At 48.1% G+C, this 70876-nt stretch overlaps 2 long non-coding RNA genes across 2 annotated transcripts; both read left to right on the forward strand.

The window, feature by feature from the left end:
• Positions 1 to 7738: 7738 nt before the first annotated feature.
• On the forward strand, positions 7739 to 33594 carry LOC113483122. Its single transcript, XR_003398957.1, has 5 exons — positions 7739 to 7915; positions 29641 to 29750; positions 30579 to 30699; positions 32951 to 33008; positions 33513 to 33594. It is a non-coding gene; the product is annotated as an uncharacterized LOC113483122 (long non-coding RNA).
• Positions 33595 to 46567: 12973 nt separating this feature from the next.
• Positions 46568 to 52857, forward strand: LOC113483121. The gene is made up of 3 exons (XR_003398956.1): positions 46568 to 47485; positions 47868 to 48011; positions 48654 to 52857. It is a non-coding gene; the product is annotated as an uncharacterized LOC113483121 (long non-coding RNA).
• Positions 52858 to 70876: the final 18019 nt, after the last annotated feature.

A 70876-nucleotide genomic window follows, 5' to 3' on the forward strand; every position in this document is an offset into this window, starting at 1 on the left:
GGACTCCTGCATGTTAGAGCAGAAAGGTGCTGATCGCTTCCAGTGGTCAGAGCAGGGAAGCACTGGGACTGGTTTAAAGCAAAGCTGAGCAGGATTGATTATTTGGCATTGCTCAGAGGCTGGATGCAGGGACGTGGGGTTTCTTGCTAGTCTTATTTATGATGGTCTGTGTGCCTTTTGTTGGGGCTAGGAGCTCGAAGATAGCTAAGATATTTCAGAAAAGCTTTAGAGTTAGTTTCCCACCTCCATAAGCTATTTGTTCGCTCAGCACACAGACTCAGTTAAGTGCTGCCTGGCACACAAATGTTTTCCTGAACTAGAGCAGAAGCCTTTTGCTGAGAAGAGCCATGTGATGGAAGTTAACTTGGGGGTATCTGGCACGGCTCTTACAAAGCCAGCTGGTTTCCATGCAAAAGGACAGCAGGCTGTTCTGGGAAAGGTGGTCCTGGAAACACTTGCATTTGTTTTGATACTTCCTCATGTGTAGAGGAAATTACATCTCTTGCTAACATACCTGTGGCAAGCAGAGGTTATGGGGGTTGTTAAAGTAGCAATGGAAAAGGCTATTCCAAATGAGTATGATTTTGCTCTCCTCCCATGGGGAGTATTGCCCTTGGTTGGGACAGCACAAACAGGTTGAGGAGATGGTTGGCATAAAATGGGCAAGATTGGTCCCATCACTTGTGCCAGACCTTCTTTTTGGACAGGAGGGGAGAAGCCTGGGTCTTAGACAAAAAAAAAAAAAAAAAAAAAAAACTGACTCTTAATACCTTGCCTCTACCTTGCTCTACTGTCTGTCATGTGGCTCCTACTCTTCTCTGCCAGATTCCAGACTTTCCAGTTTGAACCTGAAAGTCCTTGTAGTTAAAGCAGGCAGGAGTCCCTGGTAGTTCTCCACACCTAAATCCACCTCTTGTTCTCAGTCTCTCAACCCACTCAGGTACAAAGGGTGGATGACATTGCCTGACCGAGGTCTGTAAGAACCTACTTGTCTTCTAGACCCCATTTTTTTGGGTGAGGTGTGGTCCCATGGACATCAAATATCTGTATGGCTTTGCATGCGTCTCATTCCTTCCTTGTGCCCTCCTCCACCTCCAAACGTGGGAGAAAATACTCTTGGTGGTGCCTGGAGAGCTGTTTGTGGAAGTCAGGCCATGGAAGAGCTGGTGAATTGCTTTTCTGCCCAAGGTGAGGAAAGTGCTCCCGGCAGGGTAATGAATCTCCCTGAGAGCTCCCCCAGTTGAGGGTGATCGCTTTGACTTTATGGAGTGTGTAGTGTCTCCCCTGTGATGGCTGTGAGTCTCCCCCCCAGCCAGCAGCACATTGCAGCTCACCCGTGGGATGGAGAGTGTATGTGCCTGTGTTTAAAAGTAGTAAAATGCTTTGTGGAAGAAAGCTCCGGCCATTACATGTGCCAACAGGAACTCTCCCAGCACTTCAGCTTCCTTGGCATAAAATCACAGCGGCGGGTAAATCCTGGAGAAATAAAATGAACCCAATCGAATTAGCCCAGGACCATGTACAGGAGGTGGGGAATGTTTTCATGGTTTTTCATCCTCTCTTGTGGGTACCAAATCACTGTGGGTAATTTTTCAGCTTGCTGCAGTTCAAACCAGCACGGGGTCCTTGTTGATTAATCCTAATGAGAGAGACAGGCCAGCTCTCTGATGGTCTAACAGTACTCTTGAGTTTCCTGAAATGGTAAGAAAAGGCACTGACTGTTCTTTATGGGGTGTCCTTTTGCTTCCTTCCCAGACTTTCTGATGCTGTGTCTGAAGGCACAGAGAGCGTGGGGGAGGGATCCTCACTAAGTGTCAGCCGGCGCTGGGCTGGGTGGGCTCTGGCTTGACAGCTCCCCCGGGGCAGGAGCCGCCACCCGGGCTGGGATTTCCCTGGAGGCTGGGAAGTAGCTGCCAGGCCCGATCTGGGATGGGGGAAGGGCAAGACTTAGTTTCTTTCAGCATCTGAGGGTGGATTAAGTGGAGCGTTCCTTGTTAGCTAATTGAAACAGTCAAAATGTCAAATGAGGCATTTCAATAATAGTGATGTTAGGAGCTTTATGTTTTTATTTCTTTCCATCTCTTTTGTATTGTGCCTTCAAGACATAGAGACCAAAGTCTCTGCCTCTACAGAAACCCTCATAAAGAGGGGCTTCAGGGGGGATGGGGCAACGACGGAAGCTGGTTTAATCCCCTCCAATTCCAACATTATTGTGTTTCAGCAAATATTTTGCAAAAGGATTTTCAGGCTGAACTTCAAACAGGCAAATGCCTCACTCCAGTGACTTGGGGAGCTTTGCAAATTTAGAAAAGAAAATGAAGATTGTTTTAGCTGACATTTAAACCTCTTCTCTTCTCTTCTCTTTTCCCAGCCTGTCAGAAAGCTTCATACACTTCGGGTCAGACGCCCTTTCCCTGAAGAAGAAAAGGATATTTATAGCCAGGTAGGACCATAACAGAGAAATCTCCAGGCTGCAGTACCTGTCAGGTGAGGTTACTGATGGCCCCAATAGTAACAGCCAACCTGGAACACACTGCATGAATGCAAAAAGGTGAAGGTCCAGCCCTGGGCCACACAGGGGGATCTAGCCCAGGTAATTTGGCCTCATTCCTTAAGGGTAAAGTAGGCTTGACTAGAGCATGGTATTTTCTGGGCAAATGCTTCCTTATGGCTTGCTGTGCTTTGTTGACCCTCTGAATCTTGGGGAGTGCTGACACAGAGAGATCTTGAAGTGTGGTCTGGATCGTTCCTGTCTCTTGGGGAGGTAAGGAAGGTGTTAACTACAAATGCCAAACCCAAAGGAAAATAGCCCATCACACCCAGAGGCTGTGGCTTGCCTGCCCTGGGTGGTTAGGAGTTCTGGAGGGGCTGATGGGGCATCTGGCTGCAGGTCTTGGTTCCTCCTTGCTCCCTCTCAGCCAGGGCTGAAGCCAGGCCAGTAATGCTGAGCAGTGAGCCGCTGTGTTGGAGCAGTTTATTCCCAGGGATTAGAGTCATTGGGGTTTCTTAAGGTGAAGGCAGCTTGTAAAGAAAAAGACGTGTGTCTGGGGACAGCAGAGCTCTGCCACAACCTGCTCTGACCCACGACTTGTTCTACACAGAGTTTTTGTTTGCACATCACCTCTGATCCACCACTGGTCCAGAAGGAGGGGAGGGGGCTGGGTGGCTCTGCTGCAGCCTATGAGGAGCTCACCGTGTGGTGCTGGGGCAGGGGAGTGGGGTTGTGCTTGTCTTGGGTGGCTGATGGGACTGCATAGGAGGTTTTGGCATAAACATTTCTGCAGCCTGAGCTCTGCGGCAAGATATGACACTGAGGGCATTTTGATGTAGCACAAGGTAGCTGGAAGCTGAATGAAGGTTGGTGTGAGGCTAACGTAGTCCTGGGGCTGTTATTTCTGTGTGGTGTTGGCTCACTGGACTATAGTGTGGAAACCTCTGATGAGTTTAAACTAGACCTGGGAGCATCTCCCATGGCACAGGTCCATGCCTTCTCCTTTTGGCCGACATGGGCTGATCTCTTTCTGTGTTTTCCCATGTCTCCCTAGATTTTAAGGGAAGGAAATCCAGGTGTGATGCCTGGAGAGGGAGCCATGTTGTGGTCTGGCCAAGAGTCCTGGTTTAATCATAAGGGTATGGGGACCTGTTCTCTGTGGAATGGGGGTGTAGACACCACACAGAGCTGTGTGGGGTGCTGCAGGCACACTTCATGGAGAAAAACCTCGTGAGGTAAGGAATAACAGACCTCTTACAGACCACATCTCATGGAGTGAGACCCAGAGAGACTTTGCCTGGAGATGGCAGGTGACGCGCAGCTGATATTGCTCCACTGGGCTGTGTAGAAGTGCTCCACAACATCATCCTGCACAGAGTCCTGCACTGTTCCACATCAGGCTTGCTCTGGCTGCATTGCTGGCTCTGCTCCTATGTCCCAATACCAGCCCCAGCAGTGCCCCTAGACCTGAGCTGCCCAAGTTTTCATGATCCCCAGAAAGGAAAACAACAAATTTTGTACGTGATGAGCTCTCCGTCATGGTTTTCCTGCCATCTGCCCACCCCGGTGGATGTTAACAAGCTAGTAGATCTAGACCTGCTGTGCCTTGATAGAAAGATTTATTTTTAGGACCTTGATATTTAAAATGATCTGTTATAATTTCATGCTTAAATAACACTAAATAATGTTCCCTGTTTGCACAGTGTAATTGGAAGAGGCAAATAAACCAAACAAACCAGCTATGACTGAGCTTCCTTAGTATTTTTGAACTGAAACAAACAGTAAAAAACAAGGGCTTGGCCAATTTAACACTTTGGGGGTATTTTCTAGTTTGCATTCCACTTTTTCATTTTCACAGGCCAAGAAACACAAGAGCTTTAAAGAGCCAGTGGCTTCTTGCCAAAGAATACGCAGTTGGTCTTAGACTGGAAAAAAAAAGAAAGAAAAAAAAAGTGAACTTATTGTTTGTTTTTTAGGAACTGGCAGGGCTAATGACTCTGGAAGTGCCATGGGATTTTATGCGAGTGGAGAAAAGACTTAGAAAATATTCAGCAAGTTCATTTAGGCTCCTTTCATGCTTCTCAAATCCTGAGGCGGCTTTATTGCTGCTTTACGTCAATTTGACACTGCTTGATTTCACTGTCGCTCTCGATTTTACTGTGATGGTATTGCTGTGCTCGATGCGGAGTGGGTCCTGCACTGATCACATCTCTAACATCCCATGTAACCTGCATGGGTTTTTAGGTGATTGAATTAAAGCTTCTGGATTCTGGTGACTCTATTTGGGGATAGGAAGTTCAGGCCAAGCTGACGTTATCTGTGTAAAGCCACAGGAGCATCATCTAAGTGAAGAGATTTTGTGATTAGTCATGAATGTGTTGTGTTCTCTTCTGGAAAACTGCCATTGGAGAGGGAATATAACCCAGACTTCTGAAGCTGCTGCACATCAACTCATCAGTGCGTCTTTTGCTGAAGGATCCCTCCTGTTAGAAGGGTGAGAGTAACTTTTTCCCTCTATGTCCCCATGCTTAGATGCCCCACAGAGCAATGTTCCCACAGGTTCAGGCTGTGACAGCAATGACGCTGAGACCCCTTAGCAGCCATGCGTTCTGCTCTCAGTTCTTCCTTTCCCTCCAATGCCCTGTTCTCCTGCCACCCCACCTGTCCTGGGGACAGCTGGCTTCCCCCCAGTGCCTCCCCTCATTCCAGGCTGGTGAAGTCCACTATCTTCCCCTCCCTCTGCTCCCCCTATCCCTCCACTTCGTACAAGCGGCTCTGTACCCACATTAGCATTTCTGCTGACTGTAAGGATTGGTTTAATTTCATGGGTGTCGTTTCCTTCAAGAAATCTCTCTCTGAGCAGCAGCCCGACGAATGCTTGATAAAACATACTTTCCTACGGTAATGATTTTATGGACCCATAAGTCATGAATTTATTATGATCTCAGCCCCTGCTGCTGATTGCTGTAAAATGCAAAGTAATTAACAGCAAGCGGTAGCAGCTATTCCCACCTGGTAGCGTGTTTTTGGGTACGCTGATGGGTTTGATTAAAGTAATGGCTAAAGTGTACAGCCCGGCTGTAAAATATTAGCATGATTAATGCAGTATCCTAAATAAGAAACAAAACTAATGGGCATGGTTTAAGGAATTAAATATATATATACATTCCTCTCCCTCCCTCTAGCTATTGTTCTGGCTCATTTATGCTTTCTTTTCTGTTAAATAATGTATGGGCTTGAGGGCCAGGGGGCAGGCTAGAGATGCATATTGCAGTTTCATAACATCTTAAGTGCTTGTGTTAATTTTTCACTCCTCCCTTCTCTTTCTCCTCAACCTGCCATCTCCCATTGGATAGGGGGAGAAAGATAATCAAGTTTCCTGAACTTGGCTTGAAGTCAGATGTGATCTGATTTTGATTGGAGACAGCCTGGGGAAGTGGCTCGGAGGCAACTTGCAGAGTTGGACGCCGTTTCTGGCCTTGCAGAAGAGAAACCCTGATGCTGTGTTCTCATTCCTATGATGGGGTGATCTCCAGTCTGTCTCAGCAGCCTGTAAGTTTTTTGCACATGAAGAATAACCACGTCTGTCCAGAAACTGCAGTACTCCTGCTGAGAAAAGATGCTTTTTCTTTTCTTTTTCTGAACAGCTTAAAAAAAAGCGACTGGATCTGAGTGAAAAGTTAGTGAAAATAAGACTCAAGATAAAATAACCCATGTCAGAGTTCTCTGCACTCCCGCTCCCAGAACCATGATAAATTCAATTTCTGGCATTTTTCAGTGGGAAAGATCAGAAATTACTTGGGTTTGTGGATGAGAAAAAAATATAAAATAGAGATTTTTTTTTTTCATATCAAACACCTAGAAAAATTTATTTGGAAAAGGAGAAAATACCTGATTGAGAAAAAAAAAATGGCTTTTTTGACCTGCACATTTTGATCAGTTCCTCTCTTGCAATTTCTAAAGATGCATACACCAATGTCATCTAATTCCCTGTGATCTGCCTCTAACTTTTCAGGTGTATTGATCTGCTCTAGTTTAAGAAGCTACTGACTATTGGAAAAAAGAGTTTATAAATAACTACAGAGAAACGGGCCTCCATGTTACAGGAGTTCCAGCTGTTCAGCTTTTGTTTATTGCATACCATGCATTTTTTTGGAACTTCTCTTAACCAGGAAACTGCAAAAGGGAGCTTAGTGTGCCAGTGTCATTGAGAATTGTTGTGTTGTATTGTAGTGTGCAATGGTGTTTTCTCCATCTTGGGATGGAGAGGTTTCTGGGTTTGTTTTTCTAGATAAGATATAAACTCAGTAGTGGTTCTGCTAGTAAATACAAGTAGCTCCAAGCTCCAGAATGTCTTGTTGGTCCTTCCAGTAATTTGACAAAATATCTTTCTAGTAACCTCCTGAAATTACAACACAAACAATCTTGTTGATCCTTCAGTATCTGGAATAGTTGTGGCAAAGGGGTGCTGGGCTCTGTCAATAACTCTGCATGGTGGCCAGCTCTCTGCCACCATTGGCGTGGGCTTTAGGTGTCTCACCCGTGTTCAGTGGTGGTCAAAACAGGAAGAGACATGTGACCAGGAGGGTGAGAATTAAGTTCTCTCTCTAAAATTGCCACCATTGGAGTTGCGACCACCTTCTTTTGGGAAGGATATAGAAAACCTCAAAAAGATACAGACCATGGTCAAAGGTGTAGGGGAGCTTCCACGCAAGGAGAGATTAAGCAGATTGAAATGTTGGTTGAGTAAAGCGGCAGCTCGGAGAGGGCTGTAATCAAGGCACGTACAGTCCAGAGTGGGGTAGAAGAGGTTGCACAGGTGATTGTTTGCAGTGGCTTGCGATTCAAGTTCTGAGGGTTACCTGGTGAACTCATTAAGCAGAAGGTTTAAAGAAAAGGAAGAGAAGACCATTTGTCCAAAGTGCATATTTACATATATATATTTCATCACCATGTGCTGCTGTGGAGTCTAAAAGAGGAGAATAATTGTGAAGTGGGACTAGATTGTCACAGAAGGCAGATCCCTGGGGATGCTGGACGTAACCAAAGGGTTTGCAGCACGAAGAGAGCCAAAGATATCCCATGACTCCTTTTCTTCCTCCCTCCTCCCCTTGGTAAGGCTGTGAACATGTTCTTACACACACTGTGTTCTTTTCTCTTGAAATGGGCTCAGGGGCTGAGTGCTGGAGGGTGTAGCTGCTGTGGTTTGACTGACAGCACTTTCTTTCCTCAGGGATGGATCTCCCTAGAGTCTTCTCCCACCATGTGAAACCTTGTGTACTGGATGAGAAAGCACAGGGCAGGTGATGAAGGGCAGGCAATGATGCTGGGCTATATTATGGTTCTTACCAGAAACATCTGGGCTCAGAGAGGTGGAGGATGCCACAAGCCCGTGAGGCTGAGACCTGGCAGTGGCCTCAAGAGGTAAGAGCCAAACATGTGAATCTCATCCCAGTTATGAGACATTGTTTTGCCAATTATTAGGCCTAGCATAAAGGACACAGCCAGCATAAAGATGAACCAATAACCAAATTGTATTTGATACAAAAGGGTCAGTACATGGGTGAGCACTGGGGGTACAAACAAGTCAGTTTATACATAATCAACATCAATCCCACTGACCCCAACAATGACACCACACAACCAACAATGGGCAGAATAAATGGTGAAATGCAGTCTCCCATAGAAGGGACAGGAGACAACCGAGTCAACAAGCCAAATACATAAGACCAAGGAAGCCACATACTGAATCTCTACACAGCCCATATTTACAAAAGCCAGACCTGACTAGACCCCAGGCCCAGGGAGGCAGGAGGTCCTTCCCCAACAGGAAACTCTGCAAAGTGCATCCACCTCACAGACGGACACTGCCCCTGCCTGCAAGTGGTCCCAGCTTTTATCCCCAAGTGGGACACCTGACCTTTGTTTACTTAATACAGGACACCTGGGGCTCATTTACCCCATGGCTCTCCCTGCAAGGCCGGCTGCACCCTGGAGGGAAGCTTAAAGGGAAACTCACCCCCGCTTTGTGAAGGGCTGTGGGAATCACCCATATGTCAGCCTTAATTTGGGGCTTGGGGTTGAAACTCCAGCATTTCAGACGTGACAGTGCTGCAGCAAATACCGGCATGTGAGGATGGCATGTGATGGCTGGGCAAGGGAAGGCAGATCCTTTACATCTCTCATTTAGGTACTGTTTGAGTCATCTGCTGCAGTCAGGCAGCATGGCTGTGGGGTCATATTTGGAAGGCTTTCTCAGCAGTGCACACATGTTAATGATGTTTGAGGAGTAGTTTCTGTGAGAGACCTGGGAGCCAGGCAGCTCTGCAAATCAGCCCATTAGTATTTTTAAAAGAAAACCTTCATCCTGTAGGAACTGCTTTGGCCTCTGGAGACATGCCAGCACTGTATCCCAGACTGCACTGCATCTGCTTCTCCTATTAGATCTTTCCCTCTCTCCTTTTATCCACCCCTTTTCCTTCCCTCCTGGCTAGAGCTTTCTATTGCTATTCTATCCAAAACACACTTTAGCTATTGCCTTCTGTGCTTCTCTTTCCTGGAAGTTTGCATAAGGATAGCTTGGCTTTTTTTTTTTTTTTTTTGCTTTTGGAGCTAATCACCTTGGTGAAATTGAGCTGTAATGCAGTTGGCAGTGGTCAGATTGAGCTGAACGTGTATGCTTCAGCACATACCCAGATTCTTGCATCAATAAAAATGAACACAGACAGCCGCAAAGCGAAAGAGATATCGCATGGCCTTGTTTAAAACACACTCGCGCAAAAGTGCAAGCAACCTGAGCAAAAGCTGCCTGTCTCCTCTTTTGAGGTGGGTGAAAGACGAAGTTATTGGGCTTAATGTGCACAGCGAGAGTGGGAGACTGCGTTTCCCCACCTCCTCCTCCTGCCATCCGCAGCCATGCAGCAGGTAGAGGAGATTGCCTTTGGTGGGGAGGATTTATAGCTGTCGTGAGTCAGTCAGAGTGTCAGGGTAAATCAAGCCTGACATTTTTAACATCTTCCCCACACAAAGGGGGGGCAAGGGGGAACAGAGGAAGCAATTGTAATTTTATGTCTATATTCTGCTCAACTAATCAAGGTGAGCAAGAGACATGCCAGCCAGAGGAGATTTTCCTCTTGTTAGCTTGTTCGTTTCTTTGCTTTGGCTTTTCCCGTCCTTTCCTGGAGTACTATTGCAGTCTCCTCTGTGGGGGAAGAAAGATCCATCTGATCACTGATAGAGGCTAGAGACAAATGGTTCTTGCTCCTCCAGACTGTCTCCTGTAGTATGTCTTTAATCAGGTAATTGAAAACTCACAGAGAAACGCATTTTGGCAGAGATTTGACTACATTTGGCCCTGTCTCTTCACTCCTATTCAGACCCCAAACCTACTGCTAGCCTTGAGATGGCAGTGCTGTGATGTGGTGTACCATATCCTCTTCTGGTCTCCTCCTGCCCCTTTCAGGAACACCTTGCTTAGGTTGGATGGGCCTACAGGTAAGCTATGCATCATGAAGGGAAGCTAATTCCAGATTTCCAACAGCAGCATGGTTTAGGAGTGGTGCGTTGTATGCCTCTTGTCTTGCCTCGGGCATATGCTGCTGCAAAGCCTCCCTGTGCCTTTTACCTTGAAGCTGGTGCAGGCTGCTGCCTCTTGCCCCAGGTAGGCTAATTCACTCTGGTGGGTAGGGAGAGGTAGGGAGGCAAAATAAATACGTAAATATGTGCCTGTTCCTCACCCTTCCTATGCCACAGTCCAGAGTATTGGTGTAAAATATCAAAAACATCCTGATTTGAATACTGGGATTAGCAGGGTGCTCTACCTTTTATGAGAAGTGAAGATCCAATAGACTGGGATACCTCGAGGCAGTGGAAGGGCTTGTACCCTAGGGAAGGACCCTGGCAGCTTCAGTGCTGTCTTCTGCGGGTGCTGGGAGGGCAGCAAGGCAGAGCAGGCACAGTCCCGAGCTGGAGCTGTTGAGCAGCATTAAAAGCTGGTTCCATGTGCTGTCCACACAGGGCAGCATCATTAAAATTCCTTGTGTGCACAAAAGTGGGCTAAGTCATCAGCAGAGGACAGGGAGCCTCTGAGCTCCGTGGGCTCATGCTGATTTACACCAGCTGGGGAACTGGGCCAAATCTGTCTCATTCAATGAATGATCATTCAATTTTTCTCACTGCTATCAAGCCCTTAAACAAAAGCCAATTGAAATCAATGGGAGACTTTAATCATTTTCAGGGTTATAGGCCTAAAAAAATGGATGCTTGGGGAAAAAGCAGGCATTGGAGGAGAAAGAGAAGAAGGAATAAATGCTGCTGTAACATTCTGGCTTACAATGTAAACAGATGTGAGTGAGAAATGCTTTAGTTACGATTCTCCAGCAGCCACAATTCAGTAAAGCTGTCCATGGACATGTATACATTGAAGGGGCATCCTTCAGTATGTAAACTGCTCTATGGGTGCAAAGGGAACCCATCCCTCTGTGAATCCTTTATCTGCATGTCCTATTTCTATATGTGATTAAGTTCACTGCTCTTCCATTGCAGTTAGGGTTCTTTGTTAGTGGTAAGCACATGCTCCACGGGATGGCTGTTACGCACAGTAATGCGGGAAGAAGTGCTGCCTTCTGCTCCCAGAAACTGGCAGGATTTTTTTGCAATATGTGGAAGAGGGGGGGTTTAATATCTTGTCCAGCCTCTAGCTGTATTTTGATAAAATACTGTGTCCAATGACTGCATAGTATTTTGCAAGTATGGCAGGGTAGATCCCCTTCAAACAGATATTATCTGGCCTATTTTTACAGCTGATAATTTGCAGCCTTCAGAGCCATCTAGGTGATGGCACTGTCCTCACCTTGTGATCTCGCCAGCTGAATGAATATGTCAGGATCGGTCCTTTCAAATCCAGCCCCAGTTCAAACACAGCCTTCAGGACATCTGGGTACAGTTAGATCCTTCCTACCTCAGCCTCCCCATCTGTGTAACAGGTATGACAATCATCCTTTCCCCCGGGTAAACATTTCATTATGCGATACTGCTGAAGTACCTCAGAGGGGAGAAGACCTACAGATAAGTCTGCATTCTCATTTTGGCTATATTTGTGTGTGTGTTTTCTGCTTTAACTGATGTTCTCTTGCTTTGCCTGCTCATTAGTTCTGCCTGAGTGCAGGACCTCTCCAAAAAATGCAGCATTGGCAGTGGGCATGAATTCTTAACAACTCCTGTCTCTAATGACAGAATCAGGGGCCAGGCAGTCAGTTTGCTTGCTGAGAGAAGGGGAGGCAGACTAGACCGTAGCTCATTGCTGCTTTCTCTTGTTGTGAGGTGAATTTGCAAAATCATAGAATATCTGCAAGATATGCTCAGGTGTTGGCCTGCTTTTCCATGCTGCAAGAATTGCTTGAGTTGACAGACAGAAAGAGATGCCTTTCATCCTGTGGAAGGTGTTGAATTTGTTTTTAGAACTCACTCTGACCTCTCTCTGTTGTTCTACCCAAGAGATCAACAGAAGATTTTGGCTTTTGAGCCAAAGCTGGAAATCCTGAACCTGACTTGCCCAGTGCCATGTTGTGCTGTCCAACTTAATCCAGAGGAAAAATATTAAACCCGTAAAAAGCCCCAATCAAAACAACACAGCAGTCAATTTAAACAAGAAAATACCAAGGGTTGTACTAAACAGGAGAAGGACTTTTAATGGGAAGCTTAAAACTAACTTTTAGTAATATTTTTGTTGTCTTTTGTTTCTATTCTGTGCTTGCATTCAGAGATTCCTTGGCTTTTTGCAAATGCAGTTTTTAACATAAGTTAGCTTTTCCTTTCATTTCTTTCACAGACTCTTTATATCTTGTTTAAAAAAAGAAGTCTTGGTGGGTTAGAATAGGTGGGAACAGAAAGGCAGGTGAATCCTGCCTGGGTGCCATTCTTTCCATTTCATTTAATGGCAGGAGTAAGAAGAAAGGAGAAAGAAAAAAAAAAAAAAAAAAAAAAAAAAAAACTTGACAGTTCTTTGAGTTTTGACTCTAAAAAGCCAAACCAGAGAAAATTATAATTTTAGGTGGTGGTGGTGAAATCCTGATTTTTCATTTGGGTGGATTCCAGCTGAAATGTCATTTGGTGGAATTGTTTTGTTTCTGATGAAATCTCAGTATGCTGTGAGAAAATTTCAAGTTCATTCTGGGCTGTTCACACCCTCTTAGAGCTCTGGTTATTTCTCTTGATTTGTCCTTGTTTCTCCTTTCCACCTCCATCCTTGCTGATGCTTTTTTTCCACTCCTAATCCTGTTCCAGTAAAATTGCCACCACCAAGACAGTTAAAATGGCCATGAGGCATTTCCTTCCTGCAGGGACTAGTTGGGGTTGATAGCCCCAGAGCTATTGTCTTGGGCTGATTAAGTTGCCTCTGTTTTGCACACTGTTGCTGGAAAGTTTTCATCGTTCAGCTCAAGGTACCTTCCTCCAATTATGATATATGGAAAGGCAGATTCTGGCACTGGGGTATTCTGTGTTGCCCATGGAGGTCAGTCAGGTAGGCTGCATCTCTACCTGTGGTGACTGGAGAGTCATTCTGGCTTTGCAATAATTGAAGTTCAGCTTCCTTGCTACCTATCTGTTCTTCTGTAGCTCAGATCAGTTAAATAATTAAATAAATAAAAATGTTGGAAGACGTTTGGGGAATCTTTGGAACTACAGATCGATCTTTGGTTTGGAGGAAAGGGAAGAGAAAGCTGGGAAGGGTCCTGACCAGGGGTGTACACTTTGGGCTTTGCTTTCTCAGTCCCTTCCATATCCATGGGCCCAGGGAAATGAACTAGTGTTCAGCCTAGTTCTGATAGACGGGCACATGCTGGAACACCAGTGTTGTACTCTACCCCTTGGCAGAGTAGTCTGAAAATCAAAGGGTGTCTGGAGCTCTCTTCAGAGCTCTGGGGGTGCTTCTTCTATGTGAAGCCTGTGACATGACCTTGGAGACATGGCCTGCTGTTCCCTGGACTAGAACAGTCTGCAGAAATGTGGAGCTACCATCTTCTGTGGCACGCTGATGCTCTAGACTGTGGCTGAGGAATGTGATGCCTGGTGGTGCTCTTTCACTGTGTTTGATTGTGACTTTCCTTTTGCTTTGTGGGGCTGAGCCACAGATGAAAGTACCTGGCTGTGCCTGTTCCTGGAGCAACAGACTGGCTTTGGCAGTGAGCCACAAGAACGTGTGAGATATGGCTGGAGCTCCCAGTGGGCTTCCAGAGCTACCTCAGCCCATAAACCTCGTGGCTCCTTTAATCACAGGCTGAAGCTCACTTAGACCAACTCCACTCTGCATCTAGTGAGTGTCAGGCTGCCCTGCCCATTGAGCAGCAAAGAGGACACCCGTTGGCAGGAGAACGAGAAGACAGAAGTCTTCGACAAGACACTCAGCCACTCCTCGCTGCAATGTCTGAGATCATACTGGAAGTGGCTGGGGCCTGGCAGAGGTGCAGTGCATCCCTGATGTGACCCACAGGTCCAACTCTGGGATGAAATATCCAGTATCCATTTGTAATTAAGTCTTTGGGGCTCTCTGCTCCACATCTTGCTGGCAGGCAGTTCCCTTCTTGTCTGTACTTCCAGCTCCGCAAGAAGGCGTGTTGATTCCACATTCCACTTGTTCTCGAGGGCGGCTTTTGAAATCCTGTCGTAATTATTCACGAGCTGTGATTGGAGCCCACGCTCAGAAACACTATTTGCATCCAGGGAGGATCTGATTATAATTGTTGCAGGGAAGTTTGTTTGAGATGGATTCTATGTCAGCTTGAAATTTCTTGATGAAGCTCCTTGGGCAGGAGAACTATGCAGGCACAAGGTCCAGAAAAGGGTAATGAAAAGGAAGGGAGTGTCAGACTTGGGTACAGAAATTGCTTTTTCTTCAGAGTAGATGAATGTAGTAGGACTGCTTAGCTGAAAAAAGAGCAGAGCAGTAGGAACTAGGATTATCTGGCTGATCTTCAGGGTACCACTGTCGTCTTCACCCTAAAGACTTGAGAAAGATGCATGTTTTGTTCAGGATTGTTGATTTAAATCACCCATTTTAATCATGATTTAAATCAACAAGCAGGAAATCTTGATTTAAAAACCACATTTTAATCTTGTATTTTAAAGTTCATTTCCTAATGAAACATAGTTTCTCATTGGTTGGAATAATTTGGTACTATTTTTGGCAAAGCAAAAGGGGACGTGACACCCATACATATTTATTGGGCTGTATAGCTTAACATATATCCTGATTTGTAACTTTTACATCTTGTTATTACATTGGAGAAATGGAAAACATGTAATTTCTGATTTATTAGACATGGCTTCTTTTTTACACTTGTCTCAAGCTATATGAGGACAAAAATTAAAATGCAATTAAAAATGCATGAAGAAAGCATTTTGAAAGTTTGTTGTTGGTATCACAGTGCAGAGGGCTGGAATGAGCCTCTGCACATGATCTGCTCCATACATTGGCATTGAGGCAAGATCAATTATAACTTTTCCCTCTGCACAGGTGTTTGTTTAACCTTTCTATAGATGTCTCTGAAAATTTCTGCAACTTCCCTGGTATCTGTTCTAGTGAATAAGTTTGGGGTTTTGGTTGTTTGTTTTTTTTTTTAGTGTTGGAACTTAAGCTTTCTTTGCTTCAAGTGAAATTATTTCTTCTTTTCCTGCCACTGTGAACACAGAGAACAATTGACTTCTGTCTTAATAACCTGCTAGCTACTGGAAGATTGTTATGCCTCTGTGCCTCAGTCTCCTCTTTGTTTTTTTCCTAAGCTGAATGAACCTAGTTCATTTAACCTTTCCTTGTCAGTTCCTACTTGTAAAGTTGTGACTGTTTTATTTCTCCTCCTCCAGACTGCCTCCTGCTTTTTTATCTTATTCTGCATCTGCAGTGAAACGACTTTGTGGACGCTTCAAAAGGAGAAATTGTTTGCCGCAACGTGTAGGCAAACTGTGGAACTCATCGCTACAGGATACTGTGGAAACTAAAGATCAAATGGGTTTGGAAAGCATTTAAACAGAGTCATGAAAGATACTGCTGGAAGGCCTTGTGGGATGGGGATAAGCGAGATGCAGATGGAGGAGGGGTGAAAAGCTACTTGCTCAGTCCTGTGGTTTCATTGATGCTTTTGGGGTGCTGCTAGCCCTATGGGGGTCATACTGCCACTATACCAGGATGCATATTGTGACATACCAGGAGCCCATCACACTTCTTTGTTTCAGAGAATTGCTGGGATGTGCCCACATCTTCCTCTCTGGAGCTTTTCTTTACAGCCTTTCCAGCTTTTCCTAGCTGTGAAAATGGAGGCCATGTCTGACTCTATCACATTGGGAGTCAGAACCTTGGAAAAGCTGGATGGCAACAGGAGGTGTAGGAGTTTGCTGGGATTTGCATGTTAACCCCAGGCTGCTGGAATAACGTCTTCCTCTATCTGGTGACAAATACGAGTGTGGCGTGGTGATGGTAACTTTGCTGGAGCACGATGGTGGTTAATGCTATCCCAGCCAGGGCTGTGCTAGTGCTGTAAACAGCCCTTGGGAAGCAAAATCTTTCTCTTCCCCAGAATGTACAGGATTCAATAGCTCTCCTTTTATCTACTCAGAAAGTGCTGAAGTGTTTCCAGCTGCTCTTCAAAAGCAATTCTGCACTGCCCAGAGGGGACTGTAATTCACGTGGGGAGCCAGGAGAAAATGATGTTACTCATCTCAGCGGAAGTGTGTAAACCACTTAACTTCTGGCTTCAACTCCTGAGTGAGATTTAAACATAAGGATGGGAATGTGGTTACACAGACTGTGGGTCACCAGCAGGGTAAAGGTACACTGGGAAGCCATCACTTTTGGAAAGGCAAGGTTTGAGGAGAGCACTGCTTAGTCCTGTAGCGTCTTCAAGGGTGTTCAGAAAAGTAATCACAGTCCTTGACTTTTCTGTTTGCTGAGACCTCATGATGCTCTGTGGTTTTCATGAGAATGCCCTGTTACTGAAGGTCTTTTGAGAACACTCCCTCTTTGCTTCCATGCCTTCTTGGGCTTCCAAATTGCTTTTTACTTTTCAGTTCACCTTGTGAAGGGGAGCACTCTCTAGAAAGACCCTGCCTGGGTTTAACTTTGTTGAGGCCACTGGAGTGCAGCATGGATGGAGTAGGTCCACTGTTCCTTGGGTGAGAATGAGGCCACTTCAGTGTCTATAGGGAAAGCTGGCATGTGGCTGCTGGTGGGCTGAGGATGGGCAAAGCAAAAAAGCTGCTTGGCATCTTCCAAATGATGCTCCCAGGAGGACAGTGGGTCCAGAACAGGTTCATCACAGGTATTGCACCTCTTGAAAAATCTTTGCGCTAAGTGATGTCTTTGTTTCAAGAAATAGTAAAGCTGGGCAGCTTGGAAGCCAAGGGCTTGTGCTCATCTTCTCCCTGATGTTCATGTGCTTGGCAGTGTCTCTGCTTTTGCTGAAGGACTGTGGATTTGTTTTTAACTCTTATTACTCTGTGAAAGTAGAGTGTGCAGAGAAAGAATAGGTTTGCATTTTGTGGGTAGGGAGGGGTGGGTACCAAGTCCCACTCGTCTTTAATCTTGGGTGCTGAAGGTGATCAGAGCTTTTTATATAGACCTTTATCTGTTGGCAGCTTAAATAATGGTCTCAGAAAGCTATTATAGGACAACTGAATATTTCCACTTCGGTATTGTTATCTCTGTCCTGTTGGCACCCAGGTGGTTGCACAGCCAGTTCTTCGGCGGTGAAAGTTGGTCATGACTTCCTTTCCCAATCCTGTTTTTTATCCATAGGTTTTTGGATTAGAGATTTAGCTTTAGAGAGAAAATAAAATCCTCGCTGTCTGTAGCTGTGTGAGGAACACGTGGCTGCAGCTCTAACAGCCTTAGAGTATGAATGGCACAGGGCACAGAAAACATGCTCAGCATTGTTTCCTGGCTGCCTTGCCTCACTGTCTCTGCTCCACACCTGACCTGAGGACACACGTGAGAGCAATACAAGATGTTCAGCCTCTTGTCATGTTGTGTCTTTTCTTTACCTCTGGCCTGAACCTAGGTCTTTTGTTTGCTAGTTCCTGCAATTTTACTGGTAGCCTTCATGGAGATACATGTCATGTTGAACTCCCGTGTTGTGGGAGCATGTGACAGAGAGAATCACAGATCTTATTTTAATAAAACTTAATTCCCCTGCCTCCATAAAAATATCTATGTAAGAAGACACAGCTGAGCCCTCAGGTCTAGATATAAGAAGGTAGAAGGAAGATCTCCCCCTGAGGTGTGTGTATATATTTAAGCACTTCCCTGGTGTGGGGATGTGGACTCCTGGGGTTCACAGAATTACAGAATCATCTAGGTTGGAAAGGACACTGGAGATCATCTAGTCCAACCATTCGCCTAGCACAGTTCCCACCTACAGCATATCCTTAAGCTCTAAATCAACCCTACTCTTGAACACCTCCAGGGATGGGGACTCCACCACCTCCCTGGGCAGCCCATATGCCTAACAACCCCTTCTGGAAAGAAATACTTCCTAATATCTAGTCTGAACTTTCCCTGGCACAACTTGAGGCCATTCCCTCTTGTCGCTTTCTACTAGGCTAAAGAGACTCATCCCCAGCTCTCTGCACCCTCCTTTCAGGTGGTTGTAGAGGGTGATAAGGTCTCCCCTCAGCCTCCGCTTCTCCAGACCAAACAATCCCAGTTCCCCCAGCGGCTCCTCATAGGACATGTGTTCCAGACCCTGCACCAGCTTTGTAGCCCTTCTCTGGACATGTTCAAGTAACTCTATGTCTTTTTGTAGTGAGGGGCCCAAAACTGAACACAGTAATCAAGGTACGGCCTCACCAGCACCAAGTACAGGGGCAAGATCCCTTCCCTGTCCCTGCTGGCCACACTAATCCTGACACAAGCCAGGATGCCATTGGCCTTGGCCACCTGAGCACACTGCTGGCTCCAGTTCAGCCGGCTGTCAGTCAACACCCCCAGGTCCCTCTCTGACTGGCAGCTCTCCAGCCACTCCTCCCCAAGCCTGTAGCGCTGCTGGGGGTTGTTTGATTCGCTGAGGCTGCTGCTATGGAGATTGCTGGGGTGAACTGGGGTTTGAAGACTATTGAATTTGGCTGTGAAAAAAAAAAAAATTACCTGAGTCGTCCTCCAGCTTCCTACTAGGTTGATGTTTGTATCTTCTTTGCCAAGGGAAGAGGAAATTCATAATGGCAACTAGGGCCAGAGCAGGCAGCTTTAAAACTCCATACAGGTCCTCTCCTTCTCCCATCCCTCCAGCTTTCCCAGACACCTCCTTGCTCCCCTTCCACCCACCCAGCACAGAGTGCACCATTAAACCAGCAGCTCAGCACCTGGCCAGTTAAGCACACCCACCTCTGGTGTTGCTGTCTGACCCCACACCCTTTCTACACCATCTGTGACACTGTAGGCATTGTGGCAGACTCCTTTTTGGAGCTAAGGGCAGCTGGGTCAGCCCCTCCTGCATGTGGTGCTCTGTAGCAGAGGGAACCACTCTTTTTATTAAAGAGTGATAAAATACACAAGCACACATGGTAGCATCTCCGTACAGATGAGTTGAGGGTCCCTCAGGCCTGGAAGTGAGATGAACCCTCCCCTCTGCCCCCACAGGCCCTGGGACAATTAAAGATGACTTGGCCCCATGTTTTACACTGGCTTAGTACCTTAGTGGTTCCTTCTGGGCTGCTGGTGGTTAGGGGAATGATGTTGCTTTGTTTGAAACCCAGAAAGGGTCATCCAACCAGTTTGGCTTCCTGCACAAATAAGTGAGAGAGCCCCAGAAATGTAATGGACTGCTCTCATGGGCAACAGCTCATGCTTGATATTTATAGAGGAATGGTGCTTTGAAAAGACCCCATTTTTTAGCCTCTCCTGCTGTTCTCTAGCTAGGGCTGAGCCATGCTGTTAATAAGGGAAATGCACACATCTCTTCACAGTAAAGGCAAAAAATAAAACCCTTTTGCTTTCCTTCCCATCTCATCAGGAGCACCCTGCTGTTCCCCTCCGCTTTCTTCCCATCTCTCAAAGGGAGTGGATTCTCTCTCGGTTGTGCCCCTCACTGGAAGACTGGTTGCTGAGCATGTCCATGCAGCCATACTATATCCCTTCTTTTAATAGCAAGCAGAAAGAAAAGTGCAGTGGTTTGGGAGAGAGGGGGGAATTTGGAAGATCTGGGGCTAAGTCTCTGTTATGCTTTGGATTTACTGTATAGCCTTGGAAAAGTCACTTCTGTGCATCTGCTCTCTACCTGTAAGCATAGCCTCTGTCTGAATCAATGTGGTCTGATCGACTTCTTTAGTATTAAGTGGTAGTCATGTGTCACTTTTAACCATATTCCATCCACGGAGGAAAATATGTGGGTGTTGAAACAAGGGTCACTTTGAAGCTGAACCTCAGATGTTTGTGTTTCTCAGGTGCTTTCAGTAATACGACCCATGCTTTATGTTACAGGCTGGAAACACTGCAAAAGGCTATTTTGAGCCCTGCTAGCTTTAATTGAGAACCAGTCCTTGCAAAATGAGCCTGACACCCTGCACCAACTTGTTCTAGTGAAAATGTGTTTCTTAAGCTTTGTGGCTGTGCTTTGGATAGGCATTTGTGGTCTGAGGTGTGCATAATCTCTGTCACCAAAAGAATAGGTGCTATGGCTCTGCGGGTCTTGTCGGATGTGTGTCGGGATTCTGCTTTCATTTTTTGTTCTGGAAAATCACTGGCCATGTGAGGATCTCTAATGAGAAAATCCTTGGTTAAAAACTCAGAGGGACACTCCATGGTGAACCCATGGGAGAATCCTTTTCCCAAGTCTCCTCCTGTCTGACAGGGGCTATTAGGAGATTAATTTATTCTGCTCAGAGCCTGCAGGTTTATAAATGTGGGCTCTTTTCTTCACCTTAGATGAAAGGAACAACTTTTATTAATTTCCTTTGGGACTTGGCTGTCTCTATTCCTCAGTTCAGGAGTGTAGCAGTGGGGAGAAGAGGGAAGGGGGGAAAGCCAAGAGACCACCAAGAAGGTCTTGGTTTGTGCTGGACTAGGAAAACCTGCACTGTAGCAAGGATGGGCAGCAAATCTTGTAATTACATGCCTAGTAAATCTTGTGCTGCTGCTGTGGTGGTTTCCTGCCAGAAGGATTAGCCCCATTAGAGCTCTTGCTGCAGCATCCCTGGTGTAGGTGGCTGGATAAGGAAGGGGCTGAAGACGTGATTTGGCTCTTGGACTTAGTCTGATCTACTTGGATTTGGAAGGTGGAAGCATGGGGCAGCTTTATCTGGGCTGGTGCAACTCAGAAGAACACTGGCATTTCTGAGGCCTTCACATGTCACCAGTGTGTTGAAGATGCCTTTGAGCTTGCGACTGAGTGATGCTATCACAGGGAAACCCACTGTGCCTGAGAGTTTGCAGAGCTTGTTGCAGAACTGCAGCTCGAGAAAACAGGTGGGCTGGCTTCTCTCTCCATTTTTTTTCCTGTGCCATACTTAGGAATATTCAAGTGTTTCTGGGACCTGTTCAGGTCTGAGGCTTCTTGGCCACTCTGTAACTGGTGGGGTCACTTTCACCTTGCAGAACAGATTGAAAGGCTTTTCGCTGGAGCTCCTCACCCTCCTTCATAGGGATTCAAGGGTTGTGCTCCCTGAGTTGTGGGACAGAATGACTGCAGGTGCTAGGAGAAAGCAGGAAATCATCTCTGTAAAGCTGTCCAGAAAGCCTTGAATTCAGGTACAAGCCTTATGTTTATAGGAACATAAAAGGAACCATGGAAACTAAATATGGGTCAGAGCACCTGCAAGTAGAAAAATCGCAGGGATTGCAGAGTTACCCTGACTTTTCTGCCTTCGGATTTGCTCTGCTGGTTTCAAACCTGCCTGTGATCCTTGGCTCTGAAGGAGTCTTTGGAACCCAGATGAGGAAGGAATTTTCTGTGGAAGGCAGCAGGCAAGAGATCTCATCTAAATGCCTATTCCACAAGGGTCACATGCTGCTTGGTTGTATGTGACATGCTGCTGCCTGGGGAGGTCAGGTACCTGGAGAGAAATTAAGAGCTTTACATGACCTGGACCTTAAACTTTGCTTCCTTCTGCTCCCTTATCTACAGGATTACCCCATGCAGTTCTGCATGCCCTCCTCAGCCCTTAGCAAGGATTCAGCTGCTCTGCAGTCCTCAGCTTCATCACAGGGAAACTTCTTCACCTAGATGCTGCCAGTGTGCTTTTGGCGACCCTGGGTGTCTCGTCAGCTGTTACAGGCCATTAAAGGATTTGTTTCTTGGTGTATGAAAAGGCTTAATTCAATTCTCATTCTCTCCTGGCATTCCTCGGAGGTGAACGCGTCCCCTCGGCATGAATCCTCCAATGCCGCTAATTGACTTGAAAGTAGCTCGCGTCTCCTTGGAAATGTCACCCAGCCCTTTTCAAGTGCAATTCCAGGCAATCGGGATCAATATGTTTCTTTAGCTAAGGGTATTAGCACATGACTGACAGCCCTGCGGCATTAGCTTATTCATATGGACTTCCAGATGCTCATTTTTCTTCCCTGTCTCAGCTCCAGTCCCAGTAAGGGAGGGGGACAGCTTGGAGTGGAGCCATCCCCTGAGCTGCAGTCATTCACAGAATACTGGTGGGTATGGTACTGGCTCTCCCATGCCTGTCCCAAATCTATAGGGTGCTCTCATTCCCCCTCTCCCAGGCAAAATCAAACTGCATTGCCCCATCCACTTATTCATCACATCATGGCCTCAAGTTGTTTCAGAAAGGGACAGACTGAATTTTTCTGCCTGTGTTAATCAGTGCGGCACTTCGTTTGATATAAGAAAAGTTGTCAGCATATTTTTGCTGTACCTTTGCACAGAGAATACTGTCAGTGTAATTATCTCTCCTCAGATCCCTACCCCCTCATGCTCCTGGGGAGGCTGTGGTCCACAGCAGAGAACTTCCTTTGCTTTCCTCATCATGTGGTGATGCTGGGGTGGTCCTGGTGCTTGAAACATTTGGGTTTTTCATTACATCTTTCAGCAAGTATACATTCTCCTGCTTTCTTGCCTCAGAAATGTTTGCAAATTTGTCTTCCCAGTAGCCCTGGGAGGAAGGGGAGTGCTGCTTGCTCTGCTTAGAAGTAGGGGGGTGAAAGCACTGGGAATGAATTTAGAGGAGCTTACAAAAGCACTTGAGTCAGTGCTGTGGTGAGTGAATTTGATCTGGGCCCAGGTGCTCTCTGCTTTTCTTGCCTCCCTCTCTAATAAGGCTGCTATGGCTGCACCCACACTGCTCCTCTGGAGAGACCTCACATGCCATCTGCACCCCAACTGTCCCTCTTTCCTTGGGATGCAGAGGGGACCTCACCCCCCCAGTTTGGGAAACACTGACTCCGGAGACTTAGGAGCAACAACTCAGAAGCAGATCAAATAATATTTCAGCTTTTCAAAAAAAGAAACTGAGATGCTAAGGAACCAAGAGTCATGTCCTAAGTGAGGCGATGTTTCTCAGACGTGATTCTTCTGGGTGCCTGTCACCTTGCCTTGCAGTTAGCAGTGCTCCCAGCTCTTGAGAAAAGCTGCTCCCTGGCATCGGTACATGTTAGAGCCGCAAGGAGAAAAACTTAAAGTTAGCTCCCAAGCAGCAGACGTTAACATACAGAGAAACAAGGTGTGCTGCACCGTGGTACTGGGAAACCTTTAAGGGCTTCTCTGCCATACTGTGGATTTGAGTGTCTCCCTTGCAGGGCTGGTGAAGGCACGTCATCTGCTGTCGCTTGGGATTTGTAACTGCTACTGAGGCAGAGGTGGGGAATCTGTGTCGGGGAGCTGCTGAGAGCGTGTTCCCAAAAGGCACATCAAGAGATAAACAAGAAAGCCTGGAAGTTTTAATCCGTGAGGCTGCCTGGATACCCGCAGGTGCCTCTGACTGAATTCTGTATCCTCTGATATTTGTCGGTAAGGAGTTAACGTGCGTGCCCTATGAGACAGCCAGAACAAGTGCATCCGAAACTCCAGCAATCAGAGGCAAGCAACAATTATTAACGCCTCGGCATTTAATGTGGCAGATCGCTTACGCCCCCAGTTATATTGTGTGTTCAATTCCAGAGCACTCGGAGTTGTCAGTCAGCAGGTCCATAGATCATGATGACCTTAGCATCATGTCAAGGGGCTTCACTCCATCAGGGATAATGAACATCCCCCACTGGTTTCTTCACATCATTCATTTGAGATCCAGAAGTTCATCATGCAAATGACAAACAATGTTAATTTTCTGCAAATAATTCCTCCAGATGTCCACGGGATTCCAGCACTCCTTGCCCAGAACAGTAAAATATGTTTGTCTTCCTCCCTATAATTCATCACCAGGCCCACAAATCTCCCCAAACTCTCTATAAACAAAGCGGGAGGCAGAGCACGGAGGATAATAGTTCACTGCAGATGTGTCTTGCGGCCTCTCCGTGATGCATGTGGGGAAGGGAGTGGTGGAAGAGATCAAGAAGTTTCTTCTTGAGTGAGCTGACTTTGACTGCACTTAGTCTTGCAAATACAGCGTATGTGATGGTCTGAGCCAAGCCTCACACAAACACAAGTCAAAGTGGAAGGAGAAACTCAGGAGGATTATTTCTGGGCTTAAAATTTAGGTCTGGCATGCAGGAATGGCTAGATCTGGAGTGAAACCTGTTGCAAACCTTGTCAGTGTCACTAGGGGACTCTCCATCGGATGGTCAGGCTTTATCGTGGATCTGTGTCAAGCTGTGTTTTCCAATGAGTACTGAAGCAAATAGGCAGAGTTTGGTTTCTCCAAGCATCTCTCAGCTCCCTGAACTCCAGATTCAGCCAAAAATATATGAAAAGCTCAAATCCAGGGAGGTTTGGGCCACAGACCACAAGAAGTTGGTTTGGCTTGGACAAATTGGAAGATACAATGCAGGAATTATTTCCAGCCAATGTATCTGAAATAGGGCAGGCCCATGCTGAGGCAGCCAACAAAATGGCTGTATTTTTTACTCTCACAAGAGGTCAGCAGGCAGGCAGGACAAAAATCCAAGGAAGATGGTAGAAGTCATGGGCTCCTGCCTATGTTCCAAGGAAGTAAAGTTTGGGAGATTTTGGGGGCACCCAGGTTTGCATCAGACTTGAGGAGCTTCTATACTTGTGATTTATTTGGTTGGAGATATAAAAACGTGTATTTAGTTTGGTTGGATATGTATAAATACATGTATTGTTTTATTTGGTTGGACATGGACAAAAACATGGACATCCCAAAACTCTTTCTCCTCTGGCTGCTGAGAGCACCCAACTGGTCATGCTCCTGCCTTGTGTTGGCACCCATGAAGTGCTGGAGTCCTGGGGCTTGGTCCTGAACTACAGCATGGAAATGGCCTGACCTGGAGACAGGACTGCCTCGGCACGGGTGAACGATGGAGCCATCAGCTAAGATATTGCCAGAGGAGAGAGCACCCGAGACTCCCTGGGAGGTTCTGTGAGGACATGAGGCCCCTCTTGCCAATGGCACAGCTGAGCAGTGTGTGGTGGATGAGTCACTTAGCAGAGTACAACTTTTAATGCTCTTGGAGCATCCTCTTACCTTCAGCAGGGCATTGCTTTGAGAGGTGGGTATGGCTGCTCTGCTCTTCTCGATGTGTTTGCCTCAACCCTAGCAGGGCCAGCTTTGTTGTGGCTTTTTCCTCTCCATTCCCCCTGCTCCTGCCAGCCCTCAAAGCATGCACTCGCTCCCTCCCCTGCTGGCCTTTTCACACTAAAAGGGTTTTTAAAGGTCCCTCTAAGCAGCAGCTGCTGTGTGGCTTTTTGGTTTTTTTGGTGTTTTTTATGATGAGCTGGAAATTAATTTCTTTTTCACTGGTGTTGGACTATCCATTCCCCATGTCACAGTGCAGAATGAGCTCGTAACTCTCTTGACTGCCTCATGGCTGAGTTATGGGGTCTTCTGTAGTTTAGCCCAAAGTGTTTAATTTAACTGTGGATGTTTTGAAGAAAGCAGTGGGAGATCTGACAACTGTCTAGTGCTTTTGCTGTCTGTACACTTGGAAAGTTTTTCTTAATGTTTGACTGAAAGGTTCCTTGTTTTAAATTAAACTTAGGATTTCTTGTCCTTTCCACAGGTGGGGAAAGGTGAGGGTTTTTTCCCCTTTCATTTTTGCTTGTCTGAAGACTGTAACCATGTCTCCATCCTCTCTTGACTGAGCATCACAAATGCTTTCTACCTTTCCTTGCCAACCATTTCCTATAGATTTCCAGTCACTGCTGTCTGTCTCCTTTGGACGGTCTCCAATTGTTCATACCATCTTGGAGATCATCATCCCAAACTGGACAACATGTTCCAGCTGAGATCTTAACAGTGCAGAAGGCATGTGAGGATAATTTGGACTGCTTATGCATGACATCTCTTTTGTGGTTTGATCCTGGTTGCCCTTGGCATGATCTTGATCCCGTTTTGGGGCAAGTGGGGTAAAGTGTTTCAGTTACTGCCTAGGCCACCTGTTGTCTCCTGTCACTACACACAGACACTAATAAGACCATCTGTTGTAGGAACCTGTGTCTCGAATCAGGGATGCTTGGGTGAGCTAATATGAAAGGACAAAAGATGCAGTCTGCTTGCAGGAACTGAAGCTTGTTAACCCCCCTGCAGATGCTCCTCCATATAGACTCCTTCATGAGACTATTTACAGGGTGGTTTAATATACCTATTAATATGCAACCTGTGTTGAGTCCCACCTTAGATGATTTGCTGTAGCTTTCTCAAGTGTCTGCTTGCAGCCAGATCGATGCCATGTGGGTTGCTTGCCTGGCAAGTCTAGAGATGGGAGGAGCCACCAGTGACTTTGATTTAAACCCCCTGCCAGGGTTTGGGGTCAGTCCCTGGGTATGACACCAGGGTCATTGCTGCCTGTTTGGTGTTCCTTCCATGTGGGAAGAAATTGGTGGGGTTGTGTCCACTGGAGCACTCTTCTACTCACAAAGCTGTGGAGGAGCCATGGGGAAAGAAACACTGTCCTTGCCTTTCCTCATCCCTAGCTTTGCCTTTTCATAATTTCTCTTTACAACCATCAGCTGACCCATGGGTTTTTTTTAATGCCCAGATTGGTTTTGGTCCCTTTAATGAGTAATATCATCTTAATGGCACTGTCCCATGGCTTTGTCCCTAGCAGGGCAGCATCCAATCCTGTAGCATTTCCTTAGCTGAATGGGTCACTGGTCTTACTGGACATGAATGAAGGACATGGTATGGATCCAAGTGTGGTTCAGGGGTTGGGGAATGTCTTGGGCTCTTGCAAGAGAGTGATTATATGTCCTCCAGCTTGACTTTGGGGTGTGGAGAGCACAACTGAGACAACTGGTTGTGAAGCAAGATGGCAATGACAGTCATGAGCAGGAGAGGGTTTGATCCCAGCCTGCCTGCTTGTAAGCTAACTCAGCTGGAGAAAGAAGGGAGGGCAGCTCCAGCCAACAGGTGGAAGAGGTGAGGAGGAAACCTCAACCTCCTGAGGGAAGGAGGGACTGAGATCCTCAAGTTGTTCTCCTTCACCTGTTCAGGACTGGCCCTAAACTAGAGCATGGTTCTGTCGAACCCTGAAGACCTTATGACATTCTAGAAGTAAGGGTGGAAATTCAGATTTATTGTGGTGCACTGGCATGACTCGTCAGGTGATGCTTGTGTTAAGTATGAGACGTGCTGCCTTTGATTTAACCTCGGTCTTGGTGGAAATGACCAAAGAGAAGCTGCAAAATCCCTAGTGTTTTTCAGGAGTTTATCCCTGACTGTGTAAGTAAATCAGTGTAACTGCCTTGTCTTGCCTTTACCAGAGTGTTTTAGGCAGTCATCTATTTCTGGCTTCACTGGGATGCTGTTTGCAGTCCCAATACTGACAAATTCTGTGGGACAGCCCCCATCACCTCAAACTTGTCTCCTGGAGTCAGGCAATTAGATGAAACTTTCTTTCATCTAAGTGCTTTTTTTATCTTTCTGATCAGTGGAGAGAAGCTGGCAGATATCATCTTTAAAGGTAAGGAAAATGGAGCCAATATTTTGTATTCCAGAAATCTCATTATTTTCCAACTAATATGCTGATTTTGGATGCTGGGGTTTGGCAGTGACACAAGGGTCATTGCTGAACAAAGCAGAAGCAGGTCCATCCTGGAGAAGCCTTCATGGGTAAAATATGCATTTTCTATGGGTGAAAAATGTGAATTCTCTGGGTCATGTCAAGGAGTGAGGCATTGTGGGTAATTTCCCTTTTCTCTGACTTGATGGTAGCTTTCACAAGAGGAAAAAAGTGTGTTTTTAAGAAGTTACTTGATACTGATCTGTCCAGAGTGCTTTTCCCAGGCTGGATTTGGGGAGGGATTATCTCAGATTTTCATTTAGTTCTGAAATCCTGGGTATTGGTTTTATAAACTAAAACCCCTTCACAGCAGTTTGCTTGTTCTCTCTTGTTGTTTTAGGTAGATGCATAGGAAGGAATTTAAATTTTCTGAACGGATGGGGCCCGTGCCTTGCTAGGGTAAATCGGCATCGTTCAAATATTTAAAGGCAGATGCATCAATACTGGCAGCTGAGGATCTGGTTTACTTTGATTAAAATCTGATCAAGATTACTCAGCCTTACCAAGGGGCTTGGATTACCAGTCTATAAAAAGAAGAGTAAGAGAGGAGAGGACATTAAATGTAAAAATAATCCAATGAAGGACGTTAGACTAAACTCACTGCAAATTTAACAATATTAAAAGATCTCCGTAAACAGGTGGAAGGCAGCAGGGCTTGCAGGTGAACACTGGGCTTGGAGCTAGGTCTGAGGTAGAAAAACTGCTCCTGTGTTTCTCATGGCCATGGCCTCTTCTCTTCAAGGCAGATTCTTGTCAATGTTTCTCATTTCTATTTAGCAAATCCCCAAGGGAGTGTTGCAGCAGGAGTTGTGGGTGACAAATTCTTTGGAAAATCCTTGTCTCTGCTTCCTCAGGAGACCTGGGCTACTGCTAAATCTCACTAGCAAAGAGGCGATCAAAGCTGAGGAACAGAAAATCAACTTTTACAGATTTCAAAATGTGAAATGTGTGTTTGTCCTTAGGGTTTCTTACAGTAGTTGGACTTCACCTCTCCCCTTCCATCATAGCATTTTTTTTTTACCCTGTTTTTTTATTCCTTTTTAGATGTAAAACTTATTTAGGGAATATTACTATGCCAAGTGATTGGGCTTGATGGACAGTGACTGATAAGGGATGCTGCACCAAGCCCTTTGCTTGCTGGGCAGTCAGCAGCAGTGGCCTTTTTCTTGAGTCTGTCAAACTGCTCAGCACGTGTCTAGCTTTGCCAAGATTTCTTATGCACATGGCCCCTAAACTCAATAAAATCAGGTCTTCCCTGTGCTCTTGTGAAATTGGTGGTGTAGCTACTGGTAGGGCAGGCATACTTGGGTCCTAAGATAGATGGCTTTTGGAGCCCCCCAAACCCTATTGGGGGCAGTGGATTTATCCTTCCTCATCATGGAACTCACCAGCTCAGTGGGCTTGCTCGGATGGGAGGCACAACCCCTGCTGATCTCTGTGGAAGATATGTGGAAGGAGGTCCTTCAGTTGCAAGACATGACTAGAGTGTCCTTTTGTAGCCAAGAGGCAACAGTGAACAGGATGCAAGGTGAACTAGCTGGTCTGGGAGTCTGTCTGGGGTGACTGAAAGATGCTTTGACTACATCAGAGGACTCTGTGAGCCTGGAAAGTGGGGCTGAGTGGCCTTAAAAATACTGGTGACTTAACGCATCTAAGATTGCCAGAGAAAAGGTGAGGGAGTCATTGTGGGACCTCCTGCGCAATTATATACATGGATGGCCAGCAATATCGCCTGAATGCCCCAGCAACTATGCCAGTCTGTCCAGTTTTCTTTAATCGGAATTGGGGTCAAATAAGGTTAAGATTGTGTTTTAATATGTATTTCTTAGCAAGTGATTTTCCTCCCCCCTAATATTGTTAATTTTCCTTGCAGTAGCATGTGCATCGTTCAGCTTCTGTTGCTCCATGTGTCGTGCTCTGTTACTCTGTCTCGCTCAGAGCCGCAGAGTGGAGGGAACGTTGCCAAGGCTTTTTCTGGGAATTTGCTCTGGTCCTGCTGCTTCCCTGGGAGTGCTCAACTGATGTGTTTTGTTTGTAGGTGGAATAAAACGCTCAAATGTCAGCTTCTGAACAGACTACCAGAGACCAAGGTGAGGACCAACTGCTCCTTTGTCTCTGTGCACGGGTGTCCACAAACATGTAGCCATGGTAAGTTTTGAGCGATGACTTTTTGAGAGAGAAAACTTGCTAAGCATAAATGTGACCTTTGTGCCCTATTTTAAAAGATGTGAAGCTTTGCTTAAGGCAACCTGAGGATAAAGGTGCTTCCTCCTCTAATTCTTTCCCAGGTGCAAAAACGAGAGCTACAAGTGGCTGTGATACCCCATGGAAGGGCGCCCCTCTGTCTGAGGCACAAGTGCATTTTCACTTGGGCTGGGTTTGAAACAGTGTTTAAAAGCATTGTTAATTGAACTGCATTGGTGAACACATTTTTAAAGCACCTGTTTTCTTACTGGAGACATGGTTATACTTACCCAGAGTAAACCACTGCAGGGAAGGTGAAGATGCAGTGCACTCTGCAGCTGGCTGGGCCATTAATTTCTTAGCATGGGCTTGAATTTCTGATGACTCAAAACGGAGCTCGGCTGCCCCTCAGCTATTTGCAGATATGAATATCAGTGGTACTGTGGTTGTGAACCAGGGTTCTGAGCATTGCATTGAGCAGAGTTGGGACCAAAGGCCACCTCAGTCTCAAAGTGCTTACAAAGACAAGCAGCTGAGGGTTCCCAAGTGTCAGGTTTGCACAGGGAACTCGCAGGCAAGTCCCAGAAAAATAATAAGGTGGATGCTCAGTATGGGATTCTTGCTGCTGGCCTTAGTTTCTTTCAGGCCGTGGGAGGGAGCAGGGAGGATTAAAAATTTCAAGCCTCTGTTTTAACCATCTGAAGTAGATTAGGAATGAGAGATGAACATTGTGCAAAACCAGGGGCTTTACTACTGCAGGAGCTGGTGATAGTGAGTATCTTATACTTTCAGATTTATAATTCCTTCCTGATCTGGAGTCTTCTATCAAATATCTTTGTACACAAAGCCTGAGGAATATTTGGTGGGAAAGCCCCTTCTCTTGTGGGACCTGCCTGCGAGCCTTCTCTATCAGGTAAGAGCAACTGTAGAGCTCTTGGCCACCAGAGTGGGTCAGAATTTACACAAGCACAGGACTGGTAAGCAGTGGTCACTAATTTGTGTAGCTCTATGATCTGCACCTGTGCCTGCAGCACCCTGTTCTGCAGAGCCTATGTGCTCACTCAAGGTGTTTCACCTGAGCTCTGGGTGCAGTAGGTATCTTCAGGCTGTGCTCTGACCTCCTGGGCTGTGTTTCACCCTCTGTCCTACCTGGGTTTCCTCTTTCTGAGGTCTCTGTGTTGGACAGGTCAGCTGCCCGCACTCAGTTGTAACACCCTTCTTGTCTTTCGATTGCTTCCCTGAGAAAACAGGGTTAATGTGGTTTTGGCTCCTTTTTGCCCACCCCTAATAACTTTCCAGCCTCCTGGCTGATTGCAGCTGTGTGTGCCGGAGATCTTAAAGATAACGAGTTCCTACCAGCTTGCTATAAATAGATGGCCACTCTTCTTTGCCACTCTTTGCCAAGGGAGTTCAATCCTTATCAGTCCAAGAGCATCTGTGTGTGAGAAAGAGAGAGATGTTATGAATGCCCACGGGGAAAACTGCGCTTGGATCCAATATCCTACTGCATCCTGGAGAATCCCCCCGTGTTCTGTAACTCCATGGAAGATGGAAGTATTGCTGGCCCTGCTACAGGCTGAGCACTGTGTGGGGCTTTCTGTTGCTTGCTTTCCCCACAGTCTTTCATCAGAGGCTGGAAACAGCAGTGTGTGCGGTGTTGCTGGCCTGACTTGGAGCAGAGAGTGGAGCCTGGCACTGGAGCAGAGGGATGCAGCCTGCTTCCTGGGGGGATGAGGCTGTTTTAGCCTCTGGCTGGTTGACAGGGCAGCTTTCGACTGCAGCAGCACTCACTTTCCCTGGGCAATAGCCACTGTTTCTAGGATGGTTCCTCTGACTCATCACCCAGCTCCTTTCCTGCCCCCTTTGCCTTCTGCAGAAAGATATTTAATCAAGGGTATATCAAAATCCATCTGTCTATGCTTGTGTCAAAAACTTAGCTTCAGGGACATTTTAAATAATTTTCTTTCCGCACTCTCTAATGGGTTTCATTGCTGAGGGGCTGGAGAGTAAGGCAACAAAGGTATTTTAATTACATCCGCTCATGGCATCTCACAGTCTGGCCCTGTCAGTTGTTCTGGCACAGTGCCATTTAGAGCCACTTTTGCCAGCACAGGCATGTTAGCTGGGGGTTTACTGATCACAGAGGAAAATACTGATATTTCACTCCTGACATCTTGGGGCTGTGTCTTCTTTCTCTACCTTGCTTTTGTGGCATCAGCTTCTTCCACATTAGAGGATTCCAGTCCTTCCATATCACATCACTCACACCCATAACAAACACCATCACCTGCCCTATTGTGTGAACATCATATCTGGGCAGAGCAGAGGTACTTTGCTTGCTCTTAAGAGAACCTGCATTGCTGCAAGAGAAATGTCCCTTTGAACCCTTTCCCCAGCCCACATCTTAGTTTCACAGCCCATCAACATAAAAAGGGCTTTCCCTTTTCTCAGTCAAGCAGGGGAAAGATTGAAAAGATGTCTCCAACAAGACAGGGGGAAGAAGGATGGAATGAGACAGGGAAAGCTGCTGTTCTTTCTGTGCTGAAACATCCTGATAAGACCCATGGGGCTGGGTCAGCGAGTGGAGTAAGTCCTGGGACAGGCAGGAGTGTGGCAGGAGGGATAAAGCACGTTTTTGGAAGCACCTACTCATCAGACAAGAGGAACTCTAGCTGGGTGTGTGTTGAAATGCCATTAACTACTGTATCTTTATAGGGTGTATTTTCACTAGCCCTCAGCGCTAGTGGTCTCAGTGCTGCTGTCTGCAAGTTTTCTGGGGTGTTCAGCAGGTCACAGCTCTCAGCACCCATACTCTGACCTGCCTTTTCAAAGTGTTTATCATGCAAAAGGCAGAAACTGTTTGAATCTAACCTGGGGTTTGGAAGGAGAGTACAAAGAGGAGGAGGAGGGCAGTGTTAAGGTAATTTTTTTTGGTATGACTGCTAAAATGTGTTTCCATTCTTGCCAAAGCTTTTGGTTCTGATTTAATAGGAACCTTAATTCTCAATTTCCACAGTTTTTCAATGTTGGAATATGTTTGTGTTCCTAACAATACTCATCTGTCATTTCCTCCTCGTAATAGATATAACCTCAGCGGCAGCTTAGAGAAGTGTTTTGTTTGTGATTCCTAGGTGCTGTACATTTGATGCATTGTCTTTCTGCAGATGCAGGGCAAACTCTGCTCCTCCCTTCTGGCCTGGGTTGCAATGATGGATTAAGTAGGTAAGTAATAGAGTGGTAATGAGATAACCACTGACATCGAGCATTAACATGGGAATAAATGAAGTTACCAGCCAGAACTAATGGCCTGAACTATCACTGGGTTGTAATTAATGAAATGTGGAGGCTGAGATTTACAAGGTTATTTTAGGATGCTGCTTGCATGCAGCTTTGGGTTTTATGGCTTGGTTGGAGAGAAATCAATTAATGCCAAGAACTTAATGGATGGGCAGAAGCTGTTCTTTGTCAGTTTGTAGTGCCCCTTTTGTGGAAGAGGCTAGACTGGCACATGTGGAATATCTGCCTTTACTTCAGGTTCTGGAAGAAGATAGGATGCTGTGGCCTCTGACTGTGGGTCACACTCTTTTTAGTGCCTTGTAGAGATGTTGCAAGGTATCTTAGAGGATTTGTTTCTTCTGTATTAGGGCAGAGTAGCAGGAGTCTTGGTGGAAACAGTACATCTGAAGTGAACCCATGCAGCAGGCTGACAAGTTTGCTTGTTTGTAGAAGAGATTGCCGGTGATGGGAATTCTCCAACCAGGACCTCTCAACTGAGCAATGACAAGCTGCCCTGTTTTATCCCATGAAGGCAGGACATCTAGCTCCTTCTTCAGGTTTTCTCTTGCCTGCAGCTGTGGCTCTATCTCTTGCATGTCACCCTCTCACTCGGGTGTCCTGTGTGGTCTGATGACTGCCTGCACCTCGTGCATGAGCCTCAAGTGCAGACATGCAGTGTGCCCATGCTCAAGGAGCCTTGCCTGGAGAGCACTCTCTCTCTGCTCGCACAGATTCCTAGGCATGTGACCCTGCTAAGCACTTCTTAGGTGTGTGAATAACACTTTTCAGGTGGTTGCTAGGCTCTTGCAGAAAACATAGCAGAGAAGTCAAAATTCTTCATGTTAATTGGTAGGAATACTCCTGCCATCTCACTGCTGCTTCCCTCATCTTTCCATGGCAACACTCTCTCTACAACAGCCCAAGTGCTTGTGGTTGGATATAGTGGGATTTTTTGAGCCCTCTATCTTCCAAATTGTCCCTTGGAGCATGGAGGGAACATCTGTACTTCTAAAGTATGGGTATCATGTGATACATCAAATAGCTTCCCTTAGTGTAACCATATTCCTTTTTTATGCTGCCAGAGACAGATAACTTTGGAAATATGTCTGAATTGAACCCTTGCATTTCTTTGGTGGAAAAATTGCCCTGATTTATTTTTTTTTTTTAATGGGGAGAGAAAAGTGCTTAAAGAGTCCTGATTCTTTCTCTTCCTTCCCATAGCCTGAGACATCACACCTTTCTGTGAACTGGAGAAAGAAAAGGGACCACAGCTGACAGCATCTGGTGAACAAAGGGAAGAACAATCTCTTTCAATCCTGCAGAGCAGCTTGGATGGAGCTGTGATGTCTCCTTCAGGAAGCCAGGATGGTGCTGGAAGGAGCCAGAGATGAGAAGAAGAATGGACAGGAGAGAGAAAGCTCAGGCATTGCATCATCCTCACCTCTGCTCTCTGCTGTGAATAAAGGCATGTGGGACACAGACAGCACAAATAGGGGCATCGAAGAGCAGAGGACTGCTGCTGTGGACAAGGCGTCCTCTCTTCCTGCTCCCTACCTCTCTGAAACATTCTCCACACGTGCCATTATCTCTTTCAAGATTTGTTTTACAGGTATTTTTAATGATTCCAGGGGAAAATGAGACTCAGATGGCCAGCGACTAACTCAACCCAAAGCTGCTCAGCCTTGGGGAGGTGTGTGCTTTGCCTGGAAGTGTTACATTTCCTTTCTGCAGGCTCAGTAGTTCCCTTCCATGCTGAGCAAGAGGAAGAAATTTTCACCTGATGGACCAGCACAAGTCAAGACCCAAACTGAACAAAGAATGGACGGTGTATTCAGGGATACGTAAATTCTCCTCCCCCAGCCTTGGGAAGTTTATTGCCCTCAACAAAGTACACAGTGTGGCTGTCATTCCTGAGGAGCCCAGGCGGGCTGTTATGTGACAAGGGAAAATAACCCAAGCTGTTATCCAGAAGGCAAGTGAGCAGGAATTTTCCTGTGACCAATTCAGGACAAAGTTAATGTAGGGAAAGCCATTAAAATTAATGCTGGTAAACAAGGATAAAAACCAGCAGGGTTGTCACAAAATTTGGACCAGATTGGGTTTCCCAGCTGTCATGCTGCATGCTGTCTTAAAGGCAGCAGGCAGCAGGCGGAGGGAGTGTTGTGAGCTGAGCTCAGAAAGCTCTTGTGGAGGGGGCTGTGAGGTTGGGGACATCTGGGCTCCAGTGGCACTGGATTCATGGTCCAGCACTTTAATCCACTCTTTTTCTGGGAAGCAGTGATGCTATTTTGTCTGATGGTCATTACACCTTGTATCTACCCATGCAATGGTTATCTGCTCTCCTCCAGAGGCTGCCCTCAAAATCCAAGGGGATTGGGTTGTGAGGTTGGAGACATCTGGGCTCCAGTGGCACTGGATTCATGGTCCAGCACTTTAATCCACTCTTTTTCTGGGAAGCAGTGATGCTGTTTTGTCTGATGGTCATTACACCTTGTATCTATCCATGCAATGGTTATCTGCTCTCCTCCAGAGGCTCCCCTCAAAATTCTAGGGCTCTGGGAATGTGCCCACATGTGGCTGCTGGCTGCAGGTGTTCTGCGTGAGCATATTGGGGGGCAGATCTCTGGCTGTTGGGGCAGTAACTTGCTTCAAGAAGCTGATCCTGAGTTCATCTGGGAAAGGTGCGAAGGAGCACAGTGATTTCTGTCTCCATTTCACCTGCTCAAATGTGAATGGAAGCATGCGCAGGCTGGGCAGAGTGAGGATTACGGGGGATGTGGGTCTACTGTACTGGGAGGAAGGCTCAGCTTTGGTGTCTTGTCTCATATTGGTGGTGGGTACAGGCTAAACAGGGCCAGAACATCCCAGGGAAAATACCCCAGATCAGGAGCTGTGCATTCTTCCAGATAAATGTCTTTTTCCAACCCCACAGCATACTAACGTAACTTCTCCAAAACTCCTGGCATCAGATATTCAACTGACTTGATGCTTTAGAATAGGTCAAATCTAGTATAACCAAGCCAAAATTTCTAGCCCCAGAATGGAAGTAATGGCTCATATTTTCAAGTGACCACTGATTTGATGGTAGTGGTGACAAGGGAGAGGTACAAAAGCAGTTCGTCACTTTCTTGCAGTGCTTGAGAAACTTGGATAGTATGTTTGAAAAGAAAGAAGATAACAGCCTGACCTCTGAGCATGGATGAGCAATATAGATGCCAACAGCCATAGAAAACTCCCCCCCCCCCCCCCTGCAGGAAGATCCTTTGGTTCCTCAAGAGGAATCATATGCCTTGTATCTCCCTAGTGAGGCTGTGTTTCCTCAAATATCAGTGATTTTGATGTCCTGTCCTGGAAGGTCGGGTTTTACAGGATGGGTTGAGTTCTGGTGGAGTCTCCAAGGAGCAAGTTGCAGAGCGAAGTGAAGCTGCTGAGATAATGTGCTGTGATGTATCCAGCTGAGTGCGGGGAACTAGAGCTGGATGGCTGAAGTCATCCTCATCAAAGAGGTGAAGGTCAAGGCTGATGCTGGAACGGAAATCAGTGTGGAGAGAGGCCCAACACACAAGTTTGAAGCCCTCATCCCTGGGAGAATCCACAGGCTGCCTCTGTGCGGAGACATCAGCCCCTTTTCTCCCATCAAGCTGCTGCTAGGTTTCTGTCTTGGAGGTGCTGTAGGTGAGGTGGGCAGAGGTGGAGAACTTGCTTTCTTTTTTCATGAGACATCACTGAAGAATCAGGGTGACAGAATTATTTTTCTGAAAGTGACTATGTGAAATTTTTTTTCATTTTGATTATTTGAAAACTAAAACTGTTCATGGGTTTTAAAATTCATGTCCCCTCCGGGTTGCTTTGTTTTGTTTTGTTTCTTATTCCCTCTTCCTTATTCCTCAGAGGGAACCGTCCAAACCTACACAGTGTGTTATTTCTTGAGGAAATGCATCGTTTTCCAGTTGAACCTAGACTGGAAATGCTTCTGGTGATTCATTTGTCTGAGAAATTTAAAAAGCTTGGATGGAACAGAAACCAGGCTGATTCAGGGAGAGCTTGCTTGTGTTTGAAGATCCACTTGAGCGGAGGAGTTGTTTCAAAAGCTTTTTATTGGAAAAATAAAATTTTTATAGGCTTTGTGTGGGAGACTTGAGCTCCAGCCATTCTTCTGTTGCAGTTTCTTGTATGGAGCCACCCTGGTCCCAGCTTCATATGCTGCTTCATTGCAGAGCTGTGCTACCTCTCACTGAGTCCTACATCTTGAGGCCTTTGCTCTCTAGAGGCACCACTTCTGCAGGGTGGGATGGATGTGATCCCATCTTTGTCTAGACTATACTTTGTACCCAAAGTCTAACCCAAGAACAAGGACCATATGGGTGCAGAGCTCTGTCCTGAGTGCAGCAGGTACCTCCTGCTATTGCACAGTGAGGAGTCCAGGTCCTACATTCAAAGTTATAGTCTGCTCAAGCTCCTCACCACTGACACTCCTTCTGATGTTTCCCAATATCCAGCGAGGTTCAGAGCCAGAAAGGCAGGTTCAGTGATAGTAACCACCACAAAGTCCCATGCAGAATATCTCTCTTTGGCCTTCTGTTTCCCCACCTAAAAGCAGCATGTTTTAATGGTGTGCTCTTTGAGACACAGCTCTCTGTTCCCTCCTACAATAAGGAGTTGTGGAAAACCACCAGGCAATGGCTGAAATCAGATGAGCTGATCTGTCACATCCCTAGAGTAACTTAGGGTTTCAGGGGCTGTTCTTACCACCTCCATGGGATGTCCCAGAGGCGATTGGAGGATTTCTTGGAGGCAAGGTGCATCATGGAAACAGGACTGTACTGGAGAGACTTGGGCAGTGCAGATGCTTCATGTGGGACAGGAGTGGTGGCAAGCACCCATGTGTCTGGAAAACCAGCAAGCAGTGGGCTGGATAGAGGAGACCACCTACTCCTGTTGCTGACTGCTCTGTGAGCTGCCAGCTCTACTGTATAGTGCTGGCCAGATCCACAGTGTAACTGCTCATCTCCAGTCCCTGCCTTCTCTGTGGCCCACATGCTGCTTTTCCTATAAATAGCCTGATGGGAAGCAGAGAACAGAGCCACTGCAGATGGCCCCCAGTTCCACATGCAGTCGTGTGTGAGATCCCATATAGGGGCTGTCAATTCCTTGCCTCGAGCCACCCGTGAAACCTCATTAAAAATGGTGTCCTCTTCCTTAACCCCCATCACCCCCTCCCTTCCCACTTGCCTGCGTTCAAGCACCCTTATTAAACATGCACTTCTAAGCAAGGAGCGCTGACTTCCCCTTAATTGAGGCATAATAATTAGAGCATTAACACATTAGGAGGGTGAGACAGCATGTTTAGCTTTTGTGATTAATTATCTGAGGATTGTAATAAGTTGTTAAGACATTAATTACTCTGGCATGTTTATTGCTCTTTATTGCAGAACAGACACTTGGTAGCAGCAAGTGCTCGTGCATCTGGAAATAGAGCAAGAGGTGGGCTGGAAGGAGGAGACCACCTACTCATCCACAAAACAGTGAGCTGCTGGTGGTGGGGACAGGGTGGGGGTAACGCTTCCAGATGGGCTTTATGACCAAATAGGTTTATTTATCTTCCATGGCTTTATGACCAAATAGGTTTATTTATCTTCCATCTCCAGGAGGCCAGAGATGTATAGAAATGGTATCTGAGTCCCTTAGGACAACCTAGACCTGGAAAGTCCTTTATGATCTTTTCATTTGGATTTTTGTCCTCTTTTGGATGAAGTGTTTCCTTCGTGATGGTTTGAGCTCCCCCTCATTTGGATCCTTGTGTTTCCAGGTCTGGCCAGTGGGGCTCAGTCTCTGTCTGTATCTTCCCAGGGAGGTTGTCTGTATTAAAAGACAGTCTAAAGTTCAGAGTGTCAGCAGGGGTCAAGCAGTGAATCAGGATTCCAATGTCCTCCCTCACCCCTCCCCTGGGTGAATTTTCTTCTGGAGAATTGGGAAGTGGGTTAGGGAAGGGTGTTGCTGCAGTGGTAGGAGAGGTTTGGACTGCCATAGCCTGCTCTTTACACAACAAGCTGCTCTGTGGCCCCTGGACAAATCCATACTGGTCAGTCAGACTGGGTCTAATGGTAAAGTTCAGGCCTGAAAGACGAGTAGGTCTTGTATGCTCCTGAAGCTCTGACAAAGAGAAAAGGCAGCCAAACCAGCAGGAAGACATGGTGGGCCTGTTCCCAGCCTTCTGCTCTTCCCACAAAATACAGACAGTACCAGACCCTCCCTGCCCCAACCTCCCTCTGCAGTTATCTGGGGTGGGGAGCATACAGGAGACATGGTGGCAGCCCCAACCATCACAGATAAATACATTTGGGAAGATAATGAAAGGAAGGTGGGGAAGCTATGGGTGTGGTGTGTTGATGAAGATTTCCTTTGGGATCCCTGGGCCTGATGTTTCTGGTTTCTAGGCTGTTGCTGTGTCCTCATGTTATTGCAACATATGCTTGTGCAAGGGGCAGGAAGCAAGTCGTCTTCTGTTGCCTCTTGTTAGAGTTAAAACACATGATGATCCTGACCAGTCTTTGTCCCCCCAGGACTGACTCAGTGGTCTCTTTCCCTATGGCTTCCCCCAGCTCCAGCTGGTGTCACTGTCATTTGGTTGTCTCAGTGGCTGAGGAAGAAAAATCCCTTCCCTGTGTACAAGCTGGGATCCATCTTGTGTCAGCTGAATGCAATCTGCTGCCTTGAGCCCCTTGGAGCCCCTGCCTGCCTCTCGCTAGCCCAGCCTGGATTTGGCATTCACTGTCAGGTACCTGCTTTCTGCATTCAGAGTATGGAAAGTGTCAGCCCGACATTTCCCATTCAGCTCCTAGGGATAAAGCAGGTCATGACTTACGCATTTTATCATTAAAAAGATAATTTCCTCTAGATGTGTGCAATAAGACAATGGCACTGACCTGTGATCCTGGCATTGCGCAGCATTAACGATTTTCCTTTGCAGGTAATAAGCAGCAAACATACACATTTTGGGGAGATCTGAATTTTTTTTTCCCTTTTAAGACTGCTGCCTTCGTAGGCCAGACTTAATTAGCAGACCTCATTATTTCCTCAAATGTAACTTGATTTCCATTGAATGAGAATTGTTCAGTGGATGGGGAGCAGCAGAGCGGTGCTGCAATATTCATATTGTTTTAATTGCAACATTAACATTTCATGCCGCTCTTGGCATACTTTCAGGTGCGGCCCTTTAGCTCAATGCAATGCTGTGAAAGGTTGGATCAGAACAATTAGGATAGAGTGACTGGATTTCTGGATTTTCTTTTTTTTTTTTTTTTAAACAAACACAAGCATGGATTCAATACCCATCACTCCTTTTGTCGGGCAGAACAGGGAGTCAAGCACCCCTGAAGTGTAAATCCTTTTTTTGGAATAAAAGATGTGCTGTAGTACATGTTTAAATTCTCTTTTAGTGGAGCTGAAGCCCCAGAGGTACAAGTGATATGTGATCCACCAGACTGATGGTACCTCCTGAGACTTAACCTTTACCTGGTGAATCAGACACATCCCAAAATGTGTCTGGCCAGCTGGGCCAGCCTCACATACGAGCTAGTGGGAAAAAGGCTATTTCCCACTTCTCAATTACTTCCAGGGCTCTGAAATACCTGAGACTGGAAATGACGCTGTGAACAAATAATGACTGGGTCAGTGCAGATCCTAAATGAGCAAAGGAATTATCTCGCTCTGTCCTCAAATTGCATATAGGATTTGCCCTTTTTTGCAGTGGGGTCAGAAAACACTGAAATGCTGGGCTCAGCCTTAGCAAGCTCCAGTCACCTTCACTGCCTTGCCATGTACCCATACACTTGCCACTAATCGTTCCTGTACCAGAGGAGATGATGAGTGATGGGAGTTCCTGGCAAGAGCAACTGCAGGTTCCACCCTGGAACAGCCTAATGAGAGTCTCCTAATTGGGTCACTGAAAGGAGGTGAGCAAGGAAGGCCAGCCAGCAGCTCTACTAAATGGCTTCTTGGTGTTGCTCTCCGAGTGTATCGCACTGCGCGATGTGCAAACTGTTTAATTGACTTCAAAGGAGAACCAAGAGGCTGTTGTGTCCCCTTCAGCCTTCAGGAGGAAAAGGACAGGTCCCTGGGGCTCCCTGTGTTCCGCTGGGGATAGGCTATGCTTTGCACCCTTGCTGCTGCTTGCCAGCTCCGTGCTGGCACTGGCTTGCAGGTCTGTGCTGAGGCTGGTGAGTGGGTCTGGTCTGCAGCAAGGACCTGTGTGTAGAGGAACAGGTTCCCTCTCGCTCACAGTAACAAGTACCACTAATCAGCCAACCCGCTAACGGGTATCTTGATGTGTAAGTGAGCTGTGAGCTCCCCAGGAGGCTGCTCGGACTCCAGGATGCCTTCCTGGCAGTGGCCTGGGGATGAAACATCTTGCTGGAAGGTGAAATCTCTGTCCGTGTGACGGAGAGGCTCTGGGAGGGTTGTGGGGACGAGGGAGCTGCTCTGGCCTTCAGTGTTCCCCCTTGGAGCTGGGCATGTCCCTTCCATTTCAGGGAGCATCTGAACCCATCCACATGGCTGGGATGGCAATTCAAGTTGGAAATGCAGTGAGACCTCAGCTCGGTCACTGGAAGAATACAAGGGAAGAGCACACAGCCTGTTTCCAAAGGTTTTCCAAAAGCTAATGTTCCATATTAGCTGGCTGGCTCTCACATCAGTCTCGTCTCCTGTAGGTATATAGCTTGGGTTTGGATTATCTGGTGTATAGTAAGCTGCTTGTGCTGAGTGGAGCATCTCTCTTTACTGGGATATTTATAGCATCTTTCTTTCTCCCACGCAGATTGTCTGATGTGTAATAAGGGATGATACACTATGGTTTGGAAGGTGCTAATAATGTCTCTCCTGTTTGACAGTCTGTTCCTATGAAATTTATAGACTCTGACTGTCTCCGAGACCTCTGTGTCTCTGTCAGATCAGGTTGAAATCTGTTCATAGTGTCAGAAGTTGCTGGGGAGTGGGCAGAGGACAGACTGATGCAGCAGGATTGCATATGCTTTGCACTTCTTAGGAAATCAGGCTGAAAATGTGCCCAGCTCTGTTTCTTGCAGATCTGGGGTGGGGGACAGCTGTGGCTCAGATCACCAAACTGCGAGTTTGGAAAAGCAAGCTGGTTGTGTGGGAGGAAGGTGATGAGCTCAGAGACTGCCCAGAAAACTGCTCTGCCCCCAGCCCTTGTGCAGGCTGCCATGCTGCGGGCTCTTCAGTTCGAGCTGCCTGGGGTGATGAGCGCAAGTGCAGAGCATGGCCTCTTGTGGAAAACAGCCCCTGAGGACAACAAATGAGCAAGCCCAGAGCTCCTGGCTGGTGTGAAGTATTGCCTGGCTAAAGGATAATAAATGCCACAGCAGGAGACAGAGCATTTCTCTGAGGCCATTCATCCCCTTTATTACCCCGCTAACAAGCCCCAGAGCGACTTCAGAGAGACTTCTCTGGAGCAGCACCATCCCTCAGCCCTGCAGATGGCTGGGTGCAGGCAGTCAGGAATATATCGAGTGCTCAGTGAGAAACTGCAGACTGCCCTCCCCTTCCCCCCCAGATAACAGCCCCGAGTTTGGGTGTCAGCAGTGGGGACTGTGCAGTGGCTCTGGCTTTGCTGGCATGAAAACCATGCCCTCCTTTGGGCCTTGTGTGGTGCCACCCGAGAGATCTGGACGTAAAAGCCAAGCATCCATCTTTCTTTAAGTACTTCTGGGCAGCAAGGGCCCTGCAGCACCCTTAGGAGGATTGCTTTATCCTAACTCCCAGCGTGTCTAAGATTTAAGATTTATAAGATTTATACAAGACCCCACAGGAGTCTGAGGCCACCAGCGCAGAGGTAAGTTGGTTCTGCTTCACTTACAGCACAGCTGAGCCTGTGCATGAGTCTTGTGCAAGGAGGAGAGGGCAGGACTGATGTGTTCTTCGTAAGAGCTAATAAAAGCTAATTCATCCCTTTGCTCCAAGACAGTAGGAAGCATTAGCAGCTGGCTGAGTGCCTCCTCCTCAGCGGCAGCATGCTGGGTGCCTCTGCCTTCCCCCTGGCTGGGAGCGAAGCATGTCCTCAGGTGGAGGGGAAGGCATCTCTGTTAGCAAGAGCTGCACCGTCTGCAACTGTGTCAACAGGGAGCCCGTGGTGCTGTCTGTTGCTGGCGTCCCTCCTGGGAAGAAAAAACAGGCAGATAAATGGGGCAGGTGGGTCTGGGATTGAGGATGGATATACTTCGGGCCATGTCCTCTGCTGGGCTTCATCTCTGAGCAAGTGCCTCTGACCCAGGGCTTGGGCCCCAGCTTGTGGGAGCAGAGAAGAGCACTGTCCCTGATTTGACTGGGCTACAGGAGGCCCCTAAAATGGCTGTGGCCACTTGTGCCCACATAAGTGACCAAATAGGTTGGAATACCTTCAGCAAGCACCTCTGGTGCTCACCTGTGTGCAGTGCATGGGGATGTGGTGTGCCACCCTGCTGTGCTCACCTATCAGAGTGATTGTGTCTGGGGCATGGTGCACATTGGGTGAGCGTTAAGTAGAGCTAATTGCCAGTAATTGGTAGATTTTTCTTTTTCCTCTTGTCTGTTTTCTTAATTTCTCCATTTTCTTCTCCTCCAGGTTTAGCTGTTGGAGGATGCATCTTTTGTGGTCCACGGTAAGCACCCCACGTGCAGTGCTAGTGACAGGCAGGGCTGGGAGAGATAGGGAGGTGGGGTGGAGCCAGAAGCAAAAGCAAACAGGAGACATTGCATTGTGTTTGCGTGTCCTCAACAATGGGTAGTTTTGTAGGAGCAAAAAAGGAGAAAAGCTGCAAAGCCTTGAAGATGGAGGGTGCAGAGAGCACCATGATGGGTAATTGGGTTGTTCTAGTGAGGGCAGAGCAGGAGAGCAACAGTAGGTGGGGATGGTCCGGAACAGAGCTGTGGTTCTGGAGCGGAGCAGAAGGATTGGTGTGTCACAGAACCAGGCATCTCCTTGAGTGCAAGCAGCGCACCAGCAAGAGGACTGTAATGCTAAGTTTTTTCTCTCCATTCTTTACCAGTAGGTTTCCAAGCATTTTAAAAGGAAGCTACCTCTGCAGGTTGGAAAACTTCACATCTTGAGGCCTCAGGGACTAGTTCAACGCCAGGCAGAGGAGCCAAGGCCACTGCCTGCGAGCGTTGAGCCCTGTCACATGCTCTCCTCCCTGGCCCCAAATAGTCTGCCCTCCAGACCTCAGCCTTTCTCCCAGACCCCTGTGCTGACCAGGCTGATGATGGGGAACTCATTGGAGGCCAGTCATGTCCCACAGACTGGCTGCAGGACATTTTGCCTCGTGTGGCCACTGTGATCAGCTGGACTGCCTCGGGGAGGGAAGCACACTGCCATGTGAAATGGCCCTTCAAAGCGGGGTTGAATTTATAGGCGTGTGCTCTGGTCCTGGTCCGTGAGGCCTCTGTTCCTTCTCTGATCTCTTTCTGTTATGGGAGGAATTCACTTACAATCTGGAAACATCTGGTGCTTTTTCTTCTTTTGCCAGCACTGTTAAATGTCGAGTTGAAGGGAAACATAATACATCACCTTCCTCATGGGCTGCCATTCAGCCAAGAGTAACAGAGATTAGCCTTCAATCACACGGGGGCTGGAGCTGAAGGAAACCTTCCTGAGGACACGTTGGAGAAACATTTTCATTAGCGGAGGAGAACCTGACAGAGATGAAGTGCCCCTTCACCTCGACTGCTGGACCTCTCCCCTGCCTGGCATTAACAGGACAAGGAGATGCTAACTGAGGAGCTGGTGCCAGCTGCAACACTTTAAGTGCTGTCTGCATCCAGATGTGAGAAACAGCTGTGAAACAGTGAAGCAGTGCTTTTATAGCCTGGTGGGGGTGGCTTTGGTTTTTCTCCTGCTTATCAACGAGCACTCAGTGCTGGAAGCAAACTGGCTCTCTCCATGCTGTCAGTTGAATGGAGGAAATGGGTACTAGGTTGCAAGCTAAGTACCTGAATGGATACCCTAGCTTGGGCCAGAAAAAGCTGTCCTTGGGTGGCAAGGTCCATAGGTCCAGGAGGTATCACGGGGTCTCTCTCCTGCAACACTCCTGCAAATGTAACAGGACTGCCTGTGTGGTAGTGGAGGCTTTCTCTGCTCCACAGGCCCACTGTTGCAGGCATCTGCTCTTAGTCTGCATCCCCTCAGGGCAGTCGAGATGCTCAGGATTCACTTCTTCTATTGAAGTCTCCCTTGTCTTGGAGAAACACACCCTGTGCCCCAGCTGGGTGCCTGGCACAGACCTGTCTGTCCTGGTTACTGGGGATTAGCCAACAGGATCCCTGCAGTCAGTCAGCATCTGCCGTCCTCCACCTTGCCTCCCTGGAGCTGGTGTGCTGTCTCTCTCACTCACAGCTGAAGGATGCCATGTCTGGTCCTATCTCACAGGTTGGAGGGAAATTGTTTTGATTTGTGTGGCACATTGGAGCAGGGAGGCAGAGAAAAGAAAAAAAAACAACAGAAACTGGTCATTCTGGGTATTATTAACTCTTTGCAAAAGACCATTAACATCTCTCTCTTCTTCTTTTTTTTTTTTTTTTTTTTTTTTTTTTTTTTTTTACTCCCTGAAGATCATTCTCTGTTTGGGCCTGCCTGCAAAACTGCATTCACTTCACATCTCTGTGGTGAAGCTAAGCTGGTGTGCAGCTCTCCCCAAGTCTCCTCTCCTTGCTCCCCAGGTGCCCACCATGCACACAGCCCTCTGAGAAGAGGCTCCCTGGCTGGGAGGGTGGCAGGCTCAGAGGTGTTAATATCTTCTGGTATGGGTTTTATCAGGAATGGGATTTGAGCTTCCTGAGAGGGAGGCAACACAGCCTGGCAGCTAGGGGGGCATTGGTTTGGGACACAAAATCTTCTGGTTTTGGAGCATTCTCATGTTAAGGCACCTCTCACTTCCCCCTCCTCTCTTTCAGAACTGAGAGCAACCAAAATTAGAGGAAAACCTGTCTCCTGAGTACTTTCTTCCGATCCCTTCACCTGGCTTGTTTTCCTTTTCCTCCTACAATCTTAGCTCACTGAGTTTCAGTGCCGGCCTATTGAAAGGAAAGGCACGTGCTGGCTTACAGAGGGAGAGAGACCTGAGACAGGATAAATCTAGAGGCAATGATATTGGGGGAAGGCAAGTCAGCTCCTCTGACACTTTTATTATGGAGCCAGGCTGCTTGGGAATGAATCTTTCTTGAAGCATATGTTGCCGGATGACATTTCTACCAGGTCTCAGCAGTAACCTTTGCCAAGCCTTGCTGCCCAACCCTGTGCTTGTCTGTTCCTGGGGCAAGGGGAGTGAGTGTCAGTTGGAAATGCCACAGGCAGCAGGGCTCAGTGGTGCTTGATGCACCTCTGATGAGTTTGAAAACACTTGGACTTAGGCACCAGAAACCCTTCAGGCTTTGGTAACTTCAGCTTACGGATGTATGTGTTGTTTTGCAAAGGGAGATGCTGGCTTCTGCATGTGTTTTTCATTTCAGAAATGAAGAGGATACAAGGGAGATCAAAATGAAATTCTCCTTGGAGTTGCCCAGGATGGATAACTGCAAGGAAAGATTACTCCATGGCTCTGTAAAAGGAAGTTCTACTTGCTTAGTAACCTGGTTATGAGGTACTGGCTCTGCTTCGTGCAGAGGCTGGAAGCCAGGGGAGATTTCAGGTTACAAAGAGGGCTGGGCAGAGTTTGCTGCCCTCTCTGTTCCTTTTCTGTATCACTGTCAACTTAGATTTCACTTCTAGAGGGTGATGTTATGGCTGCTGGTGACAAAAACAGAATGCCACTGGCAGAGGTGAAATCTTTCCCTCCATGAGGGTATGCCTTCCTTTCCATTCCCCTTGGCTTACCTCAGGAACTGCTGGCTCCCAGTGCCAAGCAGGGCATGCATACCTGCTGCCCAAGGGACGATGTTTGCTGTGCTGAGCATCTCTTTTCATTGCTTTTTGGTAAGCAGCCCAGTGTCACTGATGCCTCCTGATGCCTCTTTGCTGCATGGTGACCTGGGACAGAGGGTGAATCCTTGTCACTGTCTGAGACAAATCAGGGCCATTGGGAGCTGCCATGTTTGCTTTCACAGGGAGCGTTGCGCGAAGCGGTCCTTTGCCATGCGGGCACCCCGAAGGTGTCCCTTCAGAGCCCCAAGGCCCATCTGTGTTCTTTAGGGGACAAGCCTGAACTAAGTCAGGGTCTGAGGAGCAGACAAACATGTTAATGGTTAATGTTCTCTGCCGGCTGTCTTTCACCTCCTCTGAATGGGAGCTAATCTCTTAGAAGAGTGCCTGTGCCCACACTGCTCCAGCAGCCCCTCTGCCAGCCTTCTGTCCTCCAGGGCCAGTTCAGCAAAGCCTTAGTGCTGTTCTGGGTCCAGCTTTCGCTTTCTAGCTGCTTACAGAAGAGAGAATGAAGGTAACTGCTGCTGCCAGGCCATGCTAGAAAACAGAGGCAGGGGACAGGCCTCTTTGTGCACTTAAAGATCCAAGTGTTTAATCTGATTCTGGTTCTCTGTTAGCCCTGATCCTGTCTGGTATCTTTTCCAGCTGATGCCTGAGCCTGTCTTTGTTTTTTGGATTTTTTTCCCTTTTTCCCTCACCTTATGAAAAATGGCTTTGCCATCTGTGTCTGTCAGGAGTCCACCGAGTCGGGTGTACGGCTCAGTGAATATACAAATGTGCGGTTGGATTGTGGCCCCCTCTGACAGGCCAGAGATGAATACCAAATGTACAGGGAGAAGAGTACATTCCCTTCCTCTGCTGCTGCTGCCTCTGATGGTTGTTTTTCTTATCCCAAGGAGGTGTGAGAATCGCCTTTGGGAGCAGTGCTTCCTTCTGCTCCTGTTCTGCCTTGCCAAGGATCAGTTCTCTGGCATCCATCATCAGACAAGTCCTCTCCCCACTCTCACGCCTCAGCTGCTGATGGGAATGCTGGAGAAGAGGTAACAGTTATACGCTGCTTTTTCTTAAAATCCTTCTCCTTCTCCCTTTTGTACCTCATTACAAGCCAATTGCCAGAATCACACAAAATCATCTTGGTTGGAAAAGACCTTGAAGATCATCCAGTCCAACCCTTAACCTCACACTGACAGTTCCCAACTCCACCAGATCCCTCAACGCTGGGTCAACCCAACTCTTAAACCCCTCCAGGGATGGGGACTCCCCCACTGCCCTGGGCAGCCCATTCCAACACACAACAACCCCTTCTGGAAATAAATACTTCCTAATATACAGTTTAAACCTTCCCTGGTGCAACATGAGGCCATTCCGTCTTGTCCTATCACTTGTTACTTCGTTCAAGAACCTCATCTCCATCTCTCTGCAACCTCCTTTCAGGTAGTTGTAGAGGGCCAGGCTGGGGCTTGAGGACACGTGCCTTTGCTTGCTGGTCAAGGTACTTGTTGAGAGAGGTAAGGATGAGATAGAGGGGAGGGGATCGTCTGCCCTTACCTGAGTGGCATAAAAATGTAATTTTGAATGGAAGTTTTCAGCAGTGTTATGCGGGACTCCATGTACAAAGTGCTGAAAGCACCTGAGCCCTCCTACACATCTCAGCCTCGCTGCATCCCCTTTCCCTGCTGTAGGTGACCAGAGCTACGGGTTCTGCAAGAAGGAACGCACCAGCTAGGAGACTCTCAGATGCCATAACTCTTCAGGGTCATGCAGGTACCCAAAGGGAGATGACAGCCTGCCTTGACACCCACAGACCTGCTCACCTCCTCTTGCCTCTCAGTTTCCTGCAGTCTGGCACACGAGCTGTGCCCCTGGCCTTGGTGTACTGAGAAGCTTTCAGGCAGGTGGGCTCAAAGATGCAGGCAGAAAAAGAAATTAGTCTCTCCATGGTCTTGCCCCACCTATCTGGTCAAAAGGAAGAGAAGTTTCTGGGAGGGCAGACCCCCACTTTGGCAGGAGGAGAGAGCAGGTAGCTTGAGCTAAGCTGGGTTTTTGAGAAGCAGATGGATGTTCAGCGGGGGCCCAAGAAAACCCTATCGCTCAGGCTAGCTGCGAGCCCTCCAAACTAAAATGTTGTGCTGGTGCAAAAAAAAAGCATTGCTCCATTGATGCTGAGCCTGAATTACCTCTTCCAGGTGCCTGATTCAGGACGAGCCACTAGCTCCCGAGAGGAGTCAGCTGTGTGCTTGCAACCAGGCAAGGATGCACCAGGAGCTGTTGAACAGTGAGGAGGGTGAGTGATGGCAGATTCCTCTGGCATCTCCACACCACAGGGCTCTTGGCGAGTGAGCACTCGTCTACTTTGAAAGCTCTTAGTGCTCCTGCAGGTGGGAGCCAATTTGTCTGCTTTCCTGCCCAGGTGCCATCTGTTTGTAGGATTGCCTCTGTGGTGGATGAGCACGGGGATGGCAAAGGGAAGGGCTGCTGGGGTGTGAGAGACGAGTGGAAAGCTTTCCTTGGGTGACTTTGGTGCTTCTGGCTGCCGTTGCTCTCTCTCCCCTGCATCACGGCAGGGAAGTCACAGCCTGTCATTTGCTGTTCCTGGAGCGTGATAGGGAGCGGAGGCACCACTAATAGCAAGCTATCATTTTAATGCTAATTTCCTAGCGTTAACTCAGGCTGGAGGAGGCTCAGCCTGGGTGGAGGAAAGCCATTAGCAGATGGAGAAGGGGGGGATGTGTGAGGACTGTTCTGCACCCCGAGAAGGAAATTCCAGAGAGCAGATGATTAACCACTACTGGGAAAACTGGTAGCAGGCACTGGGGTCAGTCTCTGGTGGATGTGGGAGGGAAGGAGAGGGATACTTTGTTCCAAGTCATCTTCCTGTAGGGATTTCTCAAGTCCTTCAGACTTTGGCTTGAATTTCATGTTTCCTGCTTGTTGCCAGCCCTCAGTGCGTTGTGACACAGGTTGCTCAGAGCACTGGCAGGGCAGAGGCTGGTGACATGGTTGTCCTTTTAACAAAGGAGCCGAGCAGTGTTGAGTTTAGCTACTGTCTTTTTGTGAGGAGCTCCCCAGTTCAGGAGCCTGGACATCCATGTTTGGTGGTGAGCTTCAAAGCAGGGAAATTTTGAAGCTCTTCTTGTGATACCCAAAAGCAAAGAAAAGAAACTTGCCCTTTTGCCGTGGGAACAAGCTTAGTTCCCCAAGCTGGAGAGCTGACAGGAGAAACCAGTGGCTGAGTTTGGAGTCTTGAAGGAAACGGAACCATTTCCCTGCCTTTTCCAGAGGTGGGAGTTCCCACATCCAGCCTCTTGATCATTCTCCTCTAGCCATGCTTACCACATGGAAGAGCCTGTGCTGCTCCCCAGTGTGGTGTAGTTGCCTGGGAGCTACTGGGGAGTTTAAAGAGTGATGACTGGTTGTAGTAGGAGTGTAGGCCCTGTTTGGGATTATGTTGGCTGTACTCAGAGAGGTTCTTCTACAACTTCTAGACCTGCATGGAAACCTTGGGACCAAAGGGACATGACTGACTGGGAAGAAACTGGTTGCCTACCACTGAGGGACAGCATTGGTTTAAGGCAAGGGCTCAGTATTCTCTTGGTCTGTGGTGTTACACATCTCCTGAAGACTCAGCAGCCTGTGCTAATCTAGACTATTGGCTTCCTTATTTCATATAGATTCTCTTAAAACCATCTAAAGACCATTTTTAAACTGTTTTGGCATCTAGCAGAGAGGCAATGGAGGGACAAGGGCAGCCATGATAAAGGGAAGGAAAACCAGCAACTGGTTAAATAGCAAAGGGATGGGAAGCTGGAAGGGGATGATCCTGTCAGGAAGACACTAGCACAAGACAACGTTAGATAAGCAGCATTGCTCACTGTGGTTATCAACTGTAGGATCCACCCTGGCATGGAGCATGACTCACTATTTTTTAGGGAGCTATTTCCATCTGAAAAAATATCTCCTATATTTTCTAAGAGCTTCTTCCCTGCCTTGGGTGAGAATAGAAAGAAAAAAGTGAAGGGCTAATTTTTTCCTAGCTGAAGAGAATCAAACAAACTTTCTCTGACGTAGCTGAGTGAGGAAATCAGCACTTTGTATATTCCCAAGAATAATACAATCAAGTAGTTGGGGGGAAAAAACCCATAAAATAAAATAGTGTTGCTTTTCCCAGTTCAACACTCTGAATAATGAGCCTGCAAGCCGGAGGGACAGCTCCTAGGAGAGGTGCCTATGTACAGGAGATGGACACAACAAGTGTCTCGGATGGGCCGATATCTGAAGCGATCTCTCTCTAATTTTCTACATCAGTAAGAACACAGTGCGGTGCCATCAGTCATAGTCAACCTCTCTGCAGAAAGCCACCTCCTGCCTTGCTGTGCTGTGGCATCCCCCCTCCGCTTCTGCCCCCAACTGGGGACCACAGGTGGCCCAAGCAGCAGCGCCCGCAGGCACATTTTCTCCCAGGGGGTTTCTTCTTCATTGCGTTTGAGCCTGCTTTCATTTCTGCTTTTCTCCCTCCTCCACCCCCAGCACCTGTTCCTCGCTAGTGCTTAATTTCCAGACTGCATTTCCCCTTTCTGGAGTCAGCAAAGTCCAAATAATCTTTTTGTCCCCAGTGAGGAGAAAGTGAGGGCTGCCTGTGCTGGGATAAAACCCCTGCATGCTGCCTGGAGGAGGGATGGGTCTAGTTTCAGTGCCTCTAGTGCTCATCTGGGGATGGAGAAGTTGAAATTTACAGCAACCCTATGGTTGCTCCTGCAGTAGCAGCCATCGGGGCATGTCCTGGGGATGGCTGATGCCTGGGCTGGCGCCTTTGCCCCAGCCCCAGCTCTGGGCGTGAAGCAGCTAAGGGACGCATCTTTCATGCTGGACTGGTAGTGCAATGCAGCAGCTCTTGGTTTCTTGGTTTCTCCTTTTGTGAAGTCCCCTGCTCCTTCCAGGCCTGGCCGTGTTTCCACCAGACCCAGGGACACCTCTTTGGCAGGAGCACTGGTGGTGGCTGTCCTTCTGAGCAGGCCCGGGCCAGACACACTCCTAAGCTGGCCAGAGGGCTGGTAGGACATGGATCTATGCTTATGGCTGTTTCGTCTACTGAAGCATGGACACAGCTGATGGGTTTTCTGGTTCTTGCTTCTTCCTCTGTCATGAACTAGACTGGGCATTGCTTAGTTGTGGTGGCTCTTGGACCTACCAAAACTTGGCTAACTGATGGCAGCTGTTTTGACACAAAAGTGGTTCACAGTCCCACTTCTGGCTCCATTGGCTGAAGCACCAGCTAGAACCAAGGACTGTGCTTTCTTGAGCACAACCCTAGACAATGGCATCTTCTGAATAAACCCATGTAATTGCCACCTGCCTCTCAGCCTCTTATGCTGACTTCTGAGAGCTGCCAAGGATCCTTGACCTCTCTTTCAGGCATGATTTCCTGCATGTATCAACCCTGCCCCAGTGTTGTGGAGCTGTTGCTGGCTTCTGTAATAGCGGCTTTGTTTACTTCCCAGATGCCTGCCCTTTCTGTAATGAGCTATAACTCATCATGGTTTATACAGTGCTCAGAGATACCTGGAGCAAGGAAGATATGCAATTAAACCAGCTTCTAGGCTTCTCTCTGGACTGAGGTTTCTGATCTCCTGGAGATGTAAAACAGGGAAGACAAGGGGGACTAGATTGAAGAGGGGAATAATTACCTAGCAGGGTAAAAGGGGCTGACTAGGTTGGAAACTGCTGGGAGCTGACACATAGGTGCAGATGAATGGCTATGGCAGGCAGGCAGGGTGGAGGTAGGAAAGATGTTTTTTTAAAGTCTCTGCTTTCCTCGCTTCCTCTGCTTTATAACCTGTTTTTATAGAGACTGCATGAGGAACACATTTTTTTATTAGCAGCTTGGGAGTGGAGAGTAATAAAGATTAATTTTTTAAATAATTCCTTGCATTATCTTTTAATTTCCTGTGGCAGGGTTTGACTTTTAAATCTGCAAACGGAGTTAACTGCTGAAGTGCTCCTCAGTTTGGAAGTGGCAGCCAAAGGAGCTGAGGGACTCGGTGGAGGTGGGAGAGGCCCCAAAGTTGAGCCTGGAGTCCCAGCCTCTCCTGGGCTGGCCGCAGTCTGTTCCCTGGCCAAAAGGATCTGTTCAGGTCTGCAGCACTGGGCTCTATCTTTGTCCCAGGAAAACTCAGAGAGATCTAATCCATACTGCAGGTCAAGTTGCCCGTTTTGCTTCTTTCTGTTGAGGGTAATGGTGAAGCTTCCCTGAGGAGGAAGGAAGGAAGGAAGCCTGATGGCCCTGCTGTGGGCCATCCATGCATCCCTGCTGGGACCTGTGCTGAGCTGCGCAGGGTGGTGGGCAGTGGGGGCTTTCCAGTCCAGCTGGGTCCCTACGTGGTCTTGCTGGTATCAGGGGGAAGTGGTCACAGGACTTGGGGGGGAGACAGTAGGAAAACATAACAAAGGAGCAGCTGCAAGGGAAGGGTGTGAGGTGGGAGAGAAAAGTGACAGCACTGGGGATCTGGTAGAAAAAGGCTCTCCCTTTCCCCTGCATCCACCATCTCCCAGCCTCCAGAAGCACAGAAGACCTGATGGTCTGCTGGGCTTTAACCTGCTTGGGAAACTGGCTTACAATGGAGCTGGACTACTTCAGGTGGGCTCTCACATGCCCTGTAAGTATATCCATAGCCAGGGTGGCACTGAAGCTGGGCGGAAGAGATGCCCAGTGTGCAGAGACCCCAGCCCCAGCTTACTTTGACCACTGACCTTCTTTTCATAGCTTGTTCTTCATCATGTGCTGACTGCTTGAGTTTGCTCTGAACTTCTGATCTCTGTAGAGAAAGTGGTGGAAGCAGAGAGTAGCTATTATGGAGAACCAGCCAGTGTGGACAGAAGCCTTTTGGCTCACATGGGTGTGAAAGCAGCTGTAGCTCAAGTGCCTGGTGTGGGCTTTGGGAAGGCAGAGGGGAAGCTGAGTGATGCGGGGAGCACAGTGGGAGTGTTGACCGTGTCCTGAAAAGGCATTTTACTGGATTACATTGTTCCTGTGTTGGAACCAGGACCGAGATGAAGGTTTTTGGAGATGTCTGGGGATGAGGAAGAGCCAAATCATGCACGGGGAGTACTCTGACCCAAACAGCTCCTGGCTGCCTCTGATAGATGCCATCTGGATCAGGCTTTGTGCTTGCCTGCTTTGGCAGCCCTCTGATGGCCAGGTCCACTGGCCCAGTGTGGGAGGACTGGCTCTCTCTCAGAGTGCTTCTCTGCATGGCTGGAAGATCAGCCCTGCAGCACGGCAGAGGCACTCCAGGCTCGATCTGGCCTCACTGCTGCTCCCACATCTCCCCGTGCTCCTGGGAAGAGGAGGAGCACACCACAGCCCATCCCCAGGTGTAAAGGTTGGTTGATCCATGCCAGGTCATCTGTGTTTGTAGGCATTTTCCTGGGCAAAGCTGTCCCTGATGAGATCTGCGTTTGCAGGCACAGTGCAGGGGGATGTGGGTTGCTCTGCTTTTGGAGGATGTGCGACTGCCTGGCACCAGACAGCCTGCTCGCAGCAATAAATGTGGTTTGGGTTCCTGTTTTGTACTTTGGCAGCAGGCTGAGGTCTTGTCCTGCTGGCCAGGCTTCATTTGACTGGATCCTCTAGTGTCCAAGGCAGTGACAAAAAGCTTTGCTGCATGTGGCTCATGCATGTTTTGGGTGGGAAAATGCATTCCTCAGCCCTCTCTTTGGATTCTTCATTTATTCAAGTTTTGGACAGAAAAAGGACCCTGCCCTCTGCCAGCAGAAGAAAACAGAAGTGCCTTATGGAATCTCAGGAGGGAAACTGAGGCACAAAGGGATGACTTGATGCTTGTACCACAAGCACCTTGTTCAGACACACCATCCATCCCTTTGTGTACAGCTGCCAACCCCAGTGTCCTGACATGCAATGAATAACCACAGCTTTCGGTTGTGTTTTTCAGCCAAAAGAAGCATCATTTGCTAAAGATACCAGGTGTTGGGAAAACTGGGGGGCAGTTCCCAATTGTCAGTATCTGACCAAAAGCAGAAACCTCTCCTGTTGTGTTGTGTTGTTTTTGTTTTTTTTTTTCCTTCTGAAGTCACAGAAGAGAAAAATGGAAATAAAAAGCAGCAGGGAGAGAGCTGTTAAAAAGCTTAAAGCTGTCACAAGGCATTGGTTAGTTTATGTTCAGTGAAGTATACAAACAAGTTTTCAGCTTGTTGGTTGGAGCCAAGGAGCGGGGATTTTTTGTGTGATAAATATGTTTTATAGGTCTTTTATGGGATTTTTTAAAATGGCTGTCCCAATAAATTATTTACCAGGGTAATAAAAGATCAAGGAAATTGTTCCAGCCGTATCACTGAGCATCTAAATCCCAAACTTTTACTGGGGTGGAAGGACCCTCTGAATTCCTGCGGCCTTATAAAAGATGGTCCAGGTGTGCTGTTTGTCTATGGCGTTCTTCTGGACGCCAGGTCCCCAGCCAGCCCTGGCACTCGACATATCTCCAGGAGGTCCCAGAGGCTTGACACTAGTTTTCAGCCCCTCAACATCTACTCCTGGAGATGGATAGCATTTCCCTCCACCACTGGCTCTCATGGCTGCAAATTTCTTGATAGTCTCTGACTCTTTATTTAAGTTTCCAAAAGGTCTCAGAAGCATAATGGTTCTTTCTGGTGTGAAATGTGAAGTAGAAATCACTTGAAAAGCAGCAGGGAGTTTGAAGAACAGCCTTAGCCCCTGAAGTAGAGGCTGAAAGGGCTGCCACGTCATCCTACAGATAGTGGGGACCTCCTTCCACCCCAGATATCTGGATGATTATGTTTTTCCTTACTTGGTATCAACCGCCATGCAAGGGAAGGGCCAGGTTCTGCTCACTGCTGGCCTGGTCTCCATGGCAGACAAGCCCAAAATAGCCTTTGCGGAGGTGAAATAAAAATTTATGGCTTTCCAGCCATGGAGTCTATAAATACATCTTTTGGGGCACTGGACCAGGCTTTAAGAAGTGCAGTCACTCTCCCTCCCTGCTTCTCCCAAGGGAACGGAGGAAGAAGAGGGCTAGGGGTCCTACCAATGGTCCCTGCTTCAGGACAGGGCAAATACTTTGGTTGCATCCCAGACTTTCTATAGTAAATGGGATTAGATTTAACTCCTGGTAGGGTTTAAAAGACATCCAGTTGTTAATGCGGTGGCTTTTGTAAGGACTCTGGTCAAGAAAGATGAATCCCTGTGTGGTAAGCTGGTGATAAATAAATTTAGATGGGAATTTAGAAGCAATTTCTGAGGCTTGAAAGAGATCATTCTGGAGTGGCCTTCAAAAGGGATGGTGGGTGGGAAGGGACAGCCGCTGCTTCAGGATAGCTCTCAGTATTCATGGGAAGGATTATTCATTTCATTCGGAGCCTTTCCAGAGGGGAGAGTCCTTGGGTATCTGATGTGTTGAAGTGAGACTGGATTGATCTTTGTTCATGCTGTCTTTAGTTTATATTAATCCCATGCCTCAGGGTGTCTGCTGTTTTCTGCAGGGTCCAGGGAGGAATCCTAATCTCCATTGATGCCCAATTTGGCTCCTGGGTCTGGTGGTGATCCTGTCTCTCTCTGAGGTGGTGGGGAGTAGCTACAGCTGGAAACACATCTGGGGACAGGGAGCAATTTTCCCTGATCAGCCAACAGGATGCACAGGGCTTTATTTGGCTTCTTTCTGGTGCCTGGAGGCTTCTTCAGATCTTACAATTTTCTGAAATAATTCCTCTGCTGTTATAAGGCCCTAGGAAATTCACAGAGTTGCTAATCTTCCTCATTTGCTTCCCCTGCCATGTTACAGTGGTGTTTTGGGGACTTTCCTTTGACTGGTCCTACTGACTGGGGCATGGTCATGTCTTCAGCCCCTTTGGTCTAACAGAAGCTGCCTTTCTGAGCTGTCTAAGCCTGGGGAGAGGGCAGGCAGTAAAATGGGGGGCTCGCTTCCCTAATCTGGGAGCTGGGCCAGCAGGAACAGCCCCATAGCATCCATTCCCTTGGCTGGTGGCTGCCAAAGTTTTGGGGTGTGTTGGCTGGACCCCAGAGGATATCAGTGCTGGTGGCCCACTTCTGTGCTGCATCCTCAGTGAGTGGGCTAAGCAGGGCTGTGGGCTCAAAGCCCATGAATCATTAAGGCTCTAGCCTGGGAAAGGTTTAAACTAGAGCTGTGTGTTTTAATGGGTGATGTGTGCTAGGGTCAAGGCTGTGTTATTTGACTATTAGGCTGGCAGCTGGGCACAGGGTCTCAGAGCTCGCTTTCCATTGTGGGGAGAAGAGGCTGGTACAGTGTCTGGTGTTCAACTTTAAAGAAGAAAGGACACATCTCCCCATGTCTCTTATTAATTGTAAACATGTCCTGCCAGTTTGGGAACGGATGCCATAAATTTAAATGAGGTCTGAGCTAGCACGGAGCAGGCGTAAGAAGCCCAGATGATGTGTGTAGGCCAATCTTAGCATCTCCTCCCGCTCGCTCCAGACTATGCAGCACGACTCCGCTGACTTTGGTGGCATTTCCTCCTGGCTCGCCTCCTTGTGATGGGAATTGGACTGCACATAATTGAAAAGGATGGGGTGTCTGCCAGCAGACTGCGAGCCACGTTCTCCTTGGCAGCTTGAGCTTGTTGGTGGAGAACAGGGGAAACAGGCTGGGGCGGACACCTGCGCTGGGGAGAGGTGAGCCTCAGCATCACAGGGATCCTAAATCCATCTCCATCTGATGGTCTCTGGATGTGGCTCTCCATTGCACAGGGCTTGCCTGTGCCTAGAGGGGGACTGGTGTCTCCAGCTGCTGTTGCACAAGCAGTAATTTGCTGTCATTCGTGATCTCCCCCTTGCTGGCACCAGGACAGACATGTGAATAACTCTTCCTCTAAGCAGTTTTCTGAACCAAGGACTTGATCTTGAAAAGCATCCTGTGATCTGGCTAGCTGTTGCTGACCCTGGGCTCTGCACCGCCATGTCTCCCTGCCTGAGCATAAGTCGAGAGAAGCTGAGGGAGGTAAAAGGCTCCCAGGGTTTGCGTGGTCCCAAACACTAACAAGAGCTTGGTGTACATGGACAGTACAGCGGGCCTTGGTGTAAGGCCAGTGATCAAGATGCAAGGGCGTTGTAAATCCGGCATCTACAAAGATGCAGGGAACAAAGCCGGACAGGATCTGCATTTCAAAGAGCGTTGTTTCTGTAACTGCACAGGGAGCAGACGTGTCTGCCTGCTGCCAAGGCGGAGAGATGAAGCTGTTTGAACTACTGTCTCTGGGAGCCCATAACCACCAGCTCCGTGTTCAGGGCATGGTTAAAGAAAAACTTTATAACCGCGCATTAATTGCACGGTGCTGAGCTTAGGAGGTGATACCTGCTGGGCACAGCTCTGCCTAACATGGGCTGCATCAGATGAAGGAGTGTGGAAACCAGGCTTTGCTTTCAAGTGTACATGGTCCCTCACGTGGCTACTAAATGATAGCAATGTCCCTGCTGCTGAACTGAGGCTGGCCATGCCAGCACTAGGAGATCCTCTTAGGGAGAGCCAGGTCCTGCCTCAAAAAGCCTGTGGTCCAAGCAGGAGAGGCAGCCATGGGAGCAGGAAATGAAAAAAAATCCAGTGGTGATGAACTTATTTTGTTTTGTCTTCTAATTATAGCAGGGATTGAGTGAGGAATTACTGGACATGGCCAGAGCTCCATCCTGGCCACAGTTGCAGATAAGGTGGCCCCTTTTCACTACATATGCTGCTTTAAAAAATATGGGGCTGGTTTTGGCTGTGATTATTTTTTTTCTGGTATTTTCTAGAAGGAGAAATTCTAGAGTGTGGTGGGTGGTTTCAGACAGCATGGCACAGTTTTCTTTTCACTGTGTTGGCCAACTTGGTGGGAGATGGAACATCTCCTTTGCAGAGCTGCTGGCCGTCATCACAGTCCCAGGACAACTGTTTCTCTGTGAAAAAGGGGAGCATCAGGAAACCCCAACTTCTGAGTGAATTCAGCTTGCTCTGCCTGGCGTACGGTTGTGACGAACTTGGTTTGCAGATGTCCCTGGGCAATGGACAAGCACACCTCTGTGTTCCTTGGCAGCCCTGCTTACATCCAGACCCTCCAAGCCAAGACCGAGAGCAAAACCCTGATGCTTGGCTTGTGTTGAAACCTTGAGTGCCTCAAAGGGTCTGGAAGGAGGGGCAGTTATAGGGGGAAATGCTTCCCCTAGGAAGCAAAATACAATAGAGCAAAGTGGTGGCTGGACATAGCAAATAAGATAGCTTAATGTGTCCCACCTCCCCCGCCCCCTGCCAAATTGAGTGGGGATCAAGGATGGTTTTTATGAAGAAGAATGTTCTATGTTTGTCCAGGTCAGTCACCTGTCCAGGTCACCGGTGTGCAGTTATTTACATCACAGAGGGCATCATCAGGGCAAAAAAACCCAAGAAGAAAGTAGAAAAATCCCATCTGTGCCACTCAAAACATCTCGGTTCACTTGGGCTGTGGTCCAGAAAAGCACTTAAGTCTGCACCAATGCTTGCCTGGGCAGCAACGTGTGGCATCCCTGCCTGGAGCAGGTCAGCAGGGGCTTTGCTGTCGATGTCAAGAGTCAGGGAAGACCTTGCTCTTGACCCATGTCTTTGCAGCATCTTAATGAGATGCTCTGCGAGGTAGCACCTCTCAGCAATTCCTGATTTGACTGCAGCCAAGCCTGGGTTGGGAAGTTATTGTATTTTTACTTTTGTTCCTTAAACTAAGTGGCCCTGCCTGTGAGAAATTGAGATGTTCCTGGACATGAGGACTTATTCCTTTCTACTGGGGTGATGGGAGGCCTGTAGAATGTGTTACCCTGAGGCAGGACATCTTTTATCAGATAAATAGATACTTTGGGATCACCAGGATGTAAAAGCAAAGTCCTTTGGTCACAGGAATGGCTTTAGGCCAGTCTCACCTTCAGGGTTGCATCTATGCAGTCTTGCTTCTGGACCCATGGAGCCCCAAGCCCAGCTGCCAACACTGGTGTGGCTGTGGGACCTGCACGAGTCTCTCCTGGGAGCAGCAGAGCCCCCTCTTGATGTTCTTCTCCAGAAACACCCAAGTGAGCAGAAGGGTGGGGGTGGGATGGGCTTCTCCTCTGGCTCAGTGGTCTCCTACAGTGAGCAGAAGGATGGCAAGCAGCTGCACAGCTGAGACCCATCATGGTCACCAGCATCACCAGGCTGCCCTGGTCTGTTGCGACAGGGCATCGCCACCACCGTGGGGACTTAGCGGGTCCCACCCCACGCTGGCTGCCAGCATGCAGAGCGTCATGCCATCAGCACGAAGTTGTGCATTTGCTGTTTTACAAACCTTGGCTGGGTCATTAACAGAGGAAGGAAATAAAAAAGCAAGGGCTCCAAATGGATCCCAGAGGGATTCCCTGAAGCAATTAGCTTTATACTTGAAAACATATTTCCAATCTTTACTGCCTGCTCTCTGTATTTGAAATAATTTTCTACCCAATAAACCTTAGTAGCCCCCAAACATAATTTTAGCAATGCATTAATTAACAAAAAGGCGACCTGATGGTTCAAAAGATGAGCAAAACCCAATGCATATATTAGGCAGTGTGACAGTATTTCTGAGCTGCTCACCGGGGCAGCGTGCGGATGCAAGTGCTTTATATAGGACATTACCTAAGGTCTGGCTGGCCAGAGCAGAGGGCGGTCTGGGTTCTTGATTGCCTAGATGGACACCTTCTGCACTGGGTAACAGTGCTGGGATTTGACATACCTCTTTCTTTTGCAGAGCTCTTGTCTGTTTTTTAGTCCTCCTTAAAGAATAATTTTGGATAGCTGTTAGGCTTAGGAAGGTCTCTAAACCTGAAAAAAAACCCTCAACATTCCTAGTGCCTTGTGGCAGGGAGTTTCAGGGGTTAGTCCCTTGAGTTGTGCAATCGCCCGCATTCCCTCTGGAGGGATTTACATCCCTGTGGGTGCATTAACCAACAGAGCTAACTGAAAATCCCTGGTGACTGGTGACCTGCAGATCCCTTGGCAGTAATTCACGCTGGAGGGGAGCACAAGCCTTGAGGTGCCTGGTTGCTTCTGGGGGTGCAAGCCATTTGGTTGGAGCCTGAGAGGTTCCTGGGCTGGGGAAGGCATCAGGAGGGGGAATATGGACTCACCGTGCCGTGCAGAGCTAATGTACATAGAACTGGGTTCCCCTGAGCCCAGTTAAACCAATCCCAGGTCACTCTGGGACCCACTTCTTTCCTGCTTCCATAGAACGTGGCAAGGAGGTTGGACCTGCTCCCCAAGGGGCTTTACCCAGGCAAGTCTGGAGCCGACTGTGGACTGGTGAAGAATGATGCACTGGTGTGATGCCTTCGTCAGGTCTCAGCTGGCCACCTGTGAAATGGCCAGTTTGTAGCTGGCAGTGACCACGATGATGGGGACCCTGTTGATTGCCACCATCGTGGAGGCCATCACAGAGACAACCGGAGCATCAATCCAGTGCTGCCCGGTCTCTGTGTGCGAGGTAGGTTTGTAATCTCCTACTTAACAAAAGATGAGAGGTACATTTCAGGCTGCTGCTGCTATCTGGGTTTTCAGCTATCATGGGCTCATCCTGCTTTATCTGTTGCATGTGAAATATCCCATGTAAAGCCACACAAAGCTGTAAAGCTACTGTAATCCTTCCTAAAGCCACCCTGACCTTCCATGCGATTATTATATTAGATGATACGCTTATTAAACTCACCCAACAGAAGTTTTACTTCCAGCTGGTGGTGATAGTCTTGAAATACCATTAAGGTAATAATTATATCACGTTGTCCTTGATCTAGACTTTGGGTGATAATTGTTCACACTTGCTGCAAGCTATTTAAGTGATAGTAGATGCATCGGAAGGGTTGTGGTATACTGGGTGGTGTGATCTCAGCTGGGTAACATGCTGGGCGTTGGGAGACCTGTGCTGGCTCCTTGGGGAGGTTTTGTCACCACTCTTTGCCATTATGCTAGTACCAGTCAGAGCACTGTTCCCAGGCCACCACAGAGCTCCTCCAGCTTCTCCACTAAAATGATCTGTAAAAAGGGGAGAGGGCATAGGGCTGAGTGGAGGTAGGACCTGGGACACTACTCTGGCACCCGCTCACTGGGAACCAGTGCCTCTCTCTGGGGTTGGATGATGGGTGGGAGGTTCCCTGTCCTGCCCTTGCACATCTGAGATGTCCCTGTGCCTTGAAGACAGAGATGGTGCTGTTTAATACCATAAGGTGCCCTGAGTTCTGCTGGCAAACAGAGTGATGGAAACTTCATGCTCAGAGGAGGAAAAAGGGAAGGGAAGTCTTTAAATGAGACTGCTGTGGCTCATTCTTTATATCTATGATATTGTTGGATCTGGGTCCCTCTAGTTTGCCTAGTCTATGAAAAGCAGCTCATTGGCCAAGCCTCTGGGCTGGAGGTAAGGGACAGAGCCATGGATGTCACATTGCTCCTGGCTCCTCCACTCAAATGAAGGCTGAATTAACTTCAGATATTTCTATGAAGCTTGTATGTTATATGGAACTCAGTCCTATCAATTCCACTTAAATCTGGGTGGCGGTGGAGGGGGTGGCAGGGGGAAGTTGCAATTCAAAGTTTAGTAAAATTGCAATAGGTGGTTATTTAATGAGTCAAGTGAACTCTGTCCTTCAGTCAGATGCCTGCCAAGTGCCTGTCACTCATCCCATCCCACTCTGCCCCAACCCTACTGAGATGATCTGTTTATCTGTAAGCCCTGTGAGCCTTGAATGCATTGTTTCCTGAGTTATAATTGGATTTAGCAAAGATGAAAGCTTCTCCCCATTTTGTTGGTATCGAGTAAGGGCAGAGCGCAACCTGACATCCTGGTCCAATGGGATTATTAAGGCTAAAGACTCTGAAGACTTGTTGAGGTGTCTCCCTGGACTGCAATGACCCTTTAGCAAAGATTTTGCATGAAATGGGATTGCTCTGAGTGACTTTGGTTGCCAGCCCCAGCTGGAGCAGGAGGCATACTCCTTCTGCTTTGGCCTCAGTGAGATACCAGGGAGCCTGCTAGGCTGCTGGGTAGCTTGGAGAGGGATGCCATCCTCTCAAATATGTGTGTGGGGGAGGAACCTGTGTGGTAGCAACGTGGTGCTACGCAGAGGAGGTTGGGACTCTTGAATGTTAAGAAGGAACCCCAGGAGGACATGGTAACCCAACCTGGATGTACCCCTCCTTTCAAAGATGGGATTTTAGTCTTTCCCCAGAAGCCACAATAAGCTCGATAGGAGCAGTACTCCACCAAGGATTGTGCTGTCTTGGAGCTGATGTCAGAGTGTGGACAAGATCCTAACCACTATGAGGGCATTAAGGTTCATCATCTCCTTGCTGAGAACTGGGTTGGGAAATGAGACACTGGCCGGGGGGGGGTTTATTGCCCTCCTGGAGAGGGTAAACCAGGAGTGACAACAAGCCAGGAGTTCCTTACAGCTGTGGGATGAGGTAGCACTTAATTCCAGAAGTGAGTGTGAAATGCTGCATGCTTGTTAGCTGGTATGAGTCTCTCTAGTCCATGGCAGAAGAAAATGAGCTAGTAATTGATTCTTGGATGTAGCCGGCTGGATGGCTGCTGAGATCGTTTAGAGGACAGTCACACCACCTTCCGGGTCCTCAAACCTCTCCAGTGCTGGTGGCTGTGCAGCAGATAAGGATCTCTAATCTCATCATCAAGGCCAGGTGGAAATGGTGTCACATGTCTCTGGGAACATCTAGGTGGGCCCCAGCTCAGCCAAAATAATTCAGGTTTTGGGCTTCATTCCTTTACTGACATGTCCTGCTGCCTCCAAGGCTGGACCACCATTTGATGGTGATTATGGATGCTGACACAGAGGTAAACAGATGGACATGCTGTGACTCCCAGCTCTGGTGTTGGGCAACCTGTCCTCTGCCTTCAGCTTCCCACCTCTCTGAACCACCAGAGACCAACCTGCTGGCAGACATCTCGCATCAGTCATGGGTGGGGAGTGATCAGCTGGGTTAGCATGGAACTGATGTAAATTTAAATCCTTCTTTTGCTGTCTCTGCTAGCAGCCCTGTATTTTCAGGAAGAAAGAGAATGGGAAACAACTTTTTTAATGAAGTAGAGCATTTAAATTCTCTTTATATTTAGTCCTATCTGGAGGTCTTTACCCAAATGAAGCAGAAAGCATTTACAGCTGTATTTTCCATCACACCAACCAAGGAATACATTCATTTGCAGTAACATGGCACTCAATGAAGTGGAAAATAAGCTCCCAAAATTGCTCTTGCTATGAAACGGTCTCAATGACTAGGAAAAGCCCGTTTGGTTTCCACTGACCAGTCACTTTGGTTATGATAAAAATTAATTTGGTTGAATACCTGAGCTGTGGCAGAGTAGATGCTTGGCCCTGAGAGAGAGTTCTGCTCAGGGCCGGGCTCGGGGCTGCCTCCTCCACCACAGCTCCCACCACTCCTGCTCTGGAGTCACTTGCTTCGCTTGCCTGGGAGATCTGGCTGAGACCCTGGTGCCTCCAAGGGCTGGCCATTGGTGGCACGTGGATGCGCGGCAGCTGATGCCCCCTGATGCGTCCCACTCCACATCTGCCACATGGCTGCAGGACAGGACAGTGCCAGCACCTTGGCAGGGCTGGCCTGTGGCTGGTGGCTGCCATGCAGAGGCTGGACATACAGGATTCCCTGTGAGCAGCAGGCTACAAGCAGAGGAGATGGAAATGGGATCCTCCTTCCCTCTGCAGCAACCTGGGGAGTACGTGAGCAGAGCGTTAAGTAGGTACCGACCGAACACCAGTGGAGGGTTCTGCTAATTGCTTGCGATGTCTAGTCCAACTCCATCGGCACAAGCAACAATTGCTACTGGAAATGCAATTAATAATTAAGTGCCCAGCACTGGCAGGTGTCAGCAGGAATCCGCGAGGCCCGGCATCCCCCGCATCACCACCTTCCTCTGCCTGCATGGGAGCAGGCAGTGCCAGGCAGGATGCAGTCCTTTGCTGGCTGGATCAGTACTTGGTGAGATGCAGATTCATGCATTGAAGAAATAAGTTTCTGGTGGTATTTCCACAGCATGGATGATGGCTGCTTGCTGCTGGAGCTGTGGGCAGTGAGATGGAGGCCAAATGCTGCCTGCCCAGCTGTCAGGACCCATGCCTAGTCCCCAGTTAGCATTGCAGTGGCGCTTCCCAGCTCAGTCAGTCACCGCCAAGCATGTTCCCGTTCTCACCGTACAGACAGAGTGACTTTGGGTGCAAACAGCTTGGCAGCGCTTCTCTGCTGTGTTGAAAACTGGGGTGACCAGGGTGGCAGGACTGCAGGCGGCTGAGCGATGATGCCCTGTCCCAGCAAAGGAGGGGGCTCGCTCTGTCCCCGGGCAGTGCATCCCCCAGCTGGGGGTGATGGCATGCAGCGGAGCCATCCCAGCCCTGGCTGGTAGAAAGCAGCACCTTGATGCATTGAAATATCTTGCTGAGATGTCCTCCTGGCTTACTGCAGTCTTGGGACCCCCCTGTCTTCCCACTCACAGGCTCAGCCAGCATTGCTTTTGCTTGCAGCTTTAGCTGCTGCTTGTGATGACTTACAGCCCTCTTCAAGCTGGCTTTTATTTTTAATTACATTTTGCTTCTGAAGATGGGCCGCTTTCCTGGTTGGTTTTTTTTGTTTTTTTTGTGTTTTGTTTTTTTTTTTCCCCTGCTCTTTTTTTCTTTTCCCTTTTAAGGACCAATAGAGTTTAAGCTCTTTGAGAAATAGGAAATAGAGCCTTTTCCCTGGGCAGAAAAGTGTTGATTTCCTACCACAGGGCTGAGTGATGGTGATTCCCTTATTAAACTGCACTTAGAGGCAGTGACTGTCAGGCAGGGATGGAGAGCTTCTCCGATAAGTTGGAGCTATTCATTATTAAATTATCTTCATTCACTTGAACATCTCATTTTCATTGAATTAGATGAAAAGCGCTCAAAGGCAGCTGCTGCAGCTGCTTGAAGGCTGCCAGGAACAGTGTGCAAATGTCACTGTTGGCCTTTCTTCCCACACCAACAGCATGTGACCCTTCCCATAGGATGGATGGACCTCGTGGCTGGTGTAAATCTCCTGGAGGTAGCTGGGGAGTTGCACCAGCTGATGGCCTAACCTTGGAGATCTGAATTCACCAGCTCTGATAGCTGGAGCTTAGCAGGGATAGACTCCACCTGGAAATAAGGCAGCGTGGCCCCAGGGCTGATCTCAACCTGCTTGGGAGCCATGATCAGGGTGAGTGTCCCCAGTAACTAGGGGCTGGTGTGACCGCTGAGGGGGCCTGCCCCAGTATTTCAACAGCTGTATGTCCTGCTGGGGGGCTGCAGCTTGGCTTGGCTGAGTTACCCTTTAAGCTTGGTTTAAAGGACCCTGCAGGGCCTGTGAGCTTGCCCAGGGTGCCTGCAGAGCTGTGCTGCTGGCACAGGCAAGAAGCAGGAAGGTAGCACAGGGAGGGCAGCAGACACTTGGGCTTAAAGCACATCACAGTGCAGGCAGCAGCAAGCTGGCTTTGCCTGTGCCCATCTCAGGGCAGAGAAAGCACGTAGCATGGGGCAAGGGGATTTATCACCTCTGTCCAAAATGGATGCAGAAGCTGCCTGGGGCTCAGCCTCTTGGTGCTGAGTTGTCTGGTTGTCTTAACCCGACCTGGCCTTTGTCTGCCTCTGAAGTAAAAGCTTGCTCCTCCTACCACTGACCCTTCCCCATCTTCACCCCTTTTTACCTCTCCCTTTTTTGGGCAGTGTGTGCTGGGCAATCACAAGCTGGCCGTAAGGGCATGGCTTACACTTAAACATGGAGCCAGACTCTGGATGCTGTTGAGAAACACCAGCGATGGCATCGGCTCCCTGCCTACCTATCCCTGCAGATGGCTTTACCACTTCTCCTGCTGCCCACTCCCTGCCTGGGTAGCACCATGTCCCCCCTCAGGGCCACATCGGGCCCAGCTTTAGCCCTCACTTGCAGATGAGCTGGTTTGAGTCCTGGTGGTTATTTTTGTGGAGGATGCCATCTGGCTGCCTGATCTCTTTGCTTTCACCTTGGCATGAGTAGCTGGCACCCAGCCCCATCGCTGAGAACTGAGCCAGGGGGCTGCTGTCTGGGTTTGCCAGCCTGCAGCTCTTCAGGGGGTTTTGTGGAGCCTGAGCTGGTTTAAAGCTGCCCTCTAGGAATGGGAGGCTTTTGTCTCAAAGCAAAAGACCTTGGACACAGAACACTGTGCCCATGCATCATTGATCTGTCCCAGTGGTATGTAAAGCTGTATCTTTCCCTAGGAGAGCTCAGAAGTAGGACACCCAGCTGCTGCTCAGTCCCAAACATTTCAGGAGCAGGCAGCATCCCTCTCGCCTGTGACAGCCTACAACCCCACCAGTTGGTGAGAATCCCTTTGCTTTGCTGCCCTGGATGCCATGAAGTCCTTCACACCTCCTACCCACAGCTACCATCTTCTTCCCAGCAAGGAACTGCTGGCCCCTTGGACCAGCTCCTCAACAACTGTTGCTTTTCCTCACCAGTAAATCTCACCCAAAGAAGCCGCTTTGATCAATGCACTTGGATTTCAGCCTTCAGCCTTGATCAAGGCAGAGGGAGGGACGAGACAAGAGCGAGTACTCACAGGATCTTTGGGGAAGGTCTAGAAAACGAAGCTCCTTCTCCAAGAAAAACCTGCTTCAAAGTAAGAGGCGGTGCTGTCAGGATAAGAGTAAAGCAGGTGGACAGAGGAGGAGGAGGAGGAAGGCTGCTGGGTTCACAGGGTCCCAGCTGGGCTGGGCCAGTTGTGGGTCCAGTAAGTATGGTGATGGTGGCATTGCTGTGGAGCCAGAGCTGCTGCTGGATGAGGTCAGGAAACCATTGCTTGGGAGGTACGGTGGGGAGGGGGAACCCACGCCTCCCCCTACATTTAATTCTGTTGCAAACCTGATTTTCTCTCTGCGTTAGTTTTTTGGCTCTCCCACCTTCCCCAGCACTGGGCCCCTGGGATTGAGAAAGTTTTCTGAGCTGAGAAAGGACTGTATTTGCTTTCTTGTGTCAGTGGTTTCCGCACAGTCTTTAACTAGTGGGGATGGTGCTGCAGGTTGGATGTTATAGACCTGAGGACAGCTCTGGAACAGGAGCAGACGGGGAAAAGCATCCTTTCCTTGGCAGCTGTGGCCTGACTGTTTCAGCCTCAAACTCTTTGTGTTGGATGGAGGGATGCATAGACACTGCTTTAGGTTTGATCAGATCAGAGCTGTTAATGGTAATTAAGAGCCAGGAGGAGACCTCCAGTGGCTTTCTGGCATTATTTCCCCCACCAGTGCATGCAGGAACACTGTGCCAGCAGCTCCAGCAGGCCACAGGCCCATCCTCTGCAGGTTGCGTTACCTGGGGGTGGAGCAAAGGACTGAGCAGAGATGCACAACCTGGAGGTCCCCATGAGCAGGGGAAAGCTCTGATCAGAAATCACCTCCCAGCATCAACCTTCCCTGATCCACAGTCCTCCTCCTCTCTTCCTGCTCCAGCTCCCTCTTCTCCCACTGTCGCCTTCCTCAGGTGCGCACACACGCATGCACTCTTGCCTTTCGTTTTGGCTACAGATGGTTGGCAGAAAAACCAGCCAGCCAGATGTGTTTTTCATAGCTCCCAAGCCAGGCATAACTAAACATTTACATTTATTACCAATTAGACAGGAAACAGACTGTAGTTTTATGTAGTGTATGTGTCTGGATATATTTGGGTTTGTGACCTTACTTACCCCCCCCAGCAACTACATCTCTCTTGGTTAGGAGCAAACCCCTGGAAAGCATCTGCAGCACTGGATCGCATCCCAGCATCACATCTCCCTGCAATTAGGAGCTGATGTGGATGCAGTAGCAGCCCCTGCCACGCAATGGGCACTGGCTGCTTTGCAAGTGGCTGTAGAAAGCCTGTGCCCCAGTGCTGGGGTTTGCTCCGGGAGGATGCTGAGCATCCCTAGGGACACCCACCTGTCACACCCCTGGAGCAGGGATTGCCATGGTGCCCAGCCTCTGGCAGGAGCCGTGTCCATTAACCCCGTGTATGGATCTGCACACAGCACGGCTGTCAATTTATGGCTTGCGAGCGTCTGAAGCCCGTGGCTTCCGAGCCAATGTCACAGTGGCTTTTCAGCAATGTTTGAGCCAACAGCAAAATGCAAATAAACCCATAACCAGACTTTGGGCCTCACTGAGAACAGAGGAAGGGGTGGAATTAAAAGTGCGTGGTGGTGGTGGTGATGTCCCAAGCTGCTACCAGCACGGTCACTAAGGGTCTGGTGTCATAACAAAGACCAGATCTGCCTAGCAACAGTCTGACACCAAGGTGGTCACCACAGTACAGTGCCTTTGCACGGTAACTTGCTCATCTCTGCAAGGCCAGCAGCTTAACCAGAGCTGGTCTGAACCCAGGACAGGCTTCACAAGTGACCAGCTAGCCTTAGACAGACTGATGGACTCTGAGTCGTGAGGATGTGGACTTAATGGTTCTGTGGGGATACCGGGTTTGCTATGCTGTATCATTAGCTCTCAATCCTGCCTCTGGGCAATGGCTAAACTGCAAAGAAAAAAATCTCAGTCTCCTACTTCAGGTCACCATCCTCTCGGCAAGAGAGGAAGGGAGAAATGGGTGGTGAGGGCGGGGCACCTTGAACTCTTGTTCAGTGCTCTTGCACTCTTTCAACAAAGTTGTCCCCCATCGACCCTGATACTGGGAATGTGTGCACCCAACACCACCCCCACAGCAGCCCAGCTGGGATGCAGGATGGTGTAGCCACTGACTCCACCTGCCCCTGCCTCCACCGTTCTCCCTCCAGCTCCCAGAGGGTACCACAGCCATCAATCCAAGCTGCAACATCCTAATTCCTTCCTCACTCTCCCTTTTTCCCCAAAGGGTGCCCTGAACCCTCAGACAATCGTGTCTGAAGCTCACCTCTGGCTACACCACATGGATCCCTGTGCCCACCTCTGCCGTTGCTCAGGCAACAACCTCTGGATTGGATGCGGGGTTTTATTTCCCTCCTCTCTCCAGGAGGCTGCTGCTGGGGAAGCAGCCCAGGCACGAAGGGAAAGCCACGGGTGGTGCCATACAGCAGTTGCGTGGATCCCTCTGGCTGTTGCCAGGGATGCTGGGGGGAATTATTCTGACATGGGGGGCTTTAGAAATGAAATATTTTATTAGAAGCCTATTAAACTATTCAAACAGTTAATTAAGAGGGGAGTGATGTTGCAGTGTGGGGTGGCAGCTGATGCAAATCAAAGAAGGTGTGGGTGGATTTCCCACCTGAGCAGGGAGAGCAATGGCCTGGCATGGCCAGAGGGCCAAGGCCTGCTCTGAAAGACCAAGCTGAGGAATAAATAAAGCTAAGAGTCTGAAGCAGGAAGGTATGAAGGGCTGCACTATTTTGGCAGAACTATTGGAGAGTGGAAGGGGCCAGCTCTGGAGTGGAAATAGTCCAACTCAACCTCAGCCCATGGAAGACCTGTTGCTTGTGCCCATCTCATGGGGGGCAGCATCCTGCCTTCATTTGGACAGAGGTACCAGGTACAGGCAGGACTGAGGGTGCCACAAGCCTTGGTCACCAGTCTTTGGTCCCTTCTAGAAAAGAGTGACATGGGGACAGGGCTGTGTGGGAAACCTTTATCTAGGAAAGGCTAGAGAGGAGAAAGGTGGGAAATGCAGCATCTACAGCTTCATGCATGGATTTGTCCCATCATCCTGCTAATCCACAATCACGGGTGATGGTTTAGCTAGAGAGCTGAGTTTAAGATTAAAATTTTTTTTTTTTTTTTTTGTCTCCTTTAACTTTTCTGGAGTGTGACAGGGTGGGAGCTCTTGGCAGCTGGGATGTTAAATGTTTTTCCACGTGATCTCTTGATTATTAATGGATTTTAATACTT

This window comes from Athene cunicularia (genome assembly GCF_003259725.1).
Source record: "Athene cunicularia isolate RWA chromosome 8 unlocalized genomic scaffold, athCun1 chr8_part1, whole genome shotgun sequence".
Taxonomy (NCBI): Eukaryota; Metazoa; Chordata; class Aves; order Strigiformes; family Strigidae; genus Athene; species Athene cunicularia.